Below are 72,089 nucleotides of genomic sequence, written 5' to 3' on the forward strand. Positions count from 1 at the left end.
CCCAACACATGAACTTTATATATATATTGTTTTTTCGGGCCACATCCGTTTGATGCTGAAGGGTTACCTCTGGCTAAACTCTCAGAAATTGCTCCTGGCTTGGGGGGACCATATGGGTCGCAGGGGGATCGAACTGTGGTCCTTCCTTGGCTACCACTTGCAAGCACTTGCACCTTACCACTAGTGCCAGCTCGCTGGCCTTGGACTTTATATTTTTAATCTACAACATCCAGCTTTACTCAACAGAAAATTTAATGAGAATTCCAGTATTTCTATAGCCATCTTGGCACAGCTATCATTTCATATTCTAGTGATCTTCCCCAAAACAGATTAATTTATCAATATATGGAAGCTAGTATGCTTTTAACTATGTTACCTTTATTCAGATATTATCAACTTTATTGTGGGAACAACACTGTACTTCAATGACTGAAAGATAATACATCAACTACAATATTTTGGTATACATCAATTGTTTATCTTATAATCTAAAATCTTAAAACACTAGAATATATACACATATATTTAATTTTTTCTTCTTTTTAATCTAGAAAGAGGGGTCTATTCATCAAACCTAACTTTCTATAATAAAATATTCCATTTGATTCTGGAATTTGGATGGGTTATGTTTATATGTAATCCTTTAATTTACATTTGAGTAATATATATACCTATATATGCTTGAGTAATATATATATATATATGATTAATATAAAGGTAAGTTAGCTAAGGTTAAGGAAATACTCACAAGATAGGTTAAAATAATCATATGTGTAATTTTTTATTTTAAGTTGAAAATAATGAGTGCCACTAACCTTAAAAAAACCCAATTCTGGGCCCGGAGAGATAGCACAGCGGTGTTTGCCTTGCAAGCAGCCGATCCAGGACCTAAGGTGGTTGGTTCGAATCCCGGTGTCCCATATGGTCCCCCGTGCCTGCCAGGAGCTATTTCTGAGCAGACAGCCAGGAGTGACCCCTGAGCACTGCTGGGTGTGGCCCAAAAACCAAAAAAAAAACAAAAACAAAAACAAAAACAACAAACACCCAATTCTAAAGATTTGGTTTATTTAAGCTCTACTGCAAAATAATAGTGACCAAAACAGAATAGTGCTGGAATATAGACAGACTTTTAAACCAATATTTAGCATAGAATATCAAGTGACAAATCTCAAGTATACAGTCAATTAACCTTTGACAAAGGAGTCAAGTTCATGAAATGGAGTAAAGAGAGTCTTTTTAACAAATGGTGTTGAAACAATTGGATAAGCACATGTAATAAATTAAAGATTGGTCCATATCTCACACCTTACACAAAAGTCAATTAAAAGTGCAATAAATACCATGAGATTATACCTAAATCCATGAAATCCATCAAGGAGAACATAGGCATAACACTCCAAGATTTAGACCTCAAAGAAGTCTTTGATGATAGAATGCCAATGGGAATGACTAGAGCATAAAATCTGAATAAATGGGACTACATTGAGCTAAAGAGTTTCTGTATGGTAAAAGAAAAATGGGCTATAATTAGAAGACAGCTAGCTGAATGGAAAAGTTTTTCACGCTACACATCATATAAAGGTTTGGTATCTAGGATACACAAATTACTCACAAAGTTTAAAGCCACTAAACCCTATAAACTTTATAAAAAACGGTGAGAGGAAATAAACAGATACTTCTCTAAGGAAGATGGCAAACAGAGACATGAAAAAATGTTCATTATCACCTAGATGCCCAACAACAGGTGAGTGAATCATGAAGCTTTGGTACTTTTATTCAGTGGAATACTACATAGCTATATGGAATGGTGCAATAATGCAATTTATTGCAACATAGAACTAAAACTGGAAAATATTATGTTAAATAAAGTAAGCAGAAGAAGGATAAATACAGAATGATATCACAGTATGTGGTATTTAGAATAACTAAATAAAGAAATGCATAATGCAAATGGGAGTTGTCTTGAACATCCTTGGCCCCAGAGTATAGCAAGGAAAAGGAAATTAACTGAGTATAGGGGAAGAAACATAACATGAAAGGATGGGGCCAGGAATCAAGCAATCTCAGGTGCACTTATGGAGAAAAAAGTTAAAAAAGACAAAACTAAATATCCAAAACAAATTCAACAACAATGGAATTAACAGACCCAAACGCTGTCTAAATTTTATTTATTTATTTATTTAAATTTGGTTTTGGGGTCACACCCAGAGTGTGCAGGGGTTACTCCTGGCTCTATGCTCAGAAATTGCTCCTGGCAGGCTCAGGGGACCATATGGGACTCCAGGATTCAAACCACCAAACTTCTGAATGCAAGACAAATGCCTTACCTCCATGCTATCTCTCTGGCTCCTCTATCTAAATTTTAAATGGACCTATTATACTGGAAATCTAGACAAAGTGTGGTGTTTGGGATACACTCTGGAAACATGGTAGAAGAAGGTCAATACTGGTAATAGCATTGATGATGGGAAGTTAGCACTGGTGAAGGGGGGGTGTACTATTTATGACTGAAACATATTTGTAATCATGGAGCTTAAATAAATATATTAATGAAAAAATATATAAAATAAAATAAAAGTACTGGGATTTTGGTCTTGATTATTCCTGATTCATTTCATCACTGAAAACCAACTATGAATAACTTTGTAAATACAATGGTTTCAATAAAATTAAATTAAAAAATAAAGAATTGGTTTAAAGTGTTTCTGAGTGATAAAAATTAGCCCTGTTTTTTTGCTCACTAACCAAGTTTTAAAATTTAAATTGTCTTTTATTTTAGACATGGTATATAAAACTGTTATTAGCAGTGTATTTTTTGAACACCACTCCATCATTGTTAATGGTGTTGTGTGTTTGTTCTAAAGTTAACGTTAAATATACCATCCTAGTCTATCTAGAGAGTATTTTTGGATTGTTTATTCGTTTGGGGATGATAATTTTGGTGCTTACAGATTAATACTGGCCTTGCACTCAGATCACACCTTATGGGCACAGGGAACCATATGTGGTATCAGAAATTAAACACAGGTTATCCATATGCAAGGCCAGAGCACAACTCTTTAGACGTATTTTTTCTCCATCTCACTTAACACACTTTAAAACATAATTGAGTATAAAAATAACAGCAGTGTGCCAATAAGTAATTCATAAAAGTTTTTAAAATAGCAGAGACATATAAAATGAGTTGAGAAAATAATTCATATTATTGTACAATATGTTAAATAGTTTAGTATAATTTCAATGCTGTACAAATTTATATTATTTTAAATAGTCCTAAAGTGCAAAAAAATTGTCAAGTTAATACACTAATACACCTATAACAGGATAATAAAAGCTAATTTAAAACATAGGCAAAATATTTGTTTAAATGAATGAGCAATCAATTTCAAAAATAAAATAAAAAGTCATATTTACCAGCATAATACTAGTATCATTAAATATAAATGGCTCCAATATCCCTATTTATAGAAAATTATTGAATCATTTACATTAAATTATAACATATAGACATTTTTTACTTTTGTCTGTGATTTCTGAAATTTTACTTTATATCATTAATTCTATACTAGTATTTTGCTATTCAGAATCTTATAGCACCATTACTGATTGAAATATGCGTTTTCACATACACATGATACATTATTATACATATTATCAATATAAAGACTATGAACAATGCAATTACAGACTTGTGTAGCTACATAGTAATCAGGATAAAGGACAATTTCATTTTCTCTAATGACCCCCTCATCCTCTTAACTTTTAATCAAAATGTCTTATAGTGCTACCCCAGTCAACTTTAGAGCTGTTGTAGAATCTATAGTTATTAATTATCAGTAGATACATGGAAGGAGATTGCTATTTAAAATATAGCCTCTGGCATCTTTCCAAGAGAATTCTTACTTTTTAATTCGTATGGGTCCTGATCACTGACATTGTAGATCACAGTGATGAGTGTACAATTTTCTGCTCTCCAGGTAGGTGATTTTGTTGTTGTTCATTACAGCAATGTCTGGTGGAGTCAGGTCACAGTATAACACTTAGGGCTAATGACTGGAACTGGGTTCTCTATTTCTGGCACCACATGCCATCCTCCCTCTACCTAAGCATCATTGGGTATTCTCCACACCCCTGAGCTTAAGTACAATCACAGCATCATATCCTTACATTGAAACACTTTGTCTTCTCTTTGGCTAAGAATGGTGGGAAACTCAGAGTGCTGGTCACCACTTGGGAATCCCTCCCAATGTTGTTTGGATAGAACACAGGATTATTTACAATAAAAGCAAAGAAATAAGTTAAAAAAATAAAGGGCACTGAGGCCTACAGTGTGTTTTTTTAGTAGTAAACTGTAGAATGTGTTGATTATTTTAGAAAAAATGTCTCCCAAACTATTTTTCTATTCTAAAAGTCTGTTTTTTTATTAATTAATCATTTATCTGTAAATTGTGTGCTTGCATGTAATATATAGGAACCATCTGTGCTTTATCTATTCTATTTTCAAACACTCTACACTCTCCTAAATAATCTGGTTTAAAAATTCAAAGGTTAAAATTCAAATTTTAACCATTCACTGAGTTGGTTTATGATTCTGATTTAGTTTTTCTTTTCCCAATGCTGGATTGAAATTTTCATTCTAGTTAAATACTCTTGCTTTATATCAACATTGCATTTGGCTTGGTTTGGCCTTTATATCTCTCTATATAAATATTGTTCACAAGGGATTACAGAGATTCACACAGAATGTTTCAGACATGATTTACCTAGTAACAAAACACAGACTTAGGCAAAAATCCTGAGGGGTTGATAATATAAACCTGACTTTCAATTAAAAAAAAGAAGACAGTAACACTATATTGCATTATTGAAAATAAAACATTAGCTGGGTTGAGAAACCCTAAAAATGGCAAAATAGTTAAAAAATTCAGATAATTTGATCATAAGTAACTAGAATAAATTATAAAGAATAATTGTAATTATTTGTAAATATATGCATTTTAGCAAACTATTTGCCTGGATACATGGTGCCTGAACACATGTTGCCAGCATCTCCCTCAGTTTTACTTTTAGATTTTAACTTTGGGACATGTACTGGGAAGAGTCTTTCTGCACTCTGCCTTTGAAAAAGCCTGTGTTCTTCCTTAAGAGTGTTACTCTCTGGGCTAGAGCGGTGGTACAAGTGGGAGGGCTTTTGCCTTGCGAGTGCTAACCTAGGATGGACTGCGGTTCAAACCCCCCCCAGCATCCCATATGGTCCCCCAAGACAGGAGAAATTTCTTTGGGCATAGGCAGGAGTAACCCCTGAGGGTCACCGGGTGTGGTCCAAAAACAATAAATAAATAAATAAATAAATAAATAAATAAATAAATAAATAAATAAATAAATAAAAGAGTTACTCTCCTCTTTCTTTACTTCATTTCTCCATTTCTTATCTTCTCATTTAACCTCATCAGTACTTCCCGTAAAACCTATTGTTACTGAAAAATATTCATTACTTAAATAAAATATCTTAATTGTAGTACATATAATTATATTGAAAGTGAGGTATTTTTGTTGTTGTTGTTGTTGTTAGTTTAGAAATTACCCCTGGCTGTGCTTGGGTCTTATAAAAAGCAAATGATGTACCTGGTGTACTATCTCTCCTGTTCCTAAAGTTAAATATTTCTATTATATATATTTATATATATCAAATATTATAACAGGAATTTATAATATATAATCTTGATGCACATAGAAAAATTAACCCCTTCACAAAAATAAAATATAAAAAATGTATGAGAAAAGAAAAAAGAAAAATTTTTGTGCCAAAAACTCAAATATATAAGATTGAAATTTCAAATGGGGTCAGATTGATTGCACAGTAGTTAGGATATTTGCATTGCAAGTGGCCAACCCAAGATGACCCTAGGTTCTGTTACCCACATCCCATAGGGTCCCCCATGCCTGCCAGGAGCAATATCTGATTGCTGAGTAGGAGTAATCCCTGAGTGCTGCCGGTGTGGCCCTAAAACGAAATCCCCGCCCCAAATTATGTAAAACCCATTTTCTTTTTATTTTTTTTGTAAAACCCATTTTCACTTAACATCATATTAAAAGGTAATTTGATACAAAATCATAAAAGCAAATTAGTAATTCTTTATAGGATAACATTATAATGGCCTTATAGATGGATCTGTTGTTTGCAAAGTTCTTTAACAAAATAACAGAAGAATTCAACAACTTATCAAGCAGTATATATACTATGACAGAATAGGAATAATTTCAGGTATGTAAGGATGGTTTAACATATGCAAGTCAATCAATATAATACAGCATATAAAAAGAGAAAAAACAAAATTTATCATATCAATAAATTTTGAGAAAGCATTCATGAGATCCAGCACTAGACAATGATAAAAACTCAACAAGAAGAAATATCAATATTGTCTCAGTCATTTACCACGAACCCATTGCAAGCATTATACTTAGTGGGAAAAAAAAACAACTAAAAGCTTTTTCTCTAAGATCTGGCATAAGGTAAGTATTCCTCCATCACCAATTAAGCAAGAAAATATAACAAGGGCATCCATAGAATAAAAAATAGTTGAAGCTCTAACTCTTTACAAATGATATATTGCTTCTAGAATATCTTAGAGTCTACAAAAAGCTTCTAGAAACAATAAACTTGTATAGTAATGTGGCAGGCTACAAAATTAAGACAAAAAGTTCATGACTTTTCTATATACAAATAATGAAAGGGAAGACAAATATATAAAAATATCATCCCATTTACAATTTACCTCAGCAAATAAATCACCTTGGAGTCAATTTATCTGAACAGGTGAAAGACCTATACAAAAAAACCTACAAAACTTTGCTTCAAGAATAAAATAATGCATGCACATAAGGAAATGGAAACATATACACTGCTCATGGATCGAGAAAAATAGTATTATGAAAATGGCAATATTTCCCAAATTATTATACATATTTAATGCAATTCCTGTGGGGAAAAATCCATGATATTTTTCAAAGTGAATCAGATGCTCCTGAAATTCATACAGAGCAATTAAAATCCACAAATAACTAAAACAATTATTGGCAAAATAAATGAAGGGCAGAAGAGATAGCACAGCTGTAAATGTGCTTACCATGCATGTGGCCGACCCAGGATGGACCTGGGTTCTACTACCAGCATCCCACATGGTCCCCTGAGCCTGCCAGGAGCAATTTTTGAGTGCAGAACCAGGTAGGTCCAAAAACCAAAACAACAAAAAAGGAGGAATCACTTAAGCAGTAGTCATTAAAACAACATATTATTGGAATAAAGACAGAACCTCAGATCAATGGAATAAACTAGAATATTCAAAGATGAACTCACAGTTTTAGGATCAATTAATATTAGAAAAAGTAGCACAAATAAACAGTGGAGCAAAGAAAGTCTCTTCAACAAGTGGCGTTGGGAAAACTGGTCAACTAAACGCAAAACAAAACAAAACAAAAAACTCTGACCTCTATCACCAGGAAAAAAAGATCAAATCAAAATGGATTAAATGTCATTATGTTATAGATGATTTCATAAGGTACATAAACAAAAACATTGGTAGTGAACACTCCAGGACACTGAAGGTAAAGGTTTTTTTTTTTCTTCTGGTTTTTGGGCCACACCCATTTGATGCTCAGGGGTTACTCCTGGCTATGCGCTCAGAAATCACCCCTGGCTTGAGGAGACCAATGGGACGCCGGGGGATCGAACCGCTGTCCATCCTACGCTAGCGCTTGCAAGGCAGACACCTTACCTCTAGCGCCACCTTCCAGGCCCCCGGTAAAGGTATTTTTTTTTTTTTTTGGTTTTTGGGCCACACCCGGCTTTGCTCAGAGGTTACTCCTGGCTGTCTGCTCAGAAATAGCTCCTGGCAGGCACGGGGGACCATATGGGACACCGGGATTCGAACCAACCACCTCTGGTCCTGGATCGGCTGCTTGCAAGGCAAACGCCACTGTACTATCTCTCCGGGCCCCGGTAAAGGTATTTTTAAGATGAATTGCTACTGACCAAGTAAGTGGAAGCAAAGATAAGCAAATAGGAATACATTAAAATGAGAATTTTCTGCACTTCAGAGGAAACTGTCTAGGAACAAAGACAGTCTATGAATAGGAAAAACTATTTACCTAATACCCATCAGATAAGGGGTTAATATCTAAAACATACAAGGCACTAATTGAAATTTACAAGAAAAATAAAACATATAACTCTATTAAAAATTGAGAGAATAAATGAAAAGACATTTACTCAAAAAAAAAAAAAAAAGAAATAAAGATGGCCAAGAGACAAGTGAAAAAATAATCCACTACACAATTCATCAGGGAGATACAAATCATATCGTTGAGATATCATCTCATACCAGAGAAATGGGCATGCATCACAAAGAACAAGACACACATGCAGATATGAGGAAAGGAACTCTCATTTATTTTCTTGTCAAGTATAGATTCGTCTCTACCATTTTGATAAACAAAATAGATATTCCTCATAAAAACTAGAAACTGAGCTTTCATATAATCCAGCAAAATCTCTCCTAGGGATATAGCTTAGGAATCCATAAACACTATATCCCAAAGCCCTCTGCATTTCTATATTTGTCTCAGCACTATTTACAATAGCCCGAATCTGGAAACAACCCAGGTGTCCAAAAATCAATGAGTGACTAAAGAAACTGGGTACATCTACACAATGGAATATTATGAAGCTGTTAGGAAAAATGAAGGCATGAAATTTTCTTATAATTGAATGAATCTGAAGGTTATGATGCTGAGTGAAATGAATGAGAGGATAGACATGATTGACATGAGACATGATCTCATTCATTGTTGGAATATAAGTGGAAAATATAATATGTTACTAAATCCAGAAACAATAAAGATGAGGGCCAACTGGTCCATGGTAAGAAGAATGCGAAAAATAATGTAGCAATGCAGGTAGGGTAATAAAGTGAACACTATGTCAATAATAGTTGTAACTGATTTTCTGGATAAGAACTGAATGCTGAAGAGATAAAGTCATATGGTTTATCTAGCATATTTAAAATTACTAGCACTGTAACAATGGTGCTAGCTACATCTCTACAAAGAATAAAAAAGAGAAAGAATGAGAGAGATAGAAAGGAGAGAATGATCAGAACAATGCAAAGCTAGTAGGGCATTTGCCTTGCACATTGCCAACCAGGGTTCCAGCCTGGCATCCCATATGGTCCCCCCCCAGCCTCCAGCCTGTCAGGGGTAGTTTCTGCGTACTGAGGCAGGAATGACTTCTGAGTCAGGTTTGGTCCAAAAATTGAGAAAGAAAGAAAGAAAGAAAGAAAGAAAGAAAGAAAGAAGAAAGAAAGAAAGAAGGAAGGAAGGAAGAAGGAAGGAAGGAAGGAAGGAAGGAAGGAGGAAGGAAGGAAGGAAGGAAGGAAGGAAGGAAGGAAGGAAGGAAGGAAGGAAGGAAGGAAGGAAGGAGGAGGAAGGAAGGAAGGAAGGAAGGAAGGAAGGAAGGAAGGAAGGAAAGAAAGAAAGAAGAAAGAAAGAAAGGAAGGAAAGAAGAAAGGAAAGAAAAGAAAGAAAGAAAGAAAGAAAGAAAAAAGAAAGAAAAGAAGAAAGAAAAAGAAGAAAGAAAGAAAGAAGAAAGAAAGAAAGAAAGAAGAAAAAAAGAAAGAAAGAGAAAGAAAGAAAAAAGAAAGAAAGAAGAAAAAGAAAGAAAGAAAGAAAAGAAAAAAAGAAAGAAAGAAAGATAAAGAAAGAAAGAAAAAGAAAGAAAGAAAGAGAAAAAGAAAGAAAGAAGAAAGAAAGAAAAGAAAGAAAGAAAGAAGAAAAAGAAAGAAAGAAAAGAAAGAAAGAAAGAAAGAAAGAAAGAAAGGCCAGAGAGATAGCACAGCAATAGGGCATTTGCTATGCACGTTACTAACACAGATGACAGTGGTCTGATTCCTGGCATCCCATATTTCAGGGGAGATTTCTGAGTGCAAATTCAGGAGTAACCTCTGAACATCACTGGGTGTGAGTCTCCCCAAAAGAAAGAGAGAGAAAGAGAGAGTAAAAAACGTGTTCCAAATGCAGGCAGGAGGAAATGTGGGAGGGATCTGGTGACATTGGTTGCAGAAATGGTGCAGAAGTGAAAGATGGTGTACATTTTAAGAATGAAAATCGTGAACAATTCAACAAACAATTTTATATATTCTGAATAATTGTGATATAGTCCTAAACATTTGTAATTTTTAATTTATTTTGAAATGTCTGAAATTAAAATTATATTACAGTACACAGATTAATTTTATTTATATTAAAACAATTTTTCTTTATTTAAGCACCGTGGTTACAGAATTGTTCATGATTGAGTTTCAGTCATACATGATATACCACCATTCACCAATGGTGTTTCTTGCCACCAATGTCTCCCCAACTTCCCCTACCCACCCACCTGCCTGTCTCTGAGCAGATATTTTAACTTTCTATCTTGCTCACTCTCTTTTCTTGTTTTCCTCTTTTTACAGTGTGGTTTCAACTATTGTTAATGAAGAAGTATTTTTCATGCACTGTCTAGCAACTGGCTTACCTGAATTCATTCTCTCATACCACATAATGTCTGTGGTTCCCAATAGGAGTTAACCAGAGTACAAAGCCAGAGGCCCTGAGCCTATCCAGGAGTGACTTAAAAACCAAAGCAATATTAAGAAGTAAATGTAAATAAAGATACTTGTATATTTCAATGAGTATACATTTTAGTAATTCATTTTATTGAGTTATTAAGTTAACAATTTATTAAATGAATTACATTGATTTTATAAGTTTGATTATTTTCTGGGTATTTTGTCACAATTCAAAGTTAAGTAACTGGTCCAAAAAAGATATAACTGCTTTGATTATCTTGCTGTGTATATCAGTTAAAATTATTCCTAAATATATAGTAAAGATATATAAATATACATGATGAATGAAATCAATATATTTAATTAAGATATACTATTGAACTAATAATTGAATGCAAAAAAGTTCCCAATTAACATTATTAAAATATTTATGACTTGTAGCATAGACTATGACTGAATTTGTGTGACTTCAATATTAGATATTTAATTATGTGTTTTCACTCACTTCCAGTTAGTGAACTGAGTACAGGTAGAGTTTAGATTTTAGTTCTGTCTTCGAAACCAAATTATGCGCATTTTATTTCCATCATGTCTGAATGCACTTTTTCGATATTATTTATATTCCCCAGTTGACATTCCTGAAGCTAATTTTATTTATGTGTTGTGTATATATATGTATATATATACATAAACATATATTGGGTTTGGGGTCACACCCAGTGACACTCAGGGGTTATACCCGGCTATGTGCTCAGAAATCGCTTCTGGGTTGGAGGACCATATAGGATGCCCCGCCTGGGATCGAACCGAGGCCCATCCTGGATCAGTCTCGTGCAAGGCAAACGCCCTACCAATGCCTATCGCGACAGCTTCTGTTGAGAACATTTTTGTCATAGAGAAAAAACAGAGTACAATCAGATACTTAAAAAAGTGTTTTGGGGCCCGGAGAGATAGCACAGCGGTGTGTTTGCCTTGCAAGCAGCCGATCCAGGACCAAAGGTGGTTGGTTCGAATCCCGGTGTCCCATATGGTCCCCCATGCCTGCCAGGAGCTATTTCTGAGCAGACAGCCAGGAGTAACCCCTGAGCACCGCTGGGTGTGGCCCAAAAACAAAAAAAACAAAACAAAAAAAAACAAAAAAACAAACAAACAAAAAAAAGTGTTTTATCCTCACAAATGGTTAGAAACCAGCAGATTACAGGATTGAGAAACTCAATTATAAAATAATCTAATGCATTATTTTGCTAATAATTTTGCTGACAAGTGCATAATTATAAAACCAGGGCATATTTTATAATCAATTTTTACACAAATTGATTTATTACAAAGGAATTGCATACATAGCTGCCAAAACGTGGATGGAAAACTTTTCCCTAAAATTTATAGACTGAAATTTGATACCAATTTCTAATGAATGAAGTTGGAAAGTAAAATTGTTTATTAGTGAAATTTAAGAAATATGTCTATTGACCTCTTTGAGTTCATATTTTAGTGTATTCAAAACTATTTTGGAATAAAATAGATACGAACCATTCATAAAATATCCTGGATTTTAATTGTTAAGGAAAACAACTATATTAAAATATGAATTTAATAAAATGAACTGAGATAATGTTCACTAGATCATAGGCCATCCAGAATGGGAAAGACAGAATGACTTTTGGGACAAAATTATATACATTTCTCCAAACTGTTTTGTTCCAGAAATTCTCTACATACATAAAAGTTAATCAGGGTATTGTCACACAAAAAAAAAATCTTGGGATTTAATAGGTTTCTCATATTCTTAAAATAAATAAAGACTAATTAATTTCATTGAATTTCAGTATATTTATTTACAACTTCTCTAACTCTAAGCTGCTTACTTTGTTCAGTGATTGCTTCACTTAATAGATAAACATAGTAGTAAGTTTTGTGCCAAAAAAGACTTTTCATTTTTGACAGGGATGTGAGTATTGAACTCATCTGCATATCCTTTTATGCAAGCTCATAATAGGCACAGTAAAGTATTTTTCCCTTTCCTGATTATGATACAATTTGGGAGTGAATAGAAAGCTTTTCTCCCACTTGGATCTACTTGGTTTTACATGTTCAAAGAAGAATTTAATAAAAGAGACAGTGCAAGTGATTTTGAATGAGTTTGACCTTAACTTGAATCTTTCCTAAGATGTGCAATTTTTTCTTGCACTTTTGACAAAAATAAAGAATACTGCATTGTGGACTGCATGATTTTCTATGATTGACTAAAGCAGGGTGTGAATAGCGCTGCAAAGCAGGGGAGCAACGTTGAGCTTTCACAGTGACAGACTGGTTATAGAGCGATTGAAGAGGTTTATGTCCTAGCATGTATGGGCTTGGGGAGAAAAAAAAGAGAAACAGTAGGGAGGAAATACATAAAGTTTCTTCATTATAATAAATTTATTTTCATGTGCATTATTATTATAAAATAACAGATAATTTATAGAAAGGGCTATATTTTATATACGGAATAAGATACAATTTATAGAAACGCATATGATGTTTCTAATTTAAAACTCGAATCTAGTATGTTACATATTACATATTTATAACATATCTATACAAGTTAGTATATTAAACTTTTAAAGATCACAAATTAATATGAAAGTATATAGTAAATTTACAAAAGGATTCCCACTTACTAGAATAGAACAACAAAATGGAATATACCATGTGTCTTTGACAATGTATCAAAGCAAGGTATTATAACAGTAAAAACAATATAAGTATATCCCTCTCATTTCTTGAAGCTAGATAGATGTCCGAGATTGGTTTACTACCATGGTCATCTTATTTCTTATTATAAAGATAATGCTTACAAAATGCATTAAGAATAATTTGCTGGGAGCCAGAGCGATAGCACAGCTGTAGGGCATTTGCCTTGCAAGCAGCTGACCCAGGAAGGATCTCAGTTCGATCCCTGGCATCATCCCCCAAGCTAAGAGCTTCTGAGCGCATAGCTAAGAGTAACTCCTGACCATCACTGGGTGTGGTCCAAAAAGCAATATAATAATAATAATAATAATAATAATAATAATATTCTTTTTGGTTTTCTAAAATAAATTTTGTAGAAGTTGTATTATCAATGTTCTAAATATTTGATATAATGTATAATTTTTTCTGCTCTGAATTTTTGTATGGAAAATATTTGCTTTTCGAATTTAATTTTTATAGAGTTGATAGTGGAGTGTATTTCCAGTTCTTTCTTACTGAACTTTGGTAGTTTGTTTTCCAAATAATCTCTACTTTTACCTAATTTTTTAAAAATGAGTTTGGTTGTGGCCATCAACTGCGCTGAGCATGTATTTCTGGTTGTATCTGTCTGCGTGTCGGGTATTCAATCCAAGCTGACTTCGTATTAAGCAGGTATCTAACTAGTTGTAATATTTCTCCAAACACTCATTGAAGAGGTTGAACAATAGCATCATGTTCAGAATATTTTAAGGTCTATGAGTTCCAAACTCACCTTTCTAAAATCTTTTGTCATGGATAATGGACACTTCATCTTCTTTCATCAATTTGTAGTTCTGTGAAACTCGACCAATAGAGGGCGTATAAAAGTGTCTGAAGTGTAGTTCGAAGTTTTGATTCTCAATTTAGCACTTGATTTATGTAACTGACTGAAAGCAAACCACCTATATTTCTTCAGAGTGACAGTTGATGCCATTTTAGATTTTCCCTCAACTCTGGCTACCAAGCCGAACTTGGAAAAGCATCAGTGCCTTGAAAATCTCAGAGATTCTCCAGGCACTTTTCTTGAATAGTAATTTTCATCTCTAAGGATACTAGTTGTATTTCGTTGTTATTTTTTGATTGTTTGCTTGCTTTTGGTTTGATTGGTTATTTGTTTATTTGTTTTTGACCACATTCTAGGTTCTCTCTGGGCCTAATCTTGTCTCTGTTATCAAAGATCACTCCTAAAGTGTTCCGGAGACCATATGAGGTGCCAGAGTTTAGCAGCATGTAAGGTACTATCTTTCTGTACTATCTTTTCACCCCAAAGCTGCAGATATTAAAAATTGTGAATTTCCTTTTTATTTCCTTTCAACCCTGGGGTTTTCATTGCTTCTAAAGGTGCTACCTTATGACATCTCAGAGCTTATACTTTTTTTATAGTTTGCTTTTTTCTAGTTAACAACTATTTACATTAACCTAAATATAAAACAACTGGGATGATTACTCAATGAATAATCATTAATAAAATATATTTATACATTATTTTAATGTTTAAATTTGTTCTTGAATTACTAAAATATAAACAGGATCAAGTATTTTTTTAATTTGATGTATCTGATCTTTAAATTTGATTGCAAGAATATGATTTGGCAGACTTTAGAATGCTGCTTCCGATATGACGTTAAATGTAATCTATAAAAAGAAAAGAAAATTTGTGTATAATCAAGTTAGGACCTTTGTTTATTAGCTTAGGTATCCTACCAGCTAGAAAACAGTAGTACTTCAGTATCTTTCACATCAAAAATCAGTACTGCATTAAATTAAACTTCAAATTATTCATAAAATTTGATTTGAAGAGTAAGATGATGAGAAGAAAAAATGACAACTGAGATATATTCTGATTGTCTCCAATTTCCTGGTGATGTCTATAAATGTGCTTTTATTTTTAGGATCATTGTGAAAAATTTGGCATTCATAGACTTTAGCAATTTATGACTTAGAAAAATATAAAGGTCAATTTATACTGATTTATTTTCTGTCCAATTATTCTATAATACTTTGCATGTATGGGATATGTTGGTAAAACAAATGTATAGTTTGATATATATCATGATCTCCTCTAGCTGGCCCTAAATTTTGAGTATCTTTGAATAATCCAAGCTATAAAATGTCACTTATTACTAAATAATTTTATTTTTTTATGGAACTATTTCTAACAGTTATTTTTACAGGCCATGCCCACCAATATGCAAGTACTTCTATCTCAAGATGTGTTAATATACACAAAAATTAAAAATTAACTTCGGGGGATCACCATAGCTATTTGAGAGATATTCTATATAGAAATAAAATTGGTTTTGAAGACAATTTTTAGGAAAGTAATAAAACCTGTGCTAGATCTAAAGATTTTTACATATTTTATTGAGCTGCTTTAACATGTTAGCACAAGAGAAATAGCAAATATTTACATTTTATATATTATAAGCTTTGATTTCATTAACTTTTTGTAGAATGATAATGCTTATGTGACTTTGAGAAAGACACAACTTGCTAAAGTCTTTTCTAATGGAAACTATGTAGAGGACACCAATATTACCAATAATGCACAACTTTATGAGATTGTGTATTTTGTATATATTTTAATATATGCTTATACATGTTTGGTAAATATACATACATCTATGGCAGATTTTATTTATTTTATATTTTATTATGAGCACATAGAGGAAAACAGGCTCTAAATTTTTCTGTCAATTGATGTGTCAAAAGTGGATTAATATGATTTAAATAAAGAATCTGTTTAAGGGACAATCCCATAATATAAAACTTATCATAAAGTTTGGTGAGTGCAGTTAGAGACATAACTACACCAACAACTATCATGACAATGATAGTGAGTGAGAGAAATAGAATGCCTGTCTCAAATACAGGCAAAGGATGGGAGAGGAGGGAGTTGGGGACATTTGTGGTGAGAAGGTTGCACTGGTGAGAGAGGGTATACATTTTATGACTGAAATCCAACTGCAAACATGTTTGTAACCATGGTGCTTAAATAAAGATATGAATAATATTAAAAAAGATATAAAAAGAATCTGTTTAAAGATTACAAAATAATTGACAGTTAAGAAAAACAAGTGTACCTGCTTTAGGTTTCTATGACTAGGTTCTTTATATAAGATAAAATGTGCAATTTACACATGAAAAATGAATAAAAATATATAAGTAGAAGCTTGCAGAAACTTATATATGCAACTCTCTCCAGAAATTTCTGAATATCATTCTCTTGACTACAAGTGTACCCTAAGTAGCTATCAGACCTTTTAAATTCTTATTCAAACAATTTTATCAGTTTATTAAAATGAAATATTGTTAAATAAGTAATGAGCCAGAAATAGTGAGCTTGTTAATGTGTACCAAAATATGATTCTTACTTGTACATCCCATAAAATAACTTGATGATTAGGATGATTCTTGCTTTTTTTTAACTAAAATACCATATTAATTTTCCACTGCTTTCCAATGCTAAACTAATGTAAGGAGTGCATTAGCATATAGCTTGCTGTATTTGCCAATAAAGTTCTAGACCTATTGCCATAATTACATTAACCCTCTCTGTCTTTTCTTTATCAGCCTCCCTTAAGCACATCTATTTTAGGCAGTATATGAATTTTTGAGACTTGTTAATTTATATTCCACATGTGAAAGAAATGATCTAGTACTTATCTTTAACTTATCTAACTTATTTTATTTAGCTTAATTATTTAAGTTATATACATGTCGTTTCAAGAGGCAACATTTCATGATTTTTAGCTAATTTACTTCATTTAATAAATGTGCAGTAAATTTTCCCAGTCACCTGTAAATGAGAATTCAGGTTGTTTATTTTTAAAGAATGCTTTCTTAAACATAGTTAGATACACACACACACACACACACACACACACACACACACACACACACACACACACACATATATATATGTATATATATATATATATATATGTATATTGTTGTACTTTCTTATTCTTTCTTTTTTTCTTTTTGGTTTTTGGGCCACACACGTTAACACTCAGGGCTTACTCCTGGCTATGAGCTCAGAAATAGCTTCTGGCTTGGGGACCCTATGGGAAGCTAGGAGATATAACTGCAGTCCTTCTCAGGTCAACCGCATGCAAGACTAACACCCTACCTCTGCACCACCACTCTGACCCCTGTACTTTCTTATTCTTTAGACAAATATGTAAACATAATATTTTTGGATCAGTGAAATTTCTCTTCTTAGATGTTAACCAACATAAATTTTTACACAGAAACTTCACTGTTACACATTCTCACCAACAGTTATACGATTTATTTTTCTTTGTTGTTTGCAGTCACTTAGTAATCGTTATGTAATTATTGCTACCTTATTTTCATTTTTTTAATAATAAGGAAATTTTAGCATGAATAAAATACTTCCATATATTGTCATTTTCAAACTTCTAAAAATTGAGAATAATCATATTATTATCATGATTAACAAAATTAAATATTGTATTTTCTAAAATTTAGGAAGTCAAACCAGTATCTTATTGATTTAATTAAATACAATATAGGAATACTCTGATATAATATTTTCATATATTTTAGTACACCACTCATGGCAGAAGATTGAATTTGTAAACTTATTTGTCCCCATTATGGCAGCTCTTACATAATTCAAACAGTTATTAAATATATTAAAATTAGTAACATGATTAAATGTTTTCAAATTTCATTGGTATGTATGTAGATTGTGCAAAATCAATACAAATATAGTTATCAAAACATATTCTTATGCATGTGATAGATTTTTTCTAGAAATATTAAAAGTACATTCATTCAAAAGTTGTCAAGTTAGTGGATTTCCCCTTTTCTAAGGATTTCTTCTAGCATCATTCTGATTCTTTAAATCATTGCACCATTTCTTACATGTGTATATGTAACTTATGTTAGGTCCTTTTGCAGTACCTCCAGCTTTATATTTTAACTATTTTCATTTTTTTTTTTTTTTGGTTTTTGGGCCACACCCGGTGACGCTCAGGGGTTACTCCTGTCTATGTGCTCAGAAGTCGCTCATGGCTTGGGGGACCATATGGGACGACAGGGGATCTAACTGTGGTCCATCCTAGGCTAGTGCTGGCAAGGCAGACACCTTACCTTTAGCACCACCGCGCCGGCCCCATTATTTTCAATTTTTACAGTAGAAAAATTAAGCCATATATTGCAGAGCAAAATTTTGTTTAAGTTAATCCATTGTCAAAATTCATTTAAAATTGGGGTTGGAATGGTGGCGCTAGAGATAAGGAGTCTGCCTTGCAAGCGCTAGCTTAGGACAGACCGGGGTTCAATTCCCTAGCTTCCCATATGGTCCCCCCACACCAGGAGCCATTTCTGAGTGCATAACCAGAAGTAACCCTTGAGTGTCAATGGGTGTGGCCCCAAATCAAAAACAAATAAACAAAAAAAACAAAAAAAACAAAAAGTCATGTAAAATTGGAAAATCAATACCATGCAGCCTTCAGTCAGGAGAAATGAAGTCATGAAATTTTCCTATACATGGATGTACATGGAATCTATTATGCCAAGTGAAATAAGTCAGAGGGTGAGAGATAGACGCAGAATAGTCTCACTCATCTATGGGTTTTAAGAAAAATGAAAGACATTTTTGCAATAATTCTCAGAGACAAAAGAGATGAGGGCTGGAAGGTGCAGCTCATGAAATAAAGCTCGCCACAAAGAGTGATGAGTGCAGTTAGAGAAATAACTACATTGAGAACTGTCCTAACAATGTGAAGGGATGAGGGAAGTAAAAGCCTTTCTCGAGTACAGGTGTGGGTGGGGTGGGGAGGAGGAAGGTTTGGGACATTGGTGATGGCAATGTTGCACCAGTGAAGGGGGGTGCTCTATACATGACTGAATCATACAACTAAAATCATATTTGTAATCAGGATGTTTAAATAAAGATAATTAAAAAAGGAAAATAAAGGAAAATCAATAGTTGTAACCTTATCAAATATTAAAATACCCACAACTTCCTTTACACAAATTTTGTTTATAAATTTTCTATATTGTTGACTTTCCCAACAGTGAAAAGATAAGTTAAATTCTAGAATTTTATATAAAAAATAAATTGACATATTTTTCTCTTTCTTCTTCTTTTTACTCTTCTTCCTAACTTCCAGGTGGTAAGTTTGGAACCTCCCCCCAAGCAGTGCTCTTGGTTCTAAGAAACACTTGTAGCAATTCTCAGCCAACCTTGCCAAGGAACTGATGATACAATGCTGCTCAAGTATTTCTGTGCACTTGTGGGTGGGAGTGAGTTCCAGGACTGTATCCAGCAATGTTTGAGAAATATGGAAACAACCCAGATATCCAGGAATAGACAAGTGGCTAAAGGAACTGTGGTACATATATACAATGGAATGCTACTATGCAGCCATCAGAAAGAAATGTAGTCATGAAATTTTCCTAATCATGAATGGTCATGGAAACTATTATACTGAGTGAAATAAGTCAGCAGGAGCAAGATAAATACAGAATAGTCTCACTCATCTGTGGGATTTAAGAAAAATTAATTTATTATTGTAATAATACCCAGAGACAATAGAGTTGTCTAACAACTATCATGACAATGGTAGTGAGTGAGAAAAATAGATTGCCAGTTTCAAATTTAGGCAGTGGTGAAGGAAGGAGATTGAGGCATTGGTGGTGGGAAGGTTGCACTGGTGAAGGAAGTTCTTTTTCATAACTGAAACCCAACTACAAACATATTTGTACTCATATTGTTTAGATATATAGATATATATTATAAAAATACAGTTTTAGATCATATTGTAAAACTGTCTTTGGTAGTTGAGAAATTGCCATACTGTTTTTTTTAATACAGGTTTAGCTATTTTATATTCCCACCACCATTGTAAGAGGAAGACTCCTTCCTTAAACCTCCAAAGAATTGTTGTTTTTTTGGCTTTTGAACATAGAGTTGTGAAGTAATGTTTCGATGCATTTTTTATATGCAGTTTCTTGAGAGTGATTTGTTCTCTGCCTATTATGTGTTTCTGGGTATGTGAATCTATGTAGCTCTTACTCCTATTAATGACTGTGGGGTTTGTTTCATGTTTTTGAATTTTTCTGAAATGTTTTGAAAGTCGGTTTCTAAATTCTAAAATTTTTAAATGTTATTTTGTGTTTTATTTTAGAGTTTGAAGAAAATATATGAGTATACATTTTTGTATTTTAATTATTTTGTAAGTTTCTGATAGTTGCATAGATAACTATGTATAAATAGTCTAATTTTAGGACAATAGCTCCTTTACAACTTTTAGAGTGTTTTAAACTGAAGTATACTCTATTATTTTCAGTATATATAGTCACATAATTTTATTTGCATTATTTCTAAAATATGTCATTTACTTTCTACTCTCAATGAAATATTAATAGTTCTCATTTTTAAAACACTGTATCAAATTAATTTTATAACTGGTTATCTTAAAGTTCTTAGAAAACTCGCATTATTTTCCATTTGCTTCTTTGTAAATATATTAGCAATTGATAATACATTAGTCCTTGTGAGATACTAGCTAAAAATAATCAGTTATTTTATTTTTATTAAAAATTTACTCACTTTGTGCAAAGGGAGCTTACACCCTGAAAATTGACATAACGACCTGGCACAGACCTCAGAAGAAAGGGCATTTTCCATTCACCCCTGAACCAGGGAAGCCATCCACGAAACATTCAGGCTTGTCTATAACATCACCCGGAAGCAATCCTCTACCACGGAAGACCCTACACTGCTCAGACATCGACCTGCTCAAAAGAGACTTCCCTTAACACTGAGAAGACTTAACAACCACAACGACCTGCTTACAGGACAGGGCTCCCTGCATTGCCCTTTGATTGTGAGGTGAAACGAGAGGACGCTCCACATCCTGACTTCAATGTAGGATATGCAGATTCCAGGATCTTTAATACAGAAACATGATACCAGCAACAGAGACTGTGTGAAAAATAAAAGCGTGTTGACACTACAGACAATGTCTTGGATTGGACGATCTATCTTGCCTGGAGCCTAGAGTTGGTCTTGTGCTAGGAAACTTCAGGGGTTGGATCTCTTTGTATTTAGGCCAAGGTTATTCCTTTCCATGTCCCTCATATTTTGGTGGGCCTATGCAAACAATTGCCACTCTAACACCATTTTTACTGTGCTCCTTTGACTCTAATCCTTAAAAAGGACCCACTTAAAATTTGAGGTTAATTTAAGCTAATATGCATGTACATGGAAATGCAAGAAAATACTATGCCTGTAATGTTTAAGGAATTACATAAGTTTTATGGCTTTAGATTGCCTTGTGTGCTGTTAAGAAATGTTATAATGTGTTACAATCTGGGGACTTGAGGGACAAAGTAATTCTACATGGATTCTGTCTTATTTATCTTAATGTTCTTTGGCTGAAATTTTAAAGTTAAGATATCAGCAAGTGTACTTCTGAGAATTATGTTATGGGTGATTGTCCTTCCACTGTAACTTTACCTTGTCCTCTTTCTTTGCATCTTTGTTCTCATAATTAAAAATAAAAAATAAAAAAAAATTTACTCACTTTGGGTAGAAAAATATATCTCTAAAATATAACACTAAATCAATTAAAGTTAAGTTCAGTTATGAATGTGCTACTTCCAATGTAATAATCATCCTTTGATTTATCCTTTAATTTTATATATTTCATAGAAATATGAACATATTTATCCTGATTTATAAATGAGAAAACAAAAAATTTAGAATAATGACAAGGTAAAGTTGCAACCATCAAAAGATATGTCTTAATTGAAAAGTTACAACCACTCTTATTAAAAACCAGTGAGTCATTCCATATCAGAGCCTTTTGGAACTGTTCACTGATTATTCAAAAACGTCACATTATAAGGCACCTCAATCCATACTGACTGAATCTGTCAGTCTGAGGAAGCTTTACTTTGAGCTTTCATAAAAGGGATAATTTGCAATTCAAAATTGGATTCACCTTTTCTAATTAGGTGAAATTACAGTTGCCATATTATAATTAAAGGTTATGTGAGAGACAGGAGTGTTTATTTGGATTATATCAGATTATTTTTCTGGCTTTCTGAAAATTTTAGGTTTTGATAACCATGGATTTTAAAAAACCTTTGAAAAATTATTTTTATTTTGTTCCCTCCTTCTGAACTTGAAATGCAGCTATGATTGTCTGCATTATGGTCCTCATATTCAAATGCATTACTCTTTTTACAGAGCTGCCTAAAGGTATTGATGTCAGAATATTTCCCTTCTAATGAGCACATGTTGTTTCCCAGAGATGCCTTGAAAAATATCACAGTGCCTCAAACTAAATGAGTAATACCACTTAATAATTCTTTTAAAATTGCCTCAAATTATATATCATAAAATATTGTAATACAGAGGTACTAGACAGGATAGCATTATCAAATATATAGCTTATAAATTTTGGACACGGAAAACTTTATAATGTATAAAACAGATTTCTGCTTATAATATAATTGCTTAGACCTAACAATTGACCCTCTCCTTATAAACCAAAATTATCTTGGGGCATTTTAAAGTAGTAGTTCAAATCAAAAGTCAGATTGCCTGGGCTCATTAAAGAGACCTGCATTTTATTTTTCTATAAAAGAGTGGATTACCTAGGGTACTTTATTAATTAAAAGTTAATACACATAAAATGCTTGTAATATTATTTATCAACTAGTTTGCTCTCCAGAGCTGTTAGCTCTTTCTTTGAATAGATAGTATGTGACAGAAGTTATACTTAATTTTTTCTTTTAAAGTTATTTAAAAATTTAATCTTTAAGTTAGAAATATATATTATTTATTAAATTTCATTTTTTGTGTTCCCTGTTAACATGTGATTAGTTAATTTTAATATTATATAATCAGATATCATCTGGCTAATCCTGAACCTTATATTCCATTTTTGGAATATGCATGGTTTCCTGCACCAGCACCAGGAAACATACTCCTCCTAAGGGAGGCCCTAATGCTGCCCTAGGACTAACTTGCTCCAGAGTAGGTTCATTTGGCAACCTGATGATGAGGAAACAGCAACAACTTGATCTAAGAGCAGGTTTCCTTGCCTCACCACCTAATGATGAAATAAAATCAGAAGATGCTCCTTGACACCTCGACTTAGATCTATGCAAACACCAAGACTTACTGACAACCAAGTCTGAGTAGAACTTTTCCTGGGACCATAAAGAAAGACCTAGGGTTGGACAATTATTATGACTTGGGCCTGTAGTTGATCTTATAACAGTGTGCATTATGGGTAGAGACACCCTGCTTTTTTTTTTTTTGGTGGGGGGTACACCCCGTGAAGCTCAGGTGTTACTCTGGGCTATGTGCTCAGAAATCGCTCTTGTCTTGGGGGACCATATGGGATGCTGAGGGATCAAACCGAGGTCAGACCAAGGCTAGCATGGGCAAGCAGATACCTTACACCATGCGCCACTGCTCCAGCCCCACCCTGTGTTTTTTAAGGCCAAGGGTAATTCCTTTCTAATTTCCCCAATGTTTACTGCAAAATTAAAACCTTCCATATTTGCCTCCTCTTTTGAAATGTTATCTATTATGTTATATAGGGTCTCCTGATTTTTTCATAGAACCTTGGAACACAATTCACTTTGTTTTACCTCATATGTATATGTCTTTCTAGAAATTGAGAGAAGAAAAATAATGTTGATGATACCCAAGGGTCAAATGGTCTCAGGTGCATTTGGTGAAAATAGAATGGCCAGAACTAAATGATAAATCCAAAGTAAATGATAATAGAATCAAGAGACCCAAACTATAACAAACTAAACACAAAATGGACCTGTTAAACTGGTAGACCAGGGGGCTTAGGGTTGGGTATGAGATGCGTGCTGGGAAATCTGGTGAAGGGAGATCAACACTGGTGGTAGGAATATCTATAATTCACTGTCACTGTATGTCTAAAATCAAACTATGAAGGACTTGTAATTCACAATGTATTCAATACAAATTTAAATATATATATTATTTATTAAATTATCTTAAGTTGTGACTTAAGTTACTTTTAATGTGACTAAGTTAATTTTAATATTATATAATTCATTACTACAGCCAGCACTTTGGGATTTTTAAATATTTCCTTAGTTAATATATTCAGTATTTTATTTGTTCAATATTAACTAAATTTAAAAAATTAAATCTGTAAGATATTTACTAAATTTCTTAATGTTCATTTAAAATTATCCACTTTAATATTTTAGTGTTTAATATATTAAACAAGAATTTATATTCAATTCATATCAGAGCATATAAAATATAGCAGATGCATAAATGCAATTTGAAAATAAGAGAATAAATATAAATTCAAGATTTATTAATATTTAAACAGATGTCTCTCTCTTTAATTTGTTCAATGCAGATATATTAGTTATCATATTTAATATAGCACTTAGAAATTAATTTTAGTGTAAAATAGCAAAACATATTAAGCATATTAAGATTATACTTTGGGGCATTTATATTGTAGTCTTATGCATAAATCAAAATCACTTTAAAATTAAACAATTAACTTATATTTTCTATATTATTTAGAGATTAGTTCATAAAATATATTAAAGAATAAGTCTCATTCAGCCAAGAAACTGCATTTATTATATATAAAAGTGATTTTTTTTTGGGGGGGGGTTTTGTGTCAAAACCGGTGGCTCTCAGGGATTACTCCTGTCAGTGTGCTCAGAAATTGCTCCTGGCAGGCACGGACGACTATATGGGATGCCAGTATTCTAACCACAGACGGTCCTGCATTGGTTGTGTGCAAGAAAAATGCCCTACCCTACTGCTGCACTATCTCTCTGGCCCATCAAATTAATTTTATAAAAATAAAAAGTTGCTTTCTCTAATTTGCTACAATGGCAGCTGAAGATCTCATAACAATACCAAGCAAAAACCAGATTTGTATTGTTATGTTAATAGAATCTTGAAGTAATTAGATTGTGAAAATGCTTTGTCTTTTCTAGTTCAGAAATTTTTGTTACATTGCTAAACAAATTATTCTGAAAATATTAACTTGTTCATTTCAATCAGTTATTGTCATCTGAGTACTATTACTTGCCTTACAATCTTTCACTGTATACATTTTACAGGATTGCTAAATTTGATTCTTATCAATTTACTGATTATCTCCTGCTTTCGAATTTCATTTTATGCCTCTTTCTAGCATCTGTTTTCAATTTTGAGGATGTGTTTTATAACATAGTACAATAGCATACTATAGATAATAGAAATAATCTAATTTATCTCAGACAAGCTGACACAGCAGGGAGTAGACTTTGAGAGAAGTACCCCCTTTTTTGGTGACGAATTTTTGATTGTATATGGATTCTTAGCCTATTTGTATCATTTTGATTTTCACAAATTGTGTTTAAAGTTGGACTTGTGTCTATATGTAGAGGATGCCATAAGGAAATTCTTCTGTCCAGGTTGCCGAGTAATGTTGTACTGGGGAAACAGAACTGGCTGGGAATCTGTCACTTACAGATCTATACTGTGTCACTTTTTCTATCACTGTGGATGGGCAAGTATAAATGAGTGTCAGAAAATAGATTATTTGGACCATGTTTTCCTTAGGATATTGAAGTTGCCTGGAGAACATTTTAGCTTGTTATTGTAACAGAGCTATTAATCCAGACATAGCAAATAAAAGGTTGAGGTATCCATAGAACATAGAGGAATTACCAAATTAGGCACTATACAGCTGTGCACTGCCTCTTCCCCATTTAAAATATTGGTCACTACATAAATTGTTGAGGGAACAACAATTAATTGGCAAAGCCAAAATTAATTAAATCAAATTGGCTGAAATGTCCTGGTAATATTTTCAAGGGATACTATTTTTTATTAGCTCAGTAACTGCTAGTTTATAATCTGCTTTTACCCAAAACAAAGGCATTTCCTAACTACCTCTTTCTTCTCACAACACCTTTGACTTGTAAGAGTCCATCTGGATAGGTATATTTGTTTCTCACTTGATCCTCCCCCTCAGTTAAAATTTGAACTGGTCAATAAAGAAAGGTTTAGGTTTGGCAAGCCAAGAGAGACCATGAGGGAAGCCACTCAGCTCCATGATTTTCTTCCTATGACTGGCTGAGTTTATTAATTCTTTGCAAACATCCTTTATTGTACCTGCTCACCTGGGATTGGAAATAAGGTGTATGAATTTATTTTACATCTGGTGTTTGAACAGGGATCCAGGGACCTGAGAAGACCCCAGCATTGGTGAGTGACTTGATACTCTGGTGAATAGTCACCATGATGGCCCCCTCAAGTTGGACTGAATGTGCAGTTCCACTCACTGGAACATTGATAGACAAGGTCCCCCTTCTGGATGGTTTCATATTGCCTAGTCCATCTACCTGCATTTCTCACTGTACGTCCTTGTCTTCCTAGAGATTGTTCAGCGCACATGCCTTACGAGAGGAGGGTTGCCTTTCCAATAGTGCTTAGTTCTCTTTCTAAATGTCTTCATAGGGATGATAATTTATTGTTCACCACTGGCACTAAACCATTGAGACCCTCATCTTTCAGGGATGATCAGTCAACTACTGTCTCTGCTGACTCAAATTCTGAAAAGGGCTCCACCAGAGATAACCCCATTCTCCAAGCCGAAGTCAGGTGAATAAGGCAGTGCTGGCATTCCATTTCCTTGGCACTGGCATATGTTTCTATGTCAGAATGGTTAGGGATTTATCAACAGAAACACCACAAAAGAAGTTTGTACACTGCTGGAGAAATGCATAATGCTGCTAGAGCTGTCTTTCTTTCTTTTCTATCTTTCTTTCTTTCTTTTTCTTTTTTCTTTCTTTCTTTCTTTCTTCTTTCTTTGTTTCTTTCTTTTTCTCTCTCTGTCTGTTTCTTTTTCTTTCTTTATTTATTTCTTTCCTTTCTTTCTTCTTTCTTCCTTTCTTTCTTTCTTTCCTTCTCTCGTTCTTTTCTTTTTCTTTCTTTCTTTCTTTCTTTCTTCTTTCTTTTTCTTTCTTTCTTTCTTTCTTTTCTTTCTTTCTTTCTCTCTTTCTTTCTTTCTTTCTTTCTTTCTTTCTTTCTTTTCTTTCTTTCTTTCTTTTCTTCTTTCTTTCTTTCTTTTCTTTCTTTTTCTCTTTCTTTCTCTTTCTCTCTCTCTTTCTCTCTTTCTTTCTTCTTTCTTTCTTTCTTCTTTCTTTCTTTTCTTTCTTTCTTTCTTTTCTTTTTTTCTTTCTTTCTTTCTTTCTCTTTCTTTCTTTCTTTTTCTTCTTCTTTCTTCTCTTTCTTTCTCTTTCTTCCTTTCTCTCTTCTTCTTTCTCTTCTCTTTCTTTTTCTTTTTTTCTTTTTTCTCTCTCTTTCTTTCTCTCTTTCTCCCTTTCTCTCTTTTTCTCTCTCTCTTTTCTCTTCTTTCTTTCTTCTTTCTTTCTTTCTTTCTTTCTTTCTTCTTTTCTTTCTTTCTTTTCTTTCTTTCTTTCTTTCTTTTCTTTCTTTTCTTTCTTTCTTTCTTTCTTTCTTTCTTTCTTTCTTTCTTTCTTCTTTTTCTTTCTTTCTTTCCTTTCTTTTTCTCTATTATTTTTAAATACCTTTATTGAAGCATCATGATTACAAACATGTTTGTGGTTGGGTTTTAGTTATAAAAAAAGAACAACCCCTTCACCATTGCAAACACCACCAAGGCCCCCAACTCCAAGCCCTTGCCTGTATTCAAGACAAACATTCTATTTCTCTCACTCACTCTCATTGTTATTAGATCTTTAATGGTTTTTGGTTATCCTAGTGAATGTTTACACTTGCTATGATGTTTGATTGTGTCTATCATTTAGCAACTTATTCTCAAATTATTTATCTCTGCAAAAATATTCTAATGTTTTGTCCACAGAATTCTATGGAAATGAAGCTTGGATAATATAAACTTATTAATGTGCTCATTATAAGAATGGGAATGTTGCACTGGTGATGGGTGGTGTTCCTTTTATGACTGAAACCCAAACACAATCATGTATGTAATCAAGGTGTTTAAATAAAAAATTTTTTTGATTAAAAAAATGTTTTAGTAAGCTTATTTCTAAACTATATCTGCAGATATGTTATTATTTTGCTTAGAGAAGTTTACAAAAAAAGGAACTTGGATGCTCTAGATTTGTATTAAAGTGCTTGGTGTAAAGATTTTTTAGCAATTTGTTTTCAAATTAAGTGTATCTGCAGAAAGGTTCTAATGTTTATGTTCAGAGAAGTCTATGAAAAATGTTGTAATATGTATAAGACAAGAATATGGAAAAAACTGATTGCTTTGAAATGATGTATGCACAATTTAACCTATGATACTTTTACAACCAAGTCTGCCCTTACCACAGTGATTCTTAGAAATTAAAACATTTTACCACCTTACATTCCACTAAATGTCTTTATTTTTTATTTTTCCCCAACTTTACTGTGTCTATGCATATTAACAGCCACTTTTCTAATTCCTTTCTGGGTGTTCCTACTTTTTTTTTTTTTTTTTGGTTTTTGGGCCACACCCGGTGACACTCAGGGGTTACTCCTGGCTATGCGCTCAGAAGTCGCTCCTGGCTTGGGGGACCATATGGGACACCAGGGGATCGAACCGCGGTCCGTCCTAGGCTAGCACTGGCAAGGCAGACACCTTACCTCTAGCGCCACCGCCTGGCCCCTTGTGTTCCTACTTCTTAAAGGAAACAATGGCATAAGATTTTTGTTGCTCTTCTCAATGTTTTGAATATAAAAGAGTGAATTGTTAGTATAGACTCTGCTTTTACACAAGATAAAGAGATTCTCAATCTTCCCCCTGCATTTTTTTTTTTTTTACTAACCGCTTTGACTTATAAAAGTTCACCTGGATAAGTACTTTTGTCTTTCACTTGACCTTCCCCCTCGTGGCTTAATTTGAACTGTCAATAAAGAGAATATTCTGTTTAGGTGGGCCAAAAAATCTATGAGTTGTGACGCCACCTGACTCCATGATTGACTGACTTGTTTTATTAATTATTGCTGCTATACTGCTTCAGACCTGCTCACTTGAGATTGGAAATGTATTGTGTAGGTTTATTTTAGAAATATCAGTCCAAGATTAATAATATTGTGGTTAGATAATTATATTTATATGATAGTCATCTATTATTTGTATTGAGAGATCAAGATAAATAAAAATGATTTAAAAATACATATTCCTATTAATTCATTATTATTTAAGATTATTAGTTCAGAAGTGACTAGTGCTATAAAATTTCCAGTGATGTAAAACAATACAAAATTATTTATTTTACTAAATTTATCTATGTATCTTTTTCAATACTGTATTAAGTCATTATCTACACATATCCAATTTCCTAAAAAACTATTGCTGGAGCAATAGCACAGAAGAAGGGCGTTTTCCTGGCATGCAGCTGATCCAGGACAGACCTGGTTTGATCCCGTGTGTCCCATATGGTCCTCCCTAGCCAGGAGCAATTTCTGGGTGCATAGCCAAGAGGAACTTAACTCCTGAATAGCTTAACTCCTGAGTTATAACTGGGTGTATGGCAAAAACAAACAAACAAACAAAAAAACTAAACTAAACAAAAAGTAAAGGGCCAGGAATTTAGCTCAGGTGTAGAGAAATCCTTTTGTATGACATGTGAAGCCTTATGTTCAATTTCAGAATTTTCCAGGAAAAAATATTTATAAAAATAAAATAAAAAAAATTTTTTTGGGGGGGCACAGATCCAGCAGTGCTCTGAGCAATGATCAAGGATCACTTCTGGTGTGGTCCAGGGCATATAAATCAACTGTGTGAAGACAATCTGCTATATAGTCAACCTGAACCCTAAATTCTTGTAAAATTTTGAAGTCGTATTTCTTGTTCAGATTTATCTCTTCAAATTTTTTAGCATTCTTTCATCTTAAAACTACCTGTCAACCTAACATAATGTCATCCTTTGTCTACCCAGTATCATGTAGAAACATTTCAAACCTTGTTGTAAGACCTTTATAAAATAGAAAATATAATTAATTTTCTAATTTCATTGAGTTGGATAGATATGGGCAACTCATAAAATAAGAAGATAAAATATTAATTCAAAATTCTGAACTTAGGCAGCTCATTATGTTATCTTTGAATACCTCTTCCATAGCCTAGGCAATAGTTTAAAACAGTTGTAGCACTTACTCTGTTTTTCTTCAGCTATGGTTATTCTAAGATGCTACCTATTGCTTAATGATTGAAAACCTTTTTATATATCTTGTCTCATTTAATAATAATATTTCAGGTAAGAAGTAAATCTCATCTGAATCTCTATAGTGAGAAGTAGTTGAAAACTCATTCTTTCTTTCGTCTGTTTCTTCATCTATATTTGCATTGCTTTTGGGAATAATAGATAATTAATAATTGGTATTAAATTAATATTGGTTGAATAAAAATTGACAAGTTTTCCTTGGATCCATGTGTTTTATTTTGAAATGAGAAATACTTTTTTTTTTATTTTAACCCAAATCCATTTGATTAGAGATCTCTAAAGTGAGTACAGAAATAGGAAACAGAAGTTGAAATATAGCCATTACACACAGTTGAGTATTTATTTTCTTTCTCCTGCACATTTTTATTTTTCCTTTTCCAATTCTTGTTTGGAAATAAAGGAAAACAAACTTGGTATATTGGTAGCCTGAGACATTGAGTATGCAAATGAACAGATATTGCTGAGAGCATTTCTTTACTCATCTGAACCTATCACCCCAGAAAGACAAATTACAACATCTGTGGCCTTTATTCCCAGAAAGGACTTTATCATTAACTAATAAATCTCCAATTTTTGCAGCAGCTTGGAAATTAGGACCAACCAGAGAAAGCTAAACTGATTATACCATATTCTACTCCCGGTTAACCTGTTTCCACCATCATCTCATACTCCCATCTTTAATCAAAGTATACTTCATATCATCCTTTGTGCTATAATGCCTTTCGATTTCTTTTCTTCATATCACTGTCAATTACAAGTGATGTTAGCTGATCCCCTTCTTTTACAGGTTCTGAAAAAAGAGCCTATGCTTGTTATTGTTTGGATGGTCATCAATTATTTCCACAAATTAATAGTTCCGTGGGGATGTGTGACAGATTATGAAAAAAGAGGAACTTGTGCCTATATACTATGCATAATCTAGAGTTCTGTTGATAAAGTACATTGAATAGATAAGTGTAATTTTTAAGCAATTTAAGATGTTTTGTATTTTATGGTATATTTAGATAAGAAAATTTTATTTCTTAATTTGTGGAGTTTATTGTTAATTTTATTAGGGCAATATTTTGTCACCCTTCTGCTATGAAAAATTTTGCTTTATTATTGGTTCATAGAATTTTCCATACCTGGTATATGATAGCAATATATAATATATTTAATTTACTAAATATTATTTTATTATTTTACTTTATATTCACCTTACACCTTAAAAGTTAAGTTAAGGGATATAGTAGGTACTATATAGAACTCTGATATCAAAAATAGTGCTAGATATTTTCTTTTTGTATTATAGGTGACATCATTTCTTATTTGAGTTCCTATTAATAGACACATTTTTATCCTCATGTTAAAAATGAGAAAATAGAAACTGAAGCACAAGAACTCTTTTTTTTTTTTTTTTTGGTTTTTGGGCCACACCCGTTTGATGCTCAGGGGTTACTCCTGGCTATGCGCTCAGAAGTCGCTCCTGGCTTGGGGGGACCATATGGGACGCCGGGGGATCGAACCGCGGTCCGTCCTACGCTAGCGCTTGCAAGGCAGACACCTTACCTGTAGCGCCACCTTCCCGGCCCCAGCACAAGAACTCTTGCCAATTTCAATTGCTATCAAATATTGAACATTCAACACAAGTTTATCTACATTGAGAATATGTACGTATTCTCAAAAATATTCCATGTTGATCATCTTCGCAGATAATTTTTATCTAGTAATTTAGTTTTGAGCATTACATAATAGCAGTACTCTGGGTTTTACTAAATGCAGTCAATCATACAAACCAATCCTTTTATTTATTTAATTATTTTTATTTATTATTTTTTACATCTTTAGGTTTTTTGTTATTGATTTTTTGTTTTACTTTTATTTTTACACCATGGTTAAAAGGTTGTTCAGGACTTTTAGTTTTACAATGTATGCCACCCTTTATCCATGCATATTTTCTGCCACCACTGTCTCCAGTTCTCTCCCTCACTTCCCCTTTTCTGCTTCAGTGACAGCCATTTTATTCTCTCTCTCTCTCTCTCTCTCTCTCTCTCTCTCTCTCTCTGTTTCTCTTCTTTATTTTTTGACACAGTTGTTTACACTATTGGTTATGAAGGGGAACCATGCATATTACTTTATCACTGTTCAGCACCCAGTCTTTGTCCAGAGTGATCAATTCCAACTATCATTCTCATAGTAATCTTTTATCTATCTATCCTATCTCTATTGCTCAACTATTTGTGGCAAACTTCAAACAATAGACTGCTGCTCCTGGCCCTTATCTCTCTTTTCTATGGATATTATTAAAATACAATTTTTTTTATATCACAGATGTCATTTCCTCTACTTCTGACTCATTTTACTCAGTATAATGCTTTCCTTATGAATCCATGTCTAAGCAAATTTCATTAATTCATTTACCTTAATAGCTGCATACCAGTTGTAGATGTACCACTGTTTCTTTTTTCACTCATTTTTTTTCAGACACATGGCTTGTTTTCAGATTCTGTCAATTGTAATAATGCTGTGATGAACATAGGAATTCAGAGGGATATTCACTTTGAGTTTTTGGGTTCCTAGGGTATATCTCTAGGAGTATATACCCTGATATTAAAGGCAAAGATGTCTTTAAAAATTGTGAATGCCATCTAATGGCAAAAATTATGTTCAACAAAACCCACAACTATAGATCCCTATTCTACAAATAAGCCTTCAATAAAATAGCCCAGTTTTTTTAAATTTTTTTCATTACCATTACCATTTCATTATTCTTTACATACACATGAATGTATATTTTAAACTTAATGAATGCCCTTCTTACAAAATTCCTAATAAAATTAGAAATATGCAATTTTCAGTAGAGAATTTTATTTTCATTTTGTAAACATTGTCTTGGCAATTGATAGCTTTAATAAGAAGCTGATTTATTTCCTGAAGAAAATTCTGACAAAAAAGTTTATTATTATAGTCTAATACGTGCTAGGAAGGAACCTAAAATCATATCTAATTTTCAATTGCTCATTTATTTGTTTTTAAAATTCCGTTGGGAGCTGTAAAAACAATAATGAAAGTAGAGTGTTTTCCTTGCTTGAAGCTGACCCTACTTTGATCCCTAGTACAGTATACATAAGTTCTCCCAAGCAGTCCAGCACAGAGCCAGAGGTGAACCTGAGCATACTTGAGTGAGCATACCTAACCCTTTGATCCTACCAAAAACAAACAAACAAACAAACAAAAAAACAACAACACTGAAATTAGTCAGGCACCTTGCACTCTGTCACATTCTCAAAGGGCTCTCTCCCCAACTCCTCTCTTTACTTTTGGTTTTACTCTACCATTTCTTTCCCTCTCTTTGCTCCTCTCTATACTTTTATCTTCCACCCTTTCTTCTACTTTGTCTCCTTTCACTCCTCTTTCCTTCATGACACTCACTAGGATTCTCTTTTTTCTCTTTTTCTCTTTCTCTCTCCCCTTTGTAGTTCCTGCCAGTGCAGCTGTTCTATATAGCCTTTGACGCTACTCTGTTATCTTTGGCACTAGCTCACAGGCTTCTCTGGCTAAAATTGGAACTGGTCCATCCTCATCTTCCTTCTTTTGTCCTGTGATGTGGTTATCCTGGAGGCCACTCAGCTGCCTCCCAATATTAGAATAGGAGACAAGAACAGGGAATAGTATTATCTGAAGCCAGAGCTAAGTAGCTGAATACCATACAATAGGGGACATATTTTTTGTTAATGCTTTTTTCCCAATCACATATAAGAATTTTTTGAAACAAATTTTAGCACTCACTTTTTTCCCTGAGCAAGCTGTGGTATCTGGCAGTGGATTTTTTTTTTTAGGAAAGTATTTATCTTTGAAAATCAGACTGAGCTGAAATTATACTGATTTTATTGTTGTACTTGCAGACTTGAGGTAACATATTTTCCAAATCTCATAGAGAGTGCCAAATGTCTTTAGATGGCAACTAAATTTTTGAGCTGTAAAACCTGAAACAAAGTATGAATGGCAACGAATTAAATCCTAACTTAACTCTATCTGTTTGGAGCTGAATTAAAGTAATATTAACTCTGAACCTTGGACAAGTCTTTGATAAGAAAGAATTAACTATGGTCTTAGGGTTGTGTTTAGGTATGTGAGAGCAGGGATTTATTTTGACCCATAGCATGCGAACATTAACTCAAATGGTCCAGATGATATAGAGGTAGAAAAGTGTTAAAATTATAGGGCTCCAATCCTACATTGTAGTAAGAAATCCCTGTGAAGAAAAAAAAATCTAATTTAAGCAGGCCATGATTTTCCTGCATAAACATGAGGAGTTAGCAACCCAAAGCTTCTCTTTAGAACAGTGCTTGGACAAAAGATCTTTATCTTGTTCATTCTTGTTTGGTGTTATTCTGTGAGAAAACCATGTGCTACACTTAGTTCTATTCACTTATCCCACTATGCAGCCACCTGCAGACTGATTATTTCCTTTAAAGCAGGAATAAAATTTCTATTTGCTTCTCTCCACTAGGCAGTCTCGCAAAAAGGCAACTCATACAATGGTGTTTTGTGAGAATAGATCCCATTAACAACAACAGCTACTTGGGTTTATATAGTACCTTATCACACATACAGCAAAGCAACTCCAGGCATTTCATAAAATGGAAAACATTTCCTTAAAGTCTTCAAAAAAATCTTATTAATCAAACACAGTTATAATCACAAAGAATAAGTTGAGTGCATAGACCGATAAGTGGAAAAATTTATGTTCTTATGTAAATTATTTTTTTGTTAAAGTAATAGAGTTTACAAACTACAAACTACAAATGATTATGATTTTGGTACAACAGTAGAGCGCTTGACTTACACACGGCCAACTCTTGACGGACATCGGTTTGATTTCCAGGATCCTATATGGTCCCTGAAACTTCAGGAGCAATTTCTGAGCACACAGCCAGGAGCAACCCCTGAGTCCTGTTGGGTGTGACCAAAAAACCAAACCAAATCAACCAAGCAAACAACAACAACAACAACAAAATTGTGGTGTAATAAACATAAGTATATACATATCTTGGCAAATATATGTGTTAGAGGTGAGGATCAATGTTTGGGTTAACTCTTGGCAGTGCAATTGGGCTTGAACATGGGATGCCAGAAACATGTACTCAAACATCTGAGAAATCACACTGAATATCTGCCTTTCAAAATAAGTATCTGTATAATAGTTCTGCCTATTTTGACAGATTTACTTGTTTTATTTTTGAGTTTTATGAACGTTTCACATATCTTGATTATTATTCCTTTGTCAAATATATGTGGTGCATGAATATTTTTCTTATTCAGTAAGTTGTCTGTTGAGGTTAGCCATCATTTTTTTCATAATACAATTCTTGCTTTTTGTTCATAGAACTTGTTTAAATCATTTTGGTTTCCTTGAATTTCTGGTAAAGCTTGATAGAAAATATGTCCTCTTAAAAGTTATAGAAGAATTTTCCTGGGAGTAATCTAATCTCATGCTTTGTGATTAGGTGACTTATGTTTACTGTTATAATAACTATGATGGCAACTGCTCAGGTTTTCTGTTTCCTCATGATTTAATCTAAGGATGTGTATGATTATAAGAATTAATGCATTTTTTTTCTTTTTTCTCAATATTTGTTGAAGATCTGCCCTGGATGGAGCTGGATGTTGGTGGGATGGAGGATGAGGTCTTTCTCTTCCAGCTCGGACCACTTGTCTGCAACCCTGTTCAGTCGGAGGGTCTGAGGGTTCAAGATAGCAGTGGGTAGAAAATTCAATGGTAGTCAGGCTTCAGGAGATATCAACTTTATTCAGTGGATAAGGCTGAAGAAAAAGCCCCAGCCTTCCTCAGACCCTTGCTTATATAAACAAGAAATAGGTACCACCCTAGGGTGGGAGCCGAATATCAAGTAAGGAACAATACAATATTTTATCACCAGGTCAACCCTAAGGTGGGTACAATAATTGATTACGGTAGGATCAGTAAGATAATCTTATGGAAATGTTTTCCTATATAACACATATTAGGGCATAAAGTTTTCAAAAGGTGGTCTTTTGTGGGCTGAAGCAATGTTGAAAAATATAAGGCACCTGGGGCTTTATCAGAACTTCATTTATTCTTCTTTTATTTTTTGTTCATTGTTTGTTTGATGTGGGGCCAGACTTTGTAAGCACTCAGGGGTTACTCCTGGCTCTGTACTCAGATATCAATTCTACCAATGTTGAGGTACCATATAGGATGCCGGGAATTGAACCACATGGGTTGCTTGCAAGATAAATGCTGTATCCAATTCACTATCATTCAGTCCCCTGTTTTATATTTTTTGTTTCCTTAAGTTGTAATGTTATTTTGTTAATTTGAGCATTTTGGTTGTTCGTCTATTTCCTGATATGAATGAAGCTCTAGTGCTCCAAGTTTCCCTCTCACTACTATTATGGTCCATAGGTTCTGATAGCTGATAGATTGTATTTTTATATCATTTTTCCAGGTGTCTTTATTTCTTGATTTTCATTTTGATCTAATGTAAATTTTACAGTATGTTGTCTATTCTGGAATTTATTTCTTTTTGTTTTTCTTTTGATGCGTTAATTTTTATCTTTGTAACAGTGTGGTTCAAATATAAATGTGATTTGTGTTCTAGTTTTATGATTATTCAGTTATGTAATTTGTATCATACATGATTACATCCCAAAGAATGAGGTGCTAATTTCTGGAGAAAAGAAATTTATCTTTTGACTCATTGTGATTTGGGGTACATTTACATTTATTCAAGAAATTTCAGTTCTTTGTTTAGGTCTGCTTTATTCCTTATTGATTTTCTGTCTGGTTGATATGTTCAATGATAAGAGTAGGATGTAAAGTTCACCATGATTATGTTGCTGTCGATGTCTCTCTTCAGGTCTATTAGTAGTTGCTTTAAGAAATTTGCTGCCCTTTTATTGCTGCATATATGTTTATAACAGTTAATTCTCTTGATGTATTGATCCCTTAATCAATGTATAATACCCACCTATATCTCTGATTACTCTCTTCAGTTTGAACTCTATTTGTCAAATACAAGGCTAGTACGCTTGCCTTTTTTTAGTCTATTTATTTGCTCACATGACTATGCTACAACCTTTTCTTCTGAAACTGTTTATCTTGCAAATAATAAGCAGTAGAAAGTTGGATTTTGTTTTCCTATTCTTTCAGATATGTTTTCCTTTTTATTGAAGAGTTCTATAAAAGTTGAACTCTTCAACAACAAAAATTATTTACATAGAATAATTTATTACTATTTTATTTTATTTTTATTTTTATTTTACTATTTTAGAACATCATTGCCTCTTCAGCTTTTACTCATTTTCTATGTTTGTCTTTAGAAACTGGACTTTTGTGTTCTGATCTGCTTTCATCTGTAATTTCTCATATATGTATATGCATATATGTGTATATGTGTTTCTAATTAAAAATGTGTAAAGCAATATATATAACCTAAAATGAATTAAACATTAAATTATTGAAAAGTAAAATTTAGCAGTCACTTTTTGGACATAATTCATCTTAGTTTTAAAACTAGAAATAGTTTAACTGTTCATTCATGGTGGTTAAATATATTATCCCAAATAGTGAAATAAAAAAGATAGTCTTTGGGGGGGAAGTTAATTCAAAACTTATACTGAACATTCTTTTGAATAAATATTTAATAAAGAGGAAAGCACTTAGGTATAAGTATTTAACACTACCATTAGTGTAATTTGTTGATATGTACACTGTTATTAGTCTAGGCATAGCCCTTTTAATATGCTACATTTCCCCATCCAGTCATTCTATATACCACAGATGAGAAAAATCATGCTGTATTTCTAATTCTTCTTCTGTCTTACTCCTTTCAACATATCTTTCAGTTTCAAACAAGTAGCAGCAATTTACATTATTTTATCATTTTTTCAGCTTCATAATATAACTGTGTATTTATTACATCTTTGTCATCCATTCATCTGTATTTGGACATTTAGGTTTATTCCATTTCTTTGTTTTTATGCTAAATCATTAATGTTGTATTTAAGTCATTTTGAATGAATATTTTTAAGTCATAAAAGAAGACACTAAAAGTGGTTTTGATGGATCATATGGCTGTTTTATTATAAGTTTACAGTGAACTCTTTATACTGTTTTTCAAAGATGTTAACCCAGACAACATTCCAACCAGCAGTGCATGGCTTACTACACTTAAAAATTATATTTTTGCTCTGCTTTTGAGCCACACTTAGCAGTGCTTAGTGATTACTCCTGGCTCTGTGCTCATGGATCATTCCTATCAGAGTGTAGGGGACCATATATAATTTTTATTTTAACTATATGTATTTAGGGTAGTGAAAAGTTTTTTATTTTTCTTTTTTTTTCAAATATATAATCTTTATTTAAGCAGAATGATTACAAGCATGATTGTAGTTGGGTTGCAATCATAAACAGAAAATGTCCATCACCATTGCAACATTCCCACCACCAATGTTCCCCCAACCCTCCTTCCCAACCCTTGCCTGTATTTGAGACAGGCATTCTACTTCTGTAACTCATTAAGATTGGCATGATAGCTGTTAGCCTGGATCACAAAATGAAGCTCACCACAAAAAGTAGTGGTGAAATTAGGAAAATAACTACACTAACAACTATCATGATTTTGACTATTCAATTTCAAAAGTTGTCCTGTCCCTTTTGCCTTTTGTCTATTAAATATTTCTGGAGCTCCCTATTACATTCCCTGACTTTACACATCTTCTGGCAAGACATATTAAATCCTAGCACTTTTGCTACTTGGTACTGAAAATGACACTTACCATTAAGCTGAGAAGTTCTGCACCTCAAAGAAAATAGTGACTAGGACACAATAGTCACCCACACAATGATAGAAACTATTCACCCAATACCCATGAGACAAGGGACTAATATCTAAGATATACAAGATACTGACAGAACTTAACAAGAAAAAAATCTAACCCATCAAAAAATGGGGAGGAGAAATGAACAGACAATTTCTTAAAGAAGAAATTCTAATGGACAAAAGGTACATGAAAAAAAATGCTCCACATCAATAATCATCAGGGAGATGCAAATCAAAACAACTACAAGGTAGCACCTCAAGTCACAAAGACTGGCACACATCAGAAATAACAAGAACAATCAGTGCTGGCAGGGATGTGGGTAGAAAATAACTCATTCACTGCTGATGGGAATACCGTATAGTTCAGCTTTTATGGAATACAATATGGAGATTACTCAAAAAAACTGGAAATTGAGTTTCCATATGATATAGCTATACCACCACTAGGGAGATAGCTTAGAAACACAAAAACACAATTCAAAAATCCAATTATTAAACTTATATTTATTTCAGAATTATTTACAGTAGCCAGAATCTGGAAACAACCAAGATGCCCTTCAACAGATGAATGGCTAAAGAATCTGTGGCAGGGAATATTATGCAGCCATCAGAAGATATGGTCATGAAATTTTCCTATACATAGATGAACATAGAAACTGTTATGCTGAGTGAAATAATCCAGAGTGAGAGACACACAGAATAGTCTCACTCATCTATGGGTTTTAAGAAAAGTAAAAGACATTGTTGTAATAATGCCCAGAGATGAGGGCCAGAAGGACCGGTACATGATATGAATATCTCCACAAAGAGTGGTGAGTGCAATTAGAGAAATAACTACACTAATTATCATGACAATGTTAAGGAATGTGAGAAGTAGGATGCCTATCTCAAATACAGGCAGGGTTGGGGGAGGAGAAAAACGGGCACCGTGGTGGTGGGAATGTTGCACTTGTGAAGGGGGGGTGTTCTTTTTATGACTGACCTAACAGCACTCATGTTTGTCATCACAGTGTTTAAAGATATTATCTTAAAAAAAGTTTTACTCTTTATGTCAGTAAGCTTAATTTAAAATGCTTTATATGTATATGTAAAATATCCCATAATGTGACACTGTATTATACTACATGTATCATTCTCTTTTTTTCCCAATAGTGCTGAGAATTAAACCCAGAATCTCAGATCTGAATGGAAAGTACAAGTGTTCTTACTACTGAGCCACATCACCAATTCACTATTTACTTTTAATAACCCTAATCTTAAATATGTTTTGAATCCTTTACCACATAACCTTTTTCTTCCCAGATTTAGGGCTTTCTGCAAAAGTTTTTCCTTCTTGCAGTGTTTATATGTCACTTTTTGATTAATCTAATATCCAAAGTTTCATACTGACCTTAGTTATTGCAAACTTTATTTTACTCTCTGACTTTTCCAACTGATTACTATACACTAATTTTCAAAAAATCTTAAGTAGCTATATATATTTATTCGTTATATTATGTAACAATTTTTGATTTGTGTAATTGCTTCCCATTCTTTAATAAATCCATGAACTGTATTTTAGACCTCATGACCAGAGTGCATAACTGTTTCTATATTTTACTAATAAATAAATTATGTTCATTCTTACTTATACATATAAGATTTAATATAATTTAAAAACTGATTTCAATTTTGAAATTGATTTTACCATGTTACAACATTTTAAATAGTTTCCCTATCTTACAGATGGACAAAATACATATTTGAAAAAGTTGGATCATTTCATATTGTCCATAAAAACAGATTAGCTTATGCAAATCAATATTTATGCTGAAGAAAATTCTAAGAAAAAATATATAAAAAAATGAAACTTTAAGTGAAGGGTGAAAAAGGACAGATTTATAAGAGGCCATGTATAAAGAGAAAGAGTGAAGGAGAGAAGAGAGACACAGAAGAAAGTGGAGGGGACAAAGGAGGATGAAAAGAGAAAAGAAGAAAAGAGGAAGACAAGGAAGACAGAAAAACAAAGACAAAAAGAAGCTTGGAATTGGTTTGTCTTTTATGTTTATTATCACAATAATTTTATGAGTCTAATTAAAAAATAAAATTCTAACTGATTAAATAGTGTAGATTTAGCAGTGTACCAGACCCGTAGAAATGGATTTCCAAATACCTTTCCTCTCAAGGTTATAGTTCATCAGTGGAAATATTCTTGTGGATTACTGTATTAAATAATTTCCTAAAAATAGTACAAATTATAAATTACCATATGTCTTCCAGGGAAATCCAGTGTTTGAATTTTCTAATATATGTTGGCTTCATAATCACATCCGTATCCATATAGAACAAACAAAACACTCTCTTAAAAACATATGTTCGATGTAGTGCTAAATATATTTCTGTATTTGTTACTGTATTTCTAAAAAAATCTTGCAAATCAAATATATAGAACACTGGCTAAAATTACTAAACCTGCAAGATAGTCTTTTAAACTGAGACCTAGTAAATGAAACAAAATGCAAAATATAGAAATGACAATATATCAAATGAATAAATCAGACACTAAAACAACATTTAAGAAACATTTTGTAAGATCCAGATATATGGCTCAAATATTAAAACACATGCCTAATCAGGCTGTTAGTGACTCCAAGTCCTCATATGTAGACTTCTTCATAAAAAAACCTCTGAATCATACTTTTTTTCCCTCTACTTCTTGAAATGTAAGATAAGAAGGGCATTCATAGAAGAGATTTCTTGATGGAGAGTCATAAAAGATCTCCTGAAGCAGATGGAGGATTGGTTGTGGATGGAAGAAAAATAAAAATTGGGAGAAAAACAAATCAGTTTTAGTGCAACCTAGTTATAGTCATGATATTTCATAGTATTTAATTTAAAATATTCAGCAAGGAAGCCTCATTCTATTGACTATTTACAACCTCTTTGCCTCTATTTATTATTATTATTATTATTATTATTATTATTATTATTAATTGTTTTTGGGCCCACCCAGTGATGCTCAGGAGTTAATCTGGCTGTACACTCAGAAACTGCTCCTGGCTTGGGGGACCATATGGGATGCCCTGGGATCAAACAGTGGTCCATCCTAGGTGAGCGCATGCAAGGCAAACGCCCTACTGTTTATGGCACAGCTCTGGCTTCTATTTTATTATTAATTCATTTATTTCCAAAAATTAACATGTATTCCTACGCAAATGCTACCAAGTAAAATACAATAAATTATAATATAAAATATATAGTAGCAACTCTCACATCTCATCATAAAAATGAAGTTTTAAGATTCTTCTCTGTACTTCTAGTATATGATAATAAAATATATTTCTCTTGATATTTAGAGCTCTAAAATTATGGTGATAATTTACATATAATTTAAGCATGAAATATTATAACAGACAAATAATAATTATACTCAGTAACAGAAAAAAGACATAAATAGGTATTAAATCAGAATTGAAGAGAGAATATTTTCAAAGAGGTCAAATACTTTTATATGGAACACAAAGTCTTAAAGGAATACATTTGTGTAGATTAATTAAAATAATTATAATTTGAAAAAATATGAAATTGGCATCTAAACCTAAGAGGAATGAAATATGTATTATTAAATATTTATTTTATAAAGATATATGTGGTTAAATTAGTAAGCTGTGTTGTGTTTTATAAAGTCTATAACAAAAAATTTTATCTAATTTATAGAAAAAGTTTACCAAATTATTTTAAACAAATTTAATATTATTAATTACCTCAGAATTTTTTTACTTTAATTTGTTTATTTCTTTGTTTACTTATTTTGGTGCCATACTCGGTAATGCTCAGGGGTTATTTCTAGCTCAACATTCAAGACTCACTCTTGGCAGTGTCTGAGGACCAAATGCAATTCTGGACATCCGAGCCAGGCCCACTGTATGCAAAGCAAGCCCTTTACACAGTGTACTATCTCATAAGCCTACATAAGAATTTTTTAAATGAAAAACATTTCCCTTTTGCTAATAATTTATTTTAGGCTCACTATCTGAGCTATCTGCAGTCATATATTTATCTAATAAATTAAAACTATTATTAACATATTTTATGTACTATGATCCATGGGTAAATGGATAAATATGTGGCATATATTCACAACTGACTAGTACTCAACTGAAAGAAGTGATAAAATCTTGCTATTTGCAACAAAATATATGTGGCTGAAGATTGTTATGATAAACAATGTGAGTCAGAAGTAAAAAGGAGAAGTGCTGAATATTCTCAGTCATATCTAGAATAAAAAGAAACAAAGTAAGGTATCAGACAAAACTGATTCAAACTAACCATTGTATTCAGATTATAAAACTGATGCTACCAAAAGGGTAACTGAAGAGGCAAACGGAAGAAGTTTAAATAGATGGTGTAGAAAGTCTGAACTCTGGTATTACAAATTGAAAAATATAATAATATAAGCCAATTTTACTCCAATAAAAACAGAAAATAAATAATAAATATTTCCCAACTAAATTCCATTTGTTATGGAATTACTCTTTGTAGAAACCAGTTAATGGAATAAAAATATGACAAATATTTCCCATGGACTTACATGCAAAACCCCTCAAATAATATATAACTAAACTGAATAATGTATAATAATACATACAAATTGAAAAAGTAAGACATGGCACATAAAACAACTGCTATTAAGACAAAAAAATCTTAGAGATAGTATAGACATATGTAAAAGAAAAGCTTTCTTTACCGAGAATATGAGCTTAGGAAATATACTGTATAAACCAAAATATTTTTGAAGTGGAAATCAAAATTCCAATATTTTAACACAAAATATATAATGAATTGCACTAGAAATATAGTATAGAGTTTAAAAAGCTTGTGTTGCATTGCTGCAATTTCAGTACATTTCAGTAAATCCATATTCTGCAACTGTCAGTGCAAATGATCCCTTGAGCACCAGTGATAACAACCTTTGAGTATAAAGCCAGGGGTAGGATTTTGAAATTACCTGGTGAATTACCTTTCTCCCTAAAATGTAGCATGCATTTATATATACTTGGAAAATAAAATATAAATTTAAAATTACACACTTTTTAAGTATCAAATAAAGAAAATCTTAGGACTAGATTAATCAATATGCACATTTTATTTAAACATGCAATCTTGTAGAAATATAGTATGTAATTTTAAATTTATATTTCATATTTTCATTGAAATATTGGGTTCTGTTTTATAAGCAATCCAAATCTTTCTTTTATATCCATCCAATATCTGTTCTTTATTTTATTCAAATTTTTTTCTTTTCTTCTTTTTTTCATTTCCTTTCCTTTCTTTTCTTTTAATTTTTTTTGCTTTTCTTCTCTTTTTTCCTCATTTCTTCTCTTTCCTTTCTTTTTATAATCTCATTTTGGTGATTTAAAGAGAACACCAGCTCATGCTCAGGTGTTATTCAGAACCTGGGTTCAAGAAGACAAATATTCTATCCATTGTACTATATCTCCAAATCTCCATTTAATTTTTTACATATAAAACTTCAGAGCTCAACTTCCTTTGAACAAATATTTCTTATTAAATAATTAGACATACTGTTCATAATATTGAATCTGCAAACAAATATAATTACCATTAATAGACATTTATCTACTAAACTCTCATACAATTTCCATAATGAAGCAAAGCTATAATGCTGAAACTAGAATAGAGGTTCAAGGAAATAAAAATGATAGTATGAGGCCGGGCGGTGGCGCTGGAGGTAAGGTGCCTGCCTTGCCTGCGCTAGCCTAGGACGGACCGCGGTTCGATCCCCCGGCGTCCCATATGGTCCTCCAAGAAGCCAGGAGCAACTTCTGAGCGCATAGCCAGGAGTAACCCCTGAGCGTCACAGGGTGTGGCCCAAAAACAAAAAAAAAATAAATAAAAAAATAAAAATGATAGTATTTCACACCTGTAGTAAAACTTTCTAGTATAAATAGCAAATAATAGAACGTTTGCTTCACATCAAATTTATGAAAGTTGATGAATTTTGCTCAGCAATGATTTTATTAGTTTTCTTATTAAGCATCTACAAATCTTTGAAAATATTTCAGGTCACTGAAAACAATTACTGTTTTAGAGTAATTTTAAAATAATTTTGTTGTTAGTATATATTCAAGAAATTTTGTTTTCAATTAATTAGCACTGATCCTATCATTGTTGACTTTTATTTGTATAAATTATATTGCAGTGAATGTCAGTTTTAGAGTTTCCAAAAGCTTCTACACTGCACGTAACAGAAGTGAACATATGCTGTCTTAGCATTCTTGGATGTTAATCCTATACCAAATCATACATTTTCTTAATAAAATACAGATACTATATACAGTGCATGTATTTTATTTTTAATCTCTATGGCCTAGATCTCTTCCTGGTCAAATCTCTTAATACGCAGAATTTACAATTTTTAGGCTATCAACAAATATTTTTGACATTTCTGATTTGAGGCTTTTTTATGTTTTAAAAATATATAGTAAAATTTTTCCAGAAATAAAAAAAAATGTAGAAAGCCATGGTGAGGTCAAAGCTCTAATTGAAAGAATAGGGTGTTTATTCTGGAGCATGATGAAAAGAAGCGAAAAGAGAATGGGGATGTTTGTTGTTTCAGGGCCAAGCACAAGCAGCCAACAGTGGTTGGAAAGCCTGAATCAGTAGCCTCATGACTCTAAATTAAACGTTTTTGCTAATACATATAATTCTCTTCATTTTATCTAATTTTACTCATATATTAAGTAAATCAGATATGGGCAAACCTTGTGCCAAATGAGTGAGCAGTTTCAAATAATAGGAAGATGGAAATTTTTCAATAGTCATTGAATTTTGTTAACATGAATTATAGTGAATGAAGACTTGCAACAGATTTATTGAAATTCGAATTTTAACAATTGCAGCAAGGATTTAACTATTGCTTCATTGTTGTAGAGAAATGTGATGGGAATTTTTAAAGTTGTGTGTTAACTTGGGTAATCTTCATTCTATTTTAATAAATAAAAGGCAGCAAATATATTTGCAAAATGATTGAACTAGTGTATTAGAACACTTGAATATAGAGACTCAATTTAAAAATCTAACAATTTAAAACTATTGAAATTTTTAAAATTAGAATAATTTCAAAAGTTGGTAGAACACCAGCTGGAGAGATAATACAGTTGGTAGGGCACTTGCCATCCACGCTATCTAACTGGGTTTCAGTACTCAGCACTTAATATCATTCCTGAGCCTTGCTAGCAGTGAACCCAGATTACAGATAAAGGAGGAAGCAACTGTCAAATATGCTCCTGCAAAAAAGAAAAAAAAATTGGTGAAATACTAATATTTAATAGTAGTATGTATACATATACAAAATATACATATATTATATAGATCATTCTCCATGTGATTTAGATATATAAAACATGTATAAATTATGCATATGCTTACTCAGATATGTACGTATTTTGTGTATGCTTGTACATAAAAATGCATATATATATGCATTATATATGTGTATATATTTCTCAGTGGCACAAGGTCATCAGACCACTGTATTTTTTGTTGTGCCCAAATGGATTTTTAAATTTCAATTCTAGTAAACAAATTACTCTTCTAAAACTGTTCATGGTAAGCTGAAGTCACTGCACTGGCCTACTCAACATTTCTTTTAAATTTTAAGCAATCCCATAAATCTTTCCTGGTTTCTAGGGACATAAGACTTCTATGATGAATTGGCCAGCCTGGTGACTTAACTAACTAAAGGCTATCTTTTTTTTTTTCTCTCCATGCATCTTAAGGACCACTTTTTTATTCCTGCAAAGTGGGTCAGATTTTGAATTCCGGCCAGGGTAATTAGCACACTTTAGGATCTCAATACACAAAGCCATGTGTCCCCTGAGTTTCTCTGAGGGGTAGAAAAGAAAAGGAAGTGACCAGCTGCTGTAAATTTTTTAATTCTAAAAAAAGGAGACCTAATACATAAAATTCTACATGGAAAAACCTTGTATGTAATAGAACTCCAAGTGTTGAAACAATATATCTATTATCAAACTCATTCTAAAATATAGGAATAAGGAAAGAGCTGGGATTTTCTTTCCATTCGTACTGAGAACATTGTTTAATGCAATACAACTCTTAAAAAGGTTTTCTAATTCTCTTAAGAAAAATGATCTTTATATAAAGTAAATTGTCATAAAAATAGTTTTTAACACCCTTTTTTCATGAGAATGAAAATCCTGCAACCATAATGTCTGATTTTAACACTGTCAATGGAGAAATATTGTAATGTGTAGACAAATTATTTCAGTAGACTAAAAGATGGCAGATATTACTTCCTGAAGAAATAGCTTGTCTCCATGGTCAATAAAGCTCTTGTATAAGAAAATACAAAATTTTACCTAAAATACAGAATTCTACCTAATTTTTAGAAAGGATGAGCCAAATTTGTCCACCAGTTGTCAACATTCTTTTAGAGTGTAATTTCTCTTGAGATTTTGGTTTACATGTTACCTTTCTTGTAAAGGCTTGTTTATGAACCACAAAACAAGAAAAATATTCTTTAAATACTTAATGTCCAAATCCAAATGAGATTGCTTTAATTTTAAACTTTTTCTTAAATTATTTTAATTGATGGAACCTGTTTTATAAAAGTGTTCAGGAATTCAATTTTCCAACAACAATGTCAAATTCCCTCCTCCAATGTCCCCATCCTTCTGTAACCCTCACCAATTCCCCATTCTGCATCTTTGACAAGCATATTGTCTAGTTTGCTTGTATGTTTTTATTCTTTAATTTTGTTGGTTTCATGGTTGAAATATAGATATATCATAGCTCCATTAAGTTAATGTGTTGTATTCAAGGCCCCTGTTCACTATTTCTATTACATCTCATCTCGTTTTCAAATCCTTTTTCTTTTTCTTGCTTTGTTTTTCATGTCTAGATTTTTGCAGCAATATTTTGAAAACTGTTAAATTGCTGGAAGAATTGGTATTTTTAGGAAAATTAAATAATGCTAAAAATTTAATATTATATTATTCTAGGTACATATAATTTCGTGAGTTTTCTTTTTTTTTGTTTTGTTTTTGTTTTTGTTTTTTGGGCCACACCCGGCGGTGCTCAGGGGTTATTCCTGGCTGTCTGCTCAGTAATAGCTCCTGGCAAGCACGGGGGACCATATGGGACACCGGGATTCGAACCAACCACCTTAGGTCCTGGATGGGCTGCTTGCAAGGGAAACGCCACTATGCTATATCTCCGGGCCCATTTTGTGAGTTTTCTAACAAAGTTTCTCTATGAATGAAATATCAATTTTTGTGTATACTTTTAAATGTATATATTTACACACAACTTTCTTTGAAGTGTTTTAGGTTCACAAAAATATCCATAAATGATACAGAGATTTCTCCCTAACTTACAATTCTCCTATCCTCATATATATATTTACATATACATATACATATACATATATATGTATATATATATGTATATATATGGTTTGTATGGTCTGTCCTACAACATTTACCACTAAAGTGTTATATTTGTTATAGTCTGTTAACTTACTTTGGCCAATTATTTTAACTCAAGGCTCATTTTGGTGATTTACATTGTGAGGGGCTAAACAAATGTATACTTATATCCTCTGTTAAAATATCCCACAGTGCAGTTTCACTGCCTAAAATTCCTTAATGCTCTACCTATTCATCTTTGCTCTCCCCCATGTTCCCAGAAACCACTGATCATTTTGCATCTCCATAAATTTACTCTTTCTGAAGTGCATATTGTTAAGACCACACAGTATGCAATCTTTTCAGAATTTGTTTCTTTCTTTTGTATGCATTTAAATTTATTCCATGCCTCTTCATAGCTTGATTATCTTTATTACTGAACACAATTCTATCAGTTTATTTATTCTTTTACCTACTGTAAGGCATATTAGTTGTTTTCAAGTTTTGGAAATTGTGAATAATAGCACAACAGAATACTTTGTTCATATTTTCATGTGAGCTTATGTTTTCAAGTATCATACTTAAATTTCAAACAGTACAAATAGCCAAAATAAAATGGTGATATGTTATTTACTTCTTTTAGTAAACTACCAAGCTTCCATAGTGATATCATAAATTTTCATTCCCAGGAACTACTAACAAATATTTCCTTGTAATCATATACCTGCTTGCATTTGACATTAATATTTTGAACTTGAACTTTGTGTCAGCTTTATTAAGTTAGCTTCTTTTATCAGACCATATCAGGATAATAATTAGTTATTCAAATATATATAATATGTAACTTAACGTTATTAAAATAGTATGCATAAAATGTAGTATATATGCATCTGCATACATATTTAGATCATGATCTTTATATAACCATGATTTTACTTAAATAATTATTCACATACAGACTGAAAGTCATATTATTATTATAAATAGTAAGTGTTGCAGTGGGTAAGACCTTTGGCTTGAACATAGGTGATGTATGTTTGATGCTTTACACTCTATATGATCTTTGGAACCTGTCAGGAGTTAGTTATCTGTAAACACAGATCCAGGAGTGAGCCCTAACACTGCTGTGTATGATATAAAAACTAAATACATTGTAAGAGTTCAATTACATGCATATATAAGGAAGAGAAACCTGTGATTTTAGTGTGATCTATGCATTTTTATAGTAGTTAATGCACAGTAGAATTAGTGAGCAGAACACTTTCAGAGCAATTGTCATTAAGTTCTAGTGAATACTCCTTAGTATCATTTTGCCTGATTACTTGATAGATGCTCCAAATTCTTAGCCAGAATGGGAGTAAGGGCAAATTTTTCTTTGTATGTTTTTGGCCATTAGTTTTTATTTCTTATTAGCCTCTGACAAGTAGTGGGATTTACTAACCTGATTAGTAAGGAAAATAACATCAGTCTATAAATTTCAAAAAGCATCAAATACTATGTCTCAAATAAGACAAAGGAAATGACACTTTTTTCTAAACTCCTGGAAGTATGGGGGGAAATATTCCCCCAATATGATGTTTATTAAACCAAGAAAAATAATCACATATTTTAAGCAAAAATAATTTCATTTAGTATATCATAAATAATGTTAATTGCTCAGTTGAGGATGTATAAATAATTGTTGAAAAGTAAAGTGAATCATTTCAAAGACCAAGCTATTATTTTCCTTTTAAATTTTAGGCTAACTTCTGTGGTTCTCAGGACATATTTTTGGCTCTGTGCTTAGGAATTTTTCCTGATAAGGCTTAGTGGACTACATGTAATGTCTGAAATAGAATAAGGGTCAGCTGTCATAAGGTAAACATCCTACTGAGCTTTTATGCTCTTATATCTGTTTCACCCCAGGCTATTTCTTTAGTTTTATTATAGAGTTTCTTATGAAATAATTAATCAGATGATAACCCTATATTGAAATCATGAGATATTTTTTATTAATATTTATAATTAAAAGTGTAAACATTAGAAATAAGGTATCAGAGGAAAATAATTAAAATCAATGATGGAAGATGAGTCTAGAAAATTTGTAGGCATAGATAACCCAGGGCATTATTAAAAATAGTTGAAGTTTTTATAGATTTGTCATTGTTTTGTCAGCATGTTTAGTCAACCCTAATATATTTTATATAATGTATTTTCTTCCGATTTATTCGTTTTCTTTTGAAGTTACACCTAACTGTACTCACAGTATTCTCTTAGCTCTGTGCTTAGGTGATTAGGTATCACTCAATGTTAGATTATAATCGGTTTTCACCCTAAATGAAGATAATAGCTGCTTTCTCTTTACATGTCAAAGACTTACCTAGGCTTGAAGATTTTCTAGATAGGCCTTTAGCCTTCACTCCCACTGCCCAAGGGGATGGTCTTAGTTTCTAATAAATATTGCAGTTTTTGTTTGCCTTGCTCTGTCTTACCCAATGAATTGGAAGGCTCCTGCACCACATTTGTTTTACCCTCAGTTTTGTTTGGATTAGTTCCTAATGTGACCCCTGCTCCAGACCCATTATCTCCAGGTGGGATTGCAATATGTGAGGCCTCATAACTCATATTAGTGCTCAGGGGAATATGGAGTGTAAGAAATTCAATTCAGGTAAACTGCATGTGAGAAAAATCTCTATAACTCTTTTAACTCTCTTGCCCCTCTTGTTTCATTTTATCTTATATTATATTCCTTAGAGGCCACCTGAAATATTAATACTCACTTTTTCTGTTTAGCTTTCTTCTAATAAACTTTCAAACCACTTTGTATCCCCAAAACCTATAATGAGATGGGGACATCTGTTTAATGGTTACACAATACTGCTGAAGAGATAATGAAGGTATTAAGACCTTACATTAATCTGACCACAGTTTTTTGACACCATATATATCTTCCAAGTAGACTCAGGAATAGTCCCTGACTAATGCTAGATGTGCTGTCTTCAGCAGAACATTAAAAATTATAATAGTCTTGAGGCTGGATAGCACAATGATAGGGGATTTGTCTTGCATGTGGCTGCCCAGGACGGACCTGGGTTCTATCCCCGGCATCCGATATGGTCCCCCAAGCCAGGAGCAATTTCTGAGTTCATAGCCAGGAATAACCCCTGAGAGTCACTGAATGTGACCCCCCCCCAAATTAAAAATTTATAATAGTCTTGTTATAAATGTAATTATTATTATAATTTTTATTATTATTATTATTATTATTATTATTATTATTTTATGAGGGTGAGATAGTTAATTTGTGAGACCTTCCAAACCCAGGTTACAAAAGGCACACTTGACACAGAAAATTGGTTTTGTATCATTGTAGAATGTGCGTGCTTTTCAGAATCTCACAAAGTACACTGCCTGTCTCAAAAGTAGTACCATCCTAGTGACTAACTAGAATATAATATGGTAAAATATGATGGAAGGGATTTGTTTAAGATAGTTTAAGAAAAATGAAGGACATTTTTAACAATATCTCAGAGACAAGAGAGATGAGGGCTGGTAGGTGCAGCTCAGGACATGCAGCTCATCACATAGAGTGATGAGTGCAGTTGCAGAGATGACTACACTGAAAACTATCATAAAATGTGAATGAATGAGGGAAGTAGAAAGCCTGTCTCGAGTACAGGTGTAGGGGGGTGGGGAGGAGGGAGATCTGGGAAATTGGTGGTGGGAATGTTACACCGGTGAAGGGGGGGTGCTCTTTACATGACTGTAATCATACAACTATAATCATGTTTGTAATCACGGTGTTTAAATAAAGATAAAAAATAAAAAATAAAAACCCACAAAAAAAAAAAAAACAAAAAAAAAAAAAAAAAAAAAAAAAAAAAAAAGATAGTTTAAATTTGCAAATATTGTACTCTATTCCTAAATAAATTATACCAGCAGGGCACTACCTGGTTCAGTAAATCATATTTGTCAGTAATTCAAATGTAGTTCTAATCTAACTCTCCTTGTGAAGGATTGGTGGAGAATGCAGCAGCTGCAGATACACTGAGCTTGATTTTCGTGAATTAGTATGAAGACTAAAATTCCTTGAAAATTGATGGTTGGTGAAATTTACATAATTTCAGTCATTTAAAAACTTCCAGTTACTTAAATATAATTTGTCCCTTTTTGCTGTAATATCATGCCTTTTTTTGTAAAATGAAGATAACAGCTGAGGCCTAATTTATTTAAATTCCATAATATAGTGAGTGAGCAATAAAAGTATTTATTCTAAATAAAAAGAGCCTTTGAGAATGAGTCATCTATGCCAATATAATTTATTACTGTATTTACCTTTTTGAGACCAATGAAATGGCCACAGAAACTGTGGGTGTTAATGTCACTCAGATCAATGTATTGTTATGTTTTAGTTTCTAACACATACATTTACATAAAGTGAAGAAAGATATTTCAAATTACATATTCTTCGGAATTTTCTTTAAAATTTACCATTTTTTCTATGATGTGATCAATATTAAAGGACTATGAACTATCTAGCTATTTCATAAGTTTTACAATTTTTCTTTCAGCTGTCGTGGGAAAGCTGTTACTAGATAGCACATATTATACAAATAGGTTTTCATCCTATGCTGTATTTTATTTTCAAATTATTTTTTATTTGACTCACTTTTTATTTCCTCTCAGAGCTTAATCTTCAAAGTCTTATTTCTCCTTTAACATGCAGCCAGTCTCATAAAATAAAAAAATAAAAATAACGATGAACCTCAGTCTCTTGCTAGATACATTTATGTCTGTTTTTTTCTTCCTCAGATTTGCATGTTCTTTATATTTATTTCTAACTTCTTCTATTGCATAACAGTAAAACTTTTAAGAATTTCAAGATCATCAGAGTGGGGAACAGATATTCAATCCTTTTAGAAGTAGGTTGTTGTTGGTTTTGAGTATGTCATTGGAAACAGGCAGAAAGAAAATGTTTAGTCTGCATATCTTTGCTTTTTAAGAAAGAATCAGAGAAGTCAGAGCTGAGTGATTTAAGTAAATGCACTGCATTCCAGAGGCGTAGGGTTGGTCTCCTTGGTACCATAATATTCACGAGGTATTTACTAGGAGCAAACTTTAAGTACTTATCCAGGAGTAGCTACTGACTACTGCTAGATATGATTATTTTCTCCAAAAACAGTATTGAAGAGAACTCTATCATAGATTTTGTGAGTAATACAATTGGCTACTCATAAGAAGAAAAATAAAAACCTTAAGAAGAAATTTTACTATCATAGAAGATTAATGTCAATTGTAGTGAGAAAAATAAATTTTAGAATAACATTATAGTAAAATAGTAAAAATATGCAGTTTAAGTTAGATCATTTTAACTCATAAATACCAGAATAAATGTGAGTGAAATCCTGACTGTAGGTAGAGTCCAGAGTTGCCCTGAGCAGGGAATAGAGTGACCCGCAGAAAATAAAAAAAAGAATATATATATAAATAAAAATAGAATTATTTCTAGTAATGGTTCATGAATATGCCATATTTATAATAAAATTTTACATGAAATATTTAATTAGAAATAAATATATAAACCACATTTGAAAAAGTTTACATTAGACAACAATCTCGCAATTTATTTGAGTACTTTGTTTTTAACTACATCTTGTTAGCTCCAGACTCAGAATCCATCCCACAATTTCCAACAGGAGACAAACAGTAATATAAATGCAAGGGAACTTTTATCCAACATGCTGGGTAGCCCCTTGTCTGGCAATAACCCATATATCTTTAATAGGGTTATATGGCTTCAAACCATCACAGTTGACCTTAAAATTAATGGTTCTTCATATACTGGGTCAGACAAATATGTAGGTTTGAGTGTATGTTTAGTAAAAGGAAATCTCCCAAGGTACAGTTTTCAATTTGTACTTTCATCTGAGGCCCTCTGGACCTTGTGGTGTTTCCTGGTATGTGTTATGTGCTCACAAGGTCAGATTACAGAGATTGGCGGCTGTTATCTTAGATCTAGTTCTAGTTTCATGGATGCATATATGTCTAAGGCAAAGCTAAGTTACTGAAGAAGCATGAGCAGTTATTCTAAATTGTTATTCTAACGATCTATTTTATCAGTCAGTTTAAACAATTCTCCATTTGAACATGTTTTAACAGTCCCGCCATGATAAACTATTCAAATTACTATAACCTGATGTCCATTTTGAAACCAAAGTTCATTTCTTTCAACACAGTCAAAGAATGCACTTATTTCTTTTTCAAATATATTTCATAGACCCATCATAGATAAAAAAAATGCATATGCTTTTTTTTTGGAGGGGGGGTTCTGGGCCACACCCAGTGATTCTCAGGCGTTACTCCTGGCTATGCACTATGAAATTCCACCTGGCTTGGGGGAGCATATGGGATGATGGAGATCAAACCCAGGTCTGTCCTGGGTCAGCCACAGGCAAAGCAAATGCCGTACTGCTGTGCTATAGCTCTGGCACTGAAAAATGCATAAACTTAATAAAATCCTAGATTATTTTTCTTCTTCTTTTCCTAACAGATGGGACAAAAGGTCAGGTCAGGTGTGTGAATGGCATGTACTCTACCTGATGTGCTTTTGTTCTGGCCCCTGAAAACCTTAAGTGTTAAATATTAAGTTCAATTCTCTAAAATTCTGCCCAATTTTCATCCAAATGACTTCCATTTTTGTGTCCTTGTTGTGATAAGAGTTTATTACAGTGATCACCAACATTTAATAAAATAAATTTTTCATATCTTTGTTGTTCTCAAATACATTTTTGTCATGTTCAGTAAAAACGAAGAAAATATATTTTCATTTTCCTGATTGTCTATGACATAAAGTCATTGACTTGGTTTAGTTGAATCATTTGTTTCCTTATACAAAAATTATGAATTCTTTGGATAAAACTCAATAGTTTTGTTAAAATTGTATTTAATCGAGTTATATGTAAAGAAAATCCTAATATTTTTGAATATGGATTATATTGTCATTCATATATTTGATTTTGTTTATCACGATTTTACAAATTTTCTCATCTATATGTACATAAAATTTATACCTAGTTTTTTTTAGTTTTAAAGGCTAATAAAATGGTATTTTTTTTTATTTTTAATTTTTTTATTTTTAATTATGAGAACAAGGATGCAAAGAAAGAGGACAAGGTAAAGTTACAGTGGAAGGACAATACATAACATAATTCTCAGAAGTCCCCTTGCTGATATCCCAACTTTGAAATTTCATCCAAAGAACATTAAGATTGTAACACACTATAATATTTCTTAACAGCACACAAGGCAATCTAAAGCCATAAAACTTACATAACTCCTTAAACATTACAGGCATAGCATTTTTTTTACATTTCCATATTCATGCATATTAGCTTAAGTTAACCTCAAATCTTAACTGGGTTCTTTTTAAGGATTAGAGTCAAAGGAGCACAGCAAAAATGGTGTTAGAGTGGCAATTGTTGTTTGCATAGGCCCATCCAAAATATGAGGGACATGGAAAGAAATAACCTTGGCCTAAATACAAAAAGACCAGACCCCTGAAGGTTCCTGGCACAAGACCAACACTAGGCTCCAGGCAAGCTAGATCGTCCAATCCAAGACATTGTCTGTAGTGCCAACACACTTATATTTTTCACACAGTCTCTGTTGTTGGTATCAAGCTTCTGTATTTAAGATCCTGGAATCTGTATATCCAACATTGAAGTCAGGATGTGGAGCGTCCTCTGGTTTCACCTTACAATCAAAGGGCAACGCAGGGAGCCCTGTCTTGTAAGCAAATCGTTGTTGTTGTTAAGTCTTCTCAGTGTTAATGAAAGTCTCTTTTGAGCAGGACAATGTCTGAGCAGTGTAGAGTCTTCCTTGGTAGAGGATTGCTTCCAGGTGATGCTATAGACCAGCCTGGATGTTTTGTGGATGGCTTCGCTGGTTCAGGGAAATGCCCTTTCTTCTGAGGTCTGTGCCAGGTCGTTATGTCAATGTTCAGGGTGTAAGGTCCCTTTGCACTATAAGATTTGTCTGTACCAATCTCTATTAGATAGGATCTTATTTATATGTATAGTATTTTCCCATTTTAATGTGCCTATGCAAAAAAGGAGCAATGCCACATGGTGTTCTTGGCCCATAAGGGGGTGATAAGAACAATTATGGTTCAATCATAAGCATTAATCTGGGGGACTCTTTCTCTAAGATTCCTTGTTAAACAGCTCAAAAAGAGAAGATGAAAAGCGGTTAGAATCGTCACTATATAAGACAACATTTAGTAAGAACTATAGCTGTCAGAGAAAAAACACAAAATATTCTAAAGAAATATGTGTCCATTTTATGTATCTTGAAACAGTTTGGGGTTGTTACACACAATACACGTCTTTGGTCTGTGATAAGGCTTGTACACTACTAATTAAAAAGAGTAATGTAGATTCGAGATGTTTGGGGGGGATAGAGAATAAAGGAATAAAAAAGAGCTTTGGAGAAATGTGGAAAAGGGCACGATACAAAATAAAGATTCTGGATACGTAAAACGTAACATAACAGTAAGGAATACTCTTAATATATGAAGTACGCGGGTTTGGGGGGATCTTGGCCCCCTGGACTAGGAGTTCAGCCCAGGGGACCTGTGGCTAGCTGTCCTGCCCAGAGCCCCCAACATACCAGTCAAAGACACCCAGAAATCCTGGCATGTGGAGTGGTCTGAGCCCAGCTGTGCCTCTGTAGTTTTGGGATGCATAGGGCGGGATTTCTCCCCCCCCCCCCGGGCCCGATTAACCAGGCGTGGCCCTGAAGACCCACCAGGTTTGGGGGGATCTTGGCCCCCTGGACTAGGAGTTCAGCCCAGGGGACCTGTGGCTAGCTGTCCTGCCCAGAGCCCCCAACATACCAGTCAAAGACACCCAGAAATCCTGGCATGTGGAGTGGTCTAATAAAATGGTATTTTAATTTTATTTTAATTTTACTATTAATTATTATTTGCTATTTTATTGGAAAATACTTTCATTATCTTTTATATTACAATAAGTAACTTAATCACTAATAACATAGAATTTTTAAATTCTGAAACAATTTAAAATTATTTAAAATTATTATGTTAGAAAAGTTATGCCATCTTTGAAGAATAACAATTTTATTTCATCCTACTTTATGCACTCCTAATTCAGCATGTCTATGTGTGAATTTGGGTTTGTGTATGAGTCTGTGTTTTGGGGACATACACAGAAAAACTCAATGACTATTTATAACATTGAACCTAGGAATCAGTGCAGGACAATTCATAGAAAAATGTAATGTTTCAAAGGTTGAACTCAGGTCTGCTATGTGCCCTAGTTTCTGTACTATTGCATCTGATCCTTCAATTTCCCTTTCTTGTCTTATTGCAGTAGCTTCTCCTTCTTCTTCTTCTTCTTCTCTCTTCTTCTTCTTCTTCTTCTTCTTCCTTCTTCTTCTTCTTCTTCTTCTTCTTCTTCTCCTCCTCCTCTTATTCTTCTTCTCCTCTTCTTCTCCTCCTCCTCCTCTTCTTCTTCTTTCTTCTTCCTTCTCCTCCTCTCCTCCTCCTCCTCCTCCTCCTCCTTCTTCTTCTTCTTCTTCTTCTTCTTCTTCTTCTTCTTCTTCTTCTTCTTCTTCTTCTTCTTCTTCTCCTCCTCCTCCTCTTCTCCTTCTCCTCCTCCTCCTCTTCTTCTTCTTTCTTCTTCCTCCTACTCCTCCTCTCCTCCTCCTCTTATTCTTCTTCTCCTCCTCCTCCTCCTCCTCTTCTTCTTTCTTCTTCTTCCTCCTCCTCCTCTCCTCCTTCTTTTTCTTCTTCTTCTTCTTCTTCTTCTTCTTCCCTCCTCCTCCTTCTCCTCCTCCTCCTCTTCTTCTTCTCCTCCTCCTCCTCCTCTTCTTCTCCTCCTCCTCTTCTTCTTTCTCCTCCTCCTCTTCTTCTTTTTCTTCTTCTCTTCTTCTTCTTTCTTCTTCTTCTTCTTCTTCTTCTTCTTCTTCTTCTTCTTCTTCTTCTTCTTCTTTCTTCTTCTTCTTCTCCTCTTCTTTCTTTTCCTCCTCCTCTCCTCCTCCTTCTTTTTCTTTTTCTCTTCTTCTTCTTCTTCTTCTTCTTCTCTTCTTCTTCTTCTTCTTCTTCTTCTTTCTCTTCTTTCTTCTTCTTCTTCTTTCCTTCCTTTCCCTTCTTTTTCTTTCTTCTTTCTTCTTCTCCTCTTCTTCTTTCTTCTTCTTCTTTCTTCTTTCTCTTCTTCTTTCTTCTTCTTCTTCTTCTTCTTCTTCTTCTTCTTCTTCTTTCTTCTTCTTCTTCTTCTCTTTCTTCTTCTTCTTTTTTCTTTTTCTTCTTCTTCTTCTTTTCTTCTTTTCTTCTCTTTTCTTCTTCTTCTTCTTCTTTTCTTCTTCTTGTCTTCTTCTTTTCTCTTCTCCTCCTCCTCCTCCTCTTTCTCTTCTCCTCTCCTCCTCCTCCTCTTCTTCTTCTTCTTCTTCTTCTTCTCCTTCTCTCTTCTCCTCTCCTCCTCTTCTTCTTCCTCCTCCTCCTCCTTCTTCATCTTCTTCTTCTTCTTCTCCTTCTTTTTCTTCTTCTCCTCCTCCTCTCCTCCTCTTTTCTTCTCCTCTTCTTCTTCTTCTTCTTTTTTTTTTTTTTGGTTTTTGGTTTTTGGGCCACACCAGGTGACTTCAGGCTATGCACTCAGAAACTGCTGCTGGCTTAGGAGACCATATGGGATGCCAGGGGAACAAAGTGCAGTCCGTCCTAGGCTAGCACAGGCAAAGCAGATGCCTTATAACTTGCACCACCACTCTGAACTCAGCTACTACTTCTATTGTGATATTGTGTGCTGACAAGTCACATTATTGCTATTTTTATTAAGAAAATTTAAGTTTATTATTAGAAAATATAAATTGTATATTGGTACATATTTTATAAAGAAAAACAACTTTTATTCTTAGTTTAAAAATGTAATAGACAAAACAAAACAAAAATGTAATAGAATTTACAATTTTATCAATTTTTTATTTTACATATACTGATTTTCTCATGTTTTTTCTTTATCTGATTGATACAGTTGATTACATTTGTTGATTTTTTTTTTTTTTTGGTTTTTGGACCACACCCGGTGGTGCTCAGGGGTTATTCCTGGCTGTCTGCTCAGAAATAGCTCCTGGCAGGCACAGGGGACCATATGGGACAGCAGGATTCGAACCAACCACCTTTGGTCCTGGATGGGCTGCTTGCAAGACAAACACTGCTGTGCTATCTCTCCGGGCCCAGATTTGTTGATTTTTTAACATAAAATTGATCTTACATGCCTAAGATAGATATAACTTCAACATGGTATGTAATTCATTTTTATATGATGTTTTAATTGATATGCTATTATGGTATAGAGAAATTTTTTGTTTTGTTTTGGTTTTGGTTTTGGGCCACACCTGGTGATGCTCAGGAGTTTCTCCTGGTTTTGCTATCAAAAATAGTTCTTGGCTCAAAGGACCAAAGGCTCAAAGGATGCTGGGGGATCTAACCATGGTCAGTTGTGTGCAAGGCAAATGCCCTACTTTTGTGCCACTGCTCCGGCCCCTGGTGTAGAGAATTTCTAATGACAAATATGGACTAGTGTTTTGTTTTTAATTCATTGATTTCTGGATCTGTTATTTAAAAATATGGCCTCAAAGAAGAAAATATTTCCCTGACACTGTCATCTGAAAAGGATTATGGAAAATTTGTAACCTTAACATATTTTTCATTTTTACACATTGTCATTAGTTATCTCACTATTTACATATTTAATTACTGATTGCCTCTTTCTCCTTTTTCAGTATTTTAGTTAAATAACTTAGTATGAGTTAAATTTTAATTATTCTCACTTTAGTACTAGAAAAACATATAACCTATGTAAGTATTTTTAGCTATTAGTGGAAAATACTTAAAAAGAAAAATGTCAGAGCAGAGAGATGGCATGGAGGTAAGGCATTTGCCTTGCATGCAGAAGGACAGTCGTTCAAATCCCAGCATCCCGTATGGTTCCCCAAGCCTGCCAGGAGCAATTTCTGTGCTTAAAGCCAGAAATAACTCCTGAGCACTGCCGGGTGTGACCCCCCAAAAAATGTAACATAAATATTATAAACTAGGTATTACTGTCATGTTTAACAAGTTAACTCATTATGCATCTATAATATTTTTCAAATAAGGTATGCAATATATTTTAACTTCTTAAACACACAAGAATATTAATTCATGAATATATGTTGACAATCTTAAAATAATAAATTATTACAATTTCCCAGAATTTAGGCACTTATTAAAGACTTTATATAATTTATTTTTAATATTAATAAGTGTTTTCTTTTAATGTGTTCTTTACAGATATGGTTATAACATTGAATTTTCAATATTTACTAATTTCATTGGTATGCACTCTTTTCATTAACAAGAATGTTCCATGACAGGGTTTTGCTCCATTGGATAATTCAGATGCTCATTAAAATACAGTGAGATTTTGCTGAATCTATTGAATACTACTTATGTTTTAATGAGCATTAATGAGCTTTGTGATTGTCCTGTGGAGCAAAACTCATATCTCATTAGGTAGATTCCCAAAATGCCTAAAGGTGAACAGACACAGCTTTAGATATATAAGGTAATTTCATACTTAATTAGTTCTAACTTGTCACTGCTGATACATATCTAGAACTATTGCTTGAAATGGCAAACTTGTTGTTTGCTGTGACAACTCAATAAAATGGTAGAATTTACAGAGAGCTTCTCTGAGTAGTTTAAGGCCATACTCTATTATGTTAATAAATTGGCATGCTATGACTTCATTCACAGAGAATAGAGAATAAGGGGGAAGAGTTAAATGACTTGACATCACTTTATAATTTGTAGATGATATAACTTTGAAAATAACTATAAGCATATATGCGCTGTTTTTTTTTATTAAATGATGATCACCACTTGGCAGAAAATTTAGATATAATATTTATTTTCTCCTCAAATTTGAAATTGTCATATTTATTTTATGGATGAGAAATATGTTTTTTCAAATCTGTGAATTACTTCTTATATCAGTGTATTAGCAAACTAAGATGCCCAGACTCAATAGCTTAAATATATATGTAATATATATGTAAATATATATATATATATATATATATATATATATATATTTGGGAGGTTGTATGTTAGAGAACTAGGTGTCTAGAGTTTGTTCTCAAGGACTCTTAACTTTATAGTTTATTATTTTCTCAGCTTTATCATCCCATGAATATTCCCATGCATGTGCACAGTCTTCTTATTGCTTCCACTTCCTAATAGAAAACTGACAATGCTAGAAATGACCATACCATTAAAACTTATCTTTAAAGTCCTTAATTTAAACGCTGTCATAGATTAAATTTATGCATCAGTTTATAATTTTTGAGAAACATAGTCTATATTACACTTGCCAAATATCACACTGGCAGTAAGCTTATTTGATACAAGTTCAGTTATTTCAAATATCAAATCAGATTCTCATTATCTAAACATCATGATGCAAATTTGTACACATAAAGAATAATAGATAATAAACTAATATATTAAAATTCAAAAGCATTTATTTAATATTTAACATAGTTAATATTTTAAACTCTGCATTATTGCCAAAAAGATGTATACACATTTAATAATAAAATAATTTAGAAAGTACCATATTTATCAGTCCTTATCATTAATTATACATTTATGTAAAACATTAATCTTGAGTAATTTAATTAAGAACATTATTAGATGTTGATTGATGAATATTTTTCCATATATGCACTTTCAAATATGTCACAATAGCTTCTATTATCACATGACATAACTAAGATATAAATCACTTGGAAAATCATTTTATTATCATTTAATAATATCAAGCAGTTAGTAAAGCTGCGTTAAAATAATCTAGTAAATAGGAGAAAGTACATGGGGACACCATCTCTGTGCCTTGGTTCCTACAGCTCTGGGGAGAAGGTGAATGCGGCAACCAGGGACAGAAGAAAACCAAATTTTCCTGGGAAAGCAGGGAGGAAGTGCACAGGGGGCACCAATTAATTGCTTTGGTCCCTACAGCTCTGGGCAGAGGGTGAGTGTGGCAACCAGGAAATAGACAGGAACCAAACTTGCCTGTGAAAGTAGGGAAAAATTGTGCAGAAGATGCCATCAGGTACCTGATCCCTACAGCTCTGAGAAGAGAGTGAGTTTGGGCACTAGGGAACGGATAGAAGAATTCTGAACTTGCCAGGACAGGCACAAAAAGGACCACTCAGATGATACCATCAGTGTGCCTCTGCCACCACTTGACTGCACATAAACATCTTGGTCATAATGTCACTGCCCTACTAACCATGCTGATGCTAAAGACTACACCAGACAGTTGGGCAGAGTTGACCCAACTCTTTTTTCCCTTTGAAAATACATAGCCCCAAAGCCTAACCAATTAGACTCTAACACCTCTACCATACTTGGGTAAACACATGAGCCCCAAGAAAATAAGCCCTAAAATAGATATATCTCCAACCACCTTCTACGTAACCAAACAGACCATTAAAATAAAGTCTGAAAACTCAGTACCCTAACACACCCTATGCAAAGAACAATGGGTAATCTAAGGAGAATCGCATAGATAAACTTGAGGATAAAATACAAGCCAGCAACAACAATGTAGTCGACAAAGAAATGAGAGACAAACATCGCAAGATAATGTGAAGTGCATAATGAACAAGGACAAAAGAAATAATTTACAAATTGTAGGAATACCAGAAGGAGAAAAAAAAAAAAAGGAATAGGGGAAGAACAAGTAGTGAGGGAAATAATAGCAGAAAATTTTCCAATCTTCTGGAAAGAGACACCTGTACAAATCCAGGAGACAAAAAGAGTTTCCAATAAAATAGAGCCTAGTAGACAAATACTAAAAAAATATAGTAATCTTAATGGCTAAAAACAAAAAAAATATATGAATTCTTTGAAGCAATAAGGGAAAAAACTACCTCAAGTACAAAGGAAGGAATATAAGATATCTCATTTGAAATGATGTAAGCAAGAAGAGAGTAGAATGATATATTTAAACTACTTAATGAGAGAAACTTCCAAACTATTGTTCACTACCCAGAAAAACTCTCAGTCATATGGGATGGTAGCCTAAAAACATTCTCAACAAAAATGAACTTGCATTATTTGTGCAAACAAAACCGATTCTAAATGTCCTAATCAGAGACGAACCACACAATCCAAACCCCCAATTGTAACAACAATAGCCTGACACAATACAATGACACAACAACCCTCTTTGTCAATAAACTCCTAAAATGTCAATGGACTAAACTCCCCCATTAAAAGACACAGAGTAGAGGTTTGGATCAGAAAACAAAAACCTAACATCTGCTGCCTGCTCCTAAAATAACAGAATAGACACAGGCTTAGAATAAAAGAATGGAAACCAATTATTCAATCCAATGGAAAACCAAAAAAAAAAAAGCTGGAAAAGCCATTCTTATATCAGACAAAACTACATTCAACCTTAAGAAAGTGCTCAGAAAAAACAGGGTCACTACTTATTGATCAGGGGAACATTAGACCAAGAAGACTAACCCTGATCAACGTTTATGCACAAAATTTAGAGCCAACAAATTACAAACTTAGAGAAATGTGATAGTAGTAGGAGACTTCAAAACACATCACTATCACACTAGACAGATCGACTAGATAAAAATCTAGCAAAGAGATAGGAGCCCTAAATGAGAAACTAGAAGGATTAGGACTAATGGACCTATTTGAGGTCCTACACCCTCAGAAAACGGAATACACATTCTACTCAAATGCACAAGGGACCCTCTCTAGAATAGACCACACCTTAGGATATAAATCTGACTTACACAATGTCACAAATATAAGCATTATAAGAAGCACTCTATCAGATAATTATGCAACATAGAACAAGGTTGACCATAAAATGGTGTGCAGAAAACCCAACACCTGGAGATTAAACAACATGTTGCCCAACAACAGCTGGATCAAAGAGGAAATCAAGGAAGCAATAAAATGATTTCTTGAGACTAATAATAATGAAAAGACAAAATTTTAAAATCTGTGGGATACAGCAAAAGCAGTAATTAGGGGCAAATTCATAGTAATACAGGCCTACATTAGGAAAAAGCAAAATGACAAAATTAAAGGGACACCTTAAGGAGCTGTAAAACAGCACCAAAGAAACCCAAACACAGGCAGAAGAAAAGAAATAAACATAGAAACAAAGAAAACAATACAAAAATATTAATGAGACCAGGTTTGGTTCTTCAAAAGAATAAACATTATAGACAAACCATTGGCAAAACTAACTAACTAAATAAATAAATAAAATGCCCAAAAATCAGATCACAAGTGGGACAGATTACCACAGAACCTCAAAAAATAGAAGACATCATGAGGCTTATTATGAACAATTATACTCAGTTACGTTAGAGAATCCAGAAGAAATTGACAGGTTTCTGGAAAAATATCTTCCAAAACTTAATCAGGAGAAAACATAAAGCCTAAACAGGCCAATCACATATATAGAAATTAAAACAGTAATTAAGAGACTCCCCAAGAAAAAAAGTCCAGGACCAGATGGTTTTCCAGGTAAATTTTATCAAACATTTGGGGAATTACTAGAATTCCTACTATTGATTCTCAAGCTCTTTCAAAACATTGAAATGACATAAATCAGCCTAAAATATTCCTATGAGGCTAATATCACACTCACTATCAAAGCTGACAAAGATACCACCAAGGAAAAACAACTATAGACCAATCTCACTAATGAATATGGATGCAAAAATCCTCAACAAAATCTAAGCAAACTGAATCCAACTATACATCAAAAAGACTATACACCATGACCCAGTGGATTTCATCCCAATGATGCAAGGATGGTTCAACAAACACAAATCAAAATCATACACTACATCAACAACAAGAGAGACAAAAATTACATGATCATATCAATTGATGCAGAGAAGGCATTTGACAAAATCTAACATCCATTCATGATGAAAACACTTAGGAAAATAGGGTTGGAAGAAACATTCCTTAAGATAGTTACAGTTATCTATAAAAGGCCCACAGCCAAATTTATCCTTAACTGTGATAAACAGAAAGTATTTCCACTAAGGTCATGAACTAGGCCAGGCTGTCCATTTTCTCTGCTCTTATTCAACATAGTTTTAGAAGTCCTAACAATATCAATCAAACAAGAGATGGACATTATGGAAGTCCAAATAGGGGAAGAGGAAGTCAAACAACCTCGTTTTGCAGATATGATGCTGATGATATGATTGATGATATACATTGAAAAACCCTAAAGTGTCCACAGCAAAACTCCTAGAAACAATTAAACAATACAGCAAAGTGGCTGGCTACAAAGTCAATACACAAAAGACAGTAGCGTTTCTCTATAAAAATAACAAACTTGAGGAGAGAGAGACCCAGGATACAAGAGCCACCCACTGAGTGGGAGAAACTATTCACCCAATACCCATCAGATAAGGGGCTAATCTCTAAAATATACAAGGCACTGACAGAACTTTACAAGAAAAAAAACATCTAATCCCATCAAAAAATGGGGAGAAGAAATGAACAGACACTTTGACAAAGAAGAAATACACATGGCCAAAAGACACATGAAAAAGTGCTCCACATCACTAATCATCAGGGAGATGCAAATCAAAACAACGATGAGATACCACCTCACACCACAGAGAATGGCACACATCACAAAGAATGAGAATAAACAGTGTTGGCGAGGATGTGGAGAGAAAGGAACTCTCATCCACTGCTGGTGGGAATGCCGTCTAGTTCAACCTTTATGGAAAGTGATATGGAGATTCCTCCAAAAACTGGAAATCTAGCTCCCATATGATCCAGCTATACCACTCCTAGGAATATACTCTAGGAACACAAAAAAAAAAACAATACAAAAATCCCTTCCTTACACCTATATTCATTGCAGCACTATTTACCATAGCAAGACTCTGGAAACAACCAAAATGCCCTTCAACAGACAAATGGCTAAAGAAACTGTGGTACATATACACAATGGAATATTATGCAGCTGTCAGGAGAGATGAAATCATGAAATTTTCCTATACATGGATGTACACGGAATCTATTATGCTGATTGAAATAAGTCAGAGAGAGAGAGAAAAAAACACAGAATGGTCTCACTCATCTATGGGTTTTAAGAAAAATGAAAGACATTCTTGCAATAATAATTTTCAGACACAAAAGAGAAAAGAGCTGGAAGTTCCACCTCACCACAGGAAGCTCACCACAAAGAGTGATGAGTTTAGTTAGAGAAATAACTACATTTTGAACTTTCCTAATAATGAGAATGTATGAGGGAAATGGAGAACCTGTTTAGAGTACAGGCGGGGGTCGGGTGGGGAGGAGGGAGACTTGGGACATTGGTGATGGGAATGTTGCACTGGTGATGGGTGGTGTTCTTTACATGACTGAAACCCAAACACAATCATGTATGTAACCAAGGTGTTTAAATAAAAAAATACAACTCCAATTAAAATAGTGTCAAAAATATAAAGTACCTATGAATCAACCTTACAAGGGAAGTGAAGGACCTCTACCATGGAAACTTCAAAACACTCCAAAAAGAAATTGAAGAGGATTGAAAGAAATGGAAGAACATCCCATGCTCATGGGTAGGTAGAATCAACATAGTCAAACTGACTATCCTACCAAAACTACTATATAGATTTATTGCAATCCCTCTCCAAATTTAGACATCATTTTTTAAAGAATTAAAACAATCAATCATAAAATTCATCTGGAACCCAAAAGATCCAGGATAGCCAAACTTATATTTAAAAACAAGTATCTGGGTGGCATCTCTTTACCTAACTTGAAACTGTACTATAAAGCCATATTGATCAAAAATGCATAGTACTCGAACAAAGGCAGGACCTCAAAACCATGGGTTAGAATAGAATTTCCAGACATAAACCCCCAGATATACAGTCAACTAATATTTGATAAAAGAGCCAAGAACTTAAAATGGAACAAAGAAAGTCTATTCAACAAATGGTGTTGGTACAACTGGAAAACCACATGTAAGAAATTCAAAATTGACCTATACCTCACTCCTTATACAAAAGTCAACTCTAAATGGATCAAAGACCTTGAAATCAGACCCAAATCTATAAAGTTTATTGAGAATAAAATAGGTAGAACACTCAAAAACCTATATATCATAAAGGTCTTCGAGGATGGAGCACCAATGGTAAGAACTTTAGTGTCAAACAAAAGCAAATGGGACTACATCAAACTAAAAAGCTTCTGCATGGCAAAAGAAACCCTCCTTAACACAAGAAGACAGTTAACTGACTGAGAAAAAATATTTCACTCAACATATCAGATAAAGGGCTGATATCCAGAATATACAAAGCACTCAGAAAGCTGAGCCCCCCAAAACCAAATAAAGCCATAAAAATGGGAAGACAAAATGAATAGACACTTCTCTGAGGAAGACCAAAAGATCACCAACAAACACATACAAACATGCTCACCTTCACTCATCATCAGAGAAATTCAAATCAAAACAACAAGGAGGTACAACCTTACAGCAGTGAGAATGGTTCACATCAAAAATAATGGGAATAGTCTCTGTTGGCGGTGATACAGTATGAAAGGCACTCTCATCCACTGCTGGTGGGAATGCCCCCTAGTCCAACCCCTATGGAGAACAGTCTGGAGGGTGCTCAAGGAACTCAGAATTGAGCTGCTATTTGACCCAGCAATTACTCTCCTAGGTATCTACCCCCAAGTAGGAAGGACATTCATCCCAAAGTATGTGTGCACACCACTATTTATCGCAGCACTCAATATAATAGCCAAGTCTTGGAACCAACCTCGATGTCCAACAACAGATGAGTGGTCCATTAAGATGTGGTGTCTATACACAATGGAATACTATATGGCAGTCAGAAATGATACAATCATGGACTTTGCAGCAACATGGATGGACCTAGAACATATTATGTTAAATGAAGTAAGTCAGAAGATGAAAGATAAACACAGAATGATAGCACTATTCTGAAGCACCTAGAACATACACCTTATATACAACTATTACTCAACAATCAAATAACAGGGTTTAACAGGGTAGAAACTCCAAACACTATAACAGTCAACATATACCAGGGAGCAGTGCCCAAAACACATGAAAGAGGGACAACACAAACTCTTGACTACACATTATACCACAAAGAAACCAGCAACAGCAGAAACAGCAGCATAGAGAGAACATGTAAGTAATCAGCCTTCTACTACAAAGGCCCATAATAATCCCTTAGAGATCTTATACAGGATTACAGGTAAAGAATACCATGGGAAATCACTGACTCCAATGGAAGCATTTTATAACAATATGTTTTAATCCTTATTCTTACTATGTTTAAAATAACCTCTCAGCTTTCTGACCACAAACGTTCTTGGATACAAAGGATGGACAAACTAAGATGGCATTTCAGGCCTCAGTCGCACTAGATACCATACCCAGCTTGCACTACGAGAATGTCCCAAGAAAACTCTTTAACATACACTTTATCTCTAGGTTATACCTTCTTTAAGGACTTGAAGCATGTGACCAGCCAGACCACCGAAGCAGCAACTGTGAACTACAGACTTATACTACAGGCCCTACTCAGGGAACAAATTCAAGCAAACTAGCATTCTCTTGAACTTTTTTCCTCTCTTCTCACTACTTTCTTTTTTCTCTTTTCTTTTTTTCTTTTTCTTCCCCTTTTCTTTTTAATGTATTTTCTCTTTTCCTCTTTCCTGCCCCTTCCATATACTTTCCATTTTAACCCCTTTTGAAAATCCAACTATCCCTTCACCCCTCAATCCCATCCAGATTTCCCACTTTATTTAAACTCTTCACCCTCAGTTCTTAATCCATTAGGAATCAAGATTGACATCCTACCCCAACAAACTCGTACCCAGCACCTAAGCAAAGGGATACCCAGTCAAACCCACAACTCGTTCCCGGCCAAAAAAAAAAAAAAGGCAACCAACTCCCCTGCCGACTCATGCTGCCCAGCCCTCCTTACCAACTCTTTCTAACATGGACTGTTACTTGAAACCGGACTTAGCTCTATAAAGTTTCCCCAAAGAAGAACTCTTCCCAAGACCTCCCTGCTACAAATGTTTGCCAATCTCAAGAAGGTCAGGGTGTGTGATGAAAAGGCAACCTGGAACCCACACACCACAAGAAAATCTCAAAAGACAATGGGGAAACCTATACTTCCATCATAAGTATAAGACCTGTATTACACTATCTCTTTACCTGCTGTTCCCCAAATGTCAAGTAGTCTATTGCATCATTTTGTTCCTTTAATTACTTTGTTATTTCATTTTTTAATCTTTGTTCATATATATATATATATGTGTGTGTGTGTGTGTGTGTGTGTGTGTGTGTGTGTGTGTGTGTGTGTGTGTGTGAACACATATATTTTTATTTCTATTTTTATCTTTTTTGGGTGTATGACCTGTTTCTGTTTTCTTCTTTCATGCCCAATTGCACCGGCAATATAATGTAGCACAATTTCTCCCTGCAAAGACACACTAAAAAAAAGAGGAAATCTTACTTATAAAAATGAGCTCTTATCTACTAGTGATAAGAACTCAAACTTGTTTACAATACAGGGACATCTCCCACCTTGAAAATATGTCATGTGGACTCAACTTAGACCCCAGGTGATTAGACAACATTTGTCCAGCCTTGAACCCTGGATCCCAGAAGTAGAAATGACACAGTTCTTCACAACAGCTACAGGAAAGAAATCCCATCTGGGACATCCTTAATACTGCTGGGGCACCAACAAGTGCCAGATCTAATATGATATCCTGACAACGAGGAAACTGGGAACAACTTGACCTAAGAGCAGGTTATCCTACCTTACCAGCTAATGATAAGACAAAATCAGAAGACTTGTCACCCTTTGGTCTGTCTAAAAGCCAAGATCGCGTTTACAGATGACTGGCTGATAGAACCATAACTGTATTGTATGTATCTTGGAATCAATAAAAAAAGCCCTAGTCTAAGGTTTGAGCTACGGCCTGCACAACAACCATTATCTCCAGTTTAAAGGTCTGTCTGAGACAATTGAAATGGATTGTGTCTTCTGGAAACATGACAAAAGACATTATCCTAGGCTCCATCCTAGGATCAGCACAAAGACCAAGACCACTAACCACGAAGATGGATTAAAATGACACTGAGGGAACAGAACTTCTAGAACCACAAAGAAAGACTTCATCATAAGTTCCACTCCTTGACCTGTGCAGATACCGAGATATCTAGATACAGAGGTCTGATTTTATCACCCAGGATCAAGCAGAAGTCTTCCAAACACCACGAAAGCACCAAGGGAAGAGTAAATGGACCTGAGCAAAGTCTATAGTTAATCCCATGACAATATACTCCAAGGGTGGAGAAACCCTGTATCTCTTAGGCCAAGGGAATTCTTTTTCGAGTGACCCCAATATTTACTGTGCCAAAAAATCTAGGTTAGCCAAATCTATACTGAAAAACAAGAAACTGTGTGGCGTTTCTTTGTCTAATAATAAGCTTTATTATAAAGCCATAGTAATCAAAACAGCTGGTATTAGAGCAATGACAGAGTCTCAGATCTACGGGTCAGAATAGAATATCCAGCGACATTCTCTCATATATATATGGTCAATTAAAAGGGCAAAAAGCACAAGACTTTTTTTTTTATTTATCTATCTAGTTTTTGTCGATTCTTTGTTTTGGTGTAATTATTGAAGTTGTTGTCTCCATTTATATTTATTTTTTTTCTTTTCTTTTCTTTCTTTATGTGCTCTGCCATGATTTTTTATCTCAAGACCATGGCTTTAATGTGGTGCTTATCTTTATTGTTGGAGTGCTCACTGGATATTTTATTTGACACTTCTTTTTGTACTGTTGTTGTGTTTCACCTTCTTTTTCCCCTTCGTCTCTCAAACTGATGATAAGAGCCTCTAGATGGACTCTGCCCACTTTTAGCATATTTGATTTTTACCCCAGTTTATTACTTTTCTCTTCTTCAAACAAAACCACATAACTTGAACTATCTAGTCCTGCCTCCCAATTAGAGGGGAAATAAGGGAGGTAACAAGACCAAACAGGTGTAAAACCACTAAATAGTAAGCTAGGCACAGAGGGGACCACGTATTCTAGCAGTCCCAGGGG

Source organism: Suncus etruscus, chromosome 4, assembly GCF_024139225.1.
Source record: "Suncus etruscus isolate mSunEtr1 chromosome 4, mSunEtr1.pri.cur, whole genome shotgun sequence".
Taxonomy (NCBI): Eukaryota; Metazoa; Chordata; class Mammalia; order Eulipotyphla; family Soricidae; genus Suncus; species Suncus etruscus.